The sequence below is a fragment of the Hyaena hyaena genome, unplaced genomic scaffold (genome assembly GCF_003009895.1).
Source record: "Hyaena hyaena isolate Hyena2069 unplaced genomic scaffold, ASM300989v1 scaffold_9, whole genome shotgun sequence".
NCBI classification, from domain to species: Eukaryota; Metazoa; Chordata; class Mammalia; order Carnivora; family Hyaenidae; genus Hyaena; species Hyaena hyaena.
The window spans coordinates 6,020,469-6,075,297 of NW_024080641.1; the positions used below are offsets into that span (position 1 = coordinate 6,020,469).

Below are 54,829 nucleotides of genomic sequence, written 5' to 3' on the forward strand. Positions count from 1 at the left end.
CCCTCCTGAGTTTTATATCAGGTGTAGCTGTGTTTTCCGACCCCTCACTTCTGAAGGACTACGAATGATCCGCTCAGACCTTCGGGGGAGGGTCTCACTGAGCAATGGCCGGGTGTGGCCGGCTCCAGGAACGTTCGGAAGATCATGCTGCTGCCATTGCCCTAGGACTGTGGCTGGGTGCCAGCCCGCCCCCCAAAAGGCCACACGATCGTGTAGCAGCATTTCCGGGATTATGGAAAATCAACACACATCTGGCGCCAGGCTTCACCCTTAACGTCCTTGTTCTCCGGGGTCCCCTGGGACCTTTGCTTGAGGGTGGGGGGAGGGGGGAGGCGTGCACAGCGTCTACCAAATGTCCTCCCAGCAAGGGATCCGCCTCTACCCATGTGGCCCGAGGGCTCTGAGGGCCTGGCTCTCCGCTCTTGGGGATTCGCCCTTCCCCCCAAGGCACAGAGAGGTACGGAACTGCAGTTTCAGACTCTGCACTCTAGATGTTTATAGAGTCTCGATGGCATTGAAACCCTCTCCTTTCTCCCTTTTTAGTTCAGTCCCTGAGGCTATTTCCACTTTTCCACTTTCTCTCCAGTTGCTCTTGTGGGGGTGCTTTTCCCATACTCTCCCCCCACCCCGTCTCCATCCTCTCTCTGCAAGCAAAAACAGCTCAGTGGCTCCTCTCTCCCCGGGTCAGCTCTCCCCACTGTGTTCCTGCCGAGTTCTGTGGTTCAGGTTGTGCAGATTGTTGTGTTGATCCTCAGATCAGTTTTCTAGGTGAGCAGGATGGTTGAGTGTTGATCTGGCTGTATTTCAGGGATGAGAGGGACAAAAAAATCTTCCATGCGTTTCTGCCATCCTGGCCCCTTCTCAATTTTTAAAAACCATTTATAATTGGTTATAAAAGTGTTTTTTTAATGATATCTACTTTAAATCTTCTTTGGATAATTCCAAAGTCATTGGAATTGGAGAAATGAATTATCGTTTCTCTTTCAAATTGTGGTTTTCCTGGCTCTTGGTAATATGATTGATTTTGTTGTTTTTGTATCCTGGACATATCTTCATTAGAATATTATTTTATGTCTATTTTATTTTGAGAGAGAGAGAGAGAGACAGAGTTGAATGGGGAGGCGAGGGGCAGAGAGAGAGGGAGACACAGAATCTGAAGCAGGCCCCAGGCTCTGAGCTGTCAGCACAGAGCTGGACGCGGGGTTTGAACTCAAGGACCGTGACATCATGACCTGAGCTGAATTCAGATGATTAACAGACTGTGCCACACCGATGCCCCTAAATCTTCATTTTAGAAGACAATTGTCCTATTTCAGGTTAGCATGTAGATGGATTCCAGCCTACTTTTGTGGACTTTTGTTCCCATGACAGGGTCGTTTCAGAGCCCTTGTACTGCTATCCTGGTCTGCTCTGCTCTCCAGCGCTGGCATAGGCCCTGCTCAATCTCTGCTTCTTCCCTGTAGAGTTGGAAGGGGTTCCCTTGCCTCCCTGGGCCACCTTTTGCCCTTAGGGAAGCAGGGGAGTGGAAGTTGTTGGCCCTGACGTTCCTTAAGCCTCCAGAAGGAGGACAGAGAGACACAGGGCTCCATGGGTGCTGGCCCTGTAGGCAGACCGATCCACTGCCAGTGACCCAGTTGGCAAGCCGGGGCAGGCACAGCCCAACAGGCCTTCTCGCTGCAGCTACTGCAAACTGATCCCCATCTGCAGCGGCCTCAGGTGTGGAGCGGAGGCTGGGGCTCCCACCTGGGTCTTTACTCAGCTTTCCCTTTAGCAGTCTTCAGGCCAAAGAGACTGGACTTTGCGGGTTTCCTGTCTATATCCGTTGGCTACAGCCTCCAGGTTGCAGGCTCCTCTGCACCGAGTCAGGACTATAAGGGTGATAAAAAGAAAACCCAGGGAGCTTGCTACTTGTCTGCCTTCTTCTTTCCAGCTGTCAGAATTCTTTTACCAATGTCTGTTGAACAATTCCCAGGTATTCGGTCGTATTTGCAGGAGAGCAGCAGAGAAAAGCTATTTCTTTTGAACCTGTTGGGGGTCGTGGGTGCTGATGTTATCCCAGAATGGGACACCCAGGTCACTCGGCTCATCAGTCATATTAGTTTTCTATCAGTGGTGCAACGAATCACCAGAACGTAGCAGCTTAACCACAGCAAAGTGTTGTCTTTCAATTATGTGACTCAGAAGTCTGACACGGGTGTCCTTGGGCCCATGCAAGATGGTAGCAGGGCTGTGTTCCCCCCGGAAGCTCTAGAGGGGAATCTATTCCTTTCCCTATTCTAACTTCTAGAGGCCTCTCACGTTCCTTGGCCCATGGCGCCATCTCCCATCTTTAAAGCCAGCAGCATAGCATGTATGAGACCCCTTTTTCCATCATCATACCATCCTGAGAGATTGTATTTGGCTCCAGAATTGATCCCAGGATCGTGGGATCGAGCCCCATGTCGGGTTCCACACTGCCATGGAGGCTGCTTAGGATTCTCTCTCCCTCTGCCCCTTTCCCCAGTTTCTGTGCTTGCTCTCTCATTCTGTCTCTCTCCTCCTTGTAAATTAGGAAGGAAGGGAGGGAGGGACAAGGGACAGAAGGAGGGAGGGAGGGAGGGAGGGTAAGAAATCTCTGTTTTAAAAAAAGACAAGTGTTAGTGAGGATGTCAAGAAATAGGCACCCTTGCACACTATTGGTAGAAATGCAAAATGGTGCAGCCACTATGGAAACCAGTTTGGAGGGGCCTCAGAAAATTAAACATAGAGCTACCATATGATCCAGCAATCCTGCTTTGGGTATTTCTCCTAAAGAACTGAAATCAACATCTCGACAAGATATTAGCACACCGTGCTCATTGCAGCCCTCTTCACAATGGCCACGGTGTGGAAACAACCTAAGTGTCCATGACAGATGGATGGTTGAGGCAAATGTAGTGTGTACATATAAGGGAACGCTACTTAGTGCTAGAGCTCATAGAAGTGTAAAGAAGAGAAGAGAAAGATAAAAGAAAATGGAAAACATTTTCTTAGTCAAAAACAAAGCAAACACCACACTGAGATGCCACCTCACGTACATTAGACTGGCTCAAACAATTACAAAGTCTGTCCACACCGAGTGTTGCTGAGGATGTGGGGCACATGGACCTCTCCTACACTGCTAATGAAAAAGTAAAACTAGGGGCGCCTGGGTGGCTTAGTCGGTTGAGCGTCCGGCTTTCGCTTAGGTCATGATCTCACGGTTCGTGGGTTCGAGCCCCGCATCGGGCTCTGTGCTGACTGCCAGCTCAGAGCCTGGAGCCTGCCTCAGTCTGTGACTCCCTCTCTCTCTGACCCTCCCCTGCTCACACTGTCTCTCTCTCTCTCTCCTAGAAATAAATAAATAAAACATTAAAAAAAAAAATAAAACCGTTAAAAAAAAAAAAAAAGAAAAAGTAAAACTAAAATGATGAAGTAAAAGTGAAAAAAGCATAAGTAAAAGTAAGAAAGTAAAATTAAATAGTAAAAGCAACTACTTGGAAAACAGTGCAGCACATTCCTAAAAAATGAAACCTGTGATCCAGCCATCACACCCCTAGGTGGGTCACTAAACATGAGAAAGGGAAGCTCACGCCATTTTCAAAGAGTCGTGCACTGACATTCCTGGCAGGTCTACCAGTAATAGCCCAGATTCGGAAAGAACATAAATGATCATAAACCAGTGAATCAGTAAAGAATAACTTTCTGCATCCATCCAGTGTAATACAACTAAGGAATACAGAAGAAAAAACTATGGAGAAATACAATAACATGTAACTACTGGTTTATTAAAATGTATATATGTATATATATATATATATATATATAAAAAAAAAATAAAAACACACACACACACACACACACACACACACACTAATGGGAGCCAGGATGCCTTGGTCAGTTGAGCATCATACTTAGGCGCAGGTCATGATCTCACAGTTCATGAGTTCGTGCCCCACATCAGGATGCCTGTTTGTCAGCCCAGAGCCCTCTTCAAATCCTCTGTCTCCTTCTGTCCCTGACCCTCCCCCCCAAATTAAATATTTATTTTATTTATTGCTTTTAGTCTTTGTCCTTATTTTTTCATTACGCGTAGGATTACATAAACTATTTATAGACACACACATGTTTTCCTTATAACTATGGTTGAAAATCCAAAATACTTACAAAAAAATTTAAAGAGTAAAATTAGTAAAATAGTAGAGTGATTAACCAAAGGATTTATAAGATTATCAGATTTTCTCTTGGATTTCAGTTTTGTAAGTTGTATTTTTCTAGTGATTTGTCCATTTCAAATTTAGTATACAGTTATTTATAACATTCTCTCATTACCTTTAAATGTCTGATGTTTTCATATTGGCTGGCTGTGTCTTCTCTCTCTTTCTCTCTCTCTCTCTCTCTCTTTTTTAATGTTTTATTTATTTCTAGGAGAGAGAGAGAGAGAGAGAGAGCGTGAGAAGGGGAGGGTCAGAGAGATAGGAAGTCACAGACTCCAAAACAGGCTCCAGGCTATGAGCTGTCAGCACAGAGCCCGACACGGGGCTCGAACCCACGAACCGCGAGATCATGACCTAAGCGAAAGTCGGACGCTCAACCGAATAAGCCACCCAGGCGCCCCATCCATATTTAATTTTGAGGATCCTCTATACTGTTTTCTAGAGCAGCTACACCACAGTGCAAGAGGGTTCCCATTTCTCCACATCCTCACCAACATCTGTTGTTGCCTGAGTTATTAATTTAAGCCATTTTAACCAGTGTGAGATGCTATCTCACTGTGGTTTTAATTTGTATTTCCCTAATGATGAGTGATGTTGAGCATTTTTTCCCATGTCTGTTAGTCATGTGGATGTCTTCTTTGGAAAAGTGTCTATGCGTGTCTTTTGCCCGTTTCTTCATTGGATTATCTGTTTTTTGGGTGTTGAGTGTAGTAAGTTCCTTATAGATTTTGGATACTAACGCTTTATGTGGTATGGCATTTGCAAATACCTTCTCCCATTCCTTTGATTGCCTTTTAGTTTTGCAGATTGTTTCCTTCGCTGTGCAGAAGCTTTTTATCTTGATGAGGTCCCAATAGTACATTTGTGCTTTTGTTTCCCTTGCCTCTGGAGACATGTTGAGTAAGAAGTTGCTGCAGCCAATGTCAAAGAGGCTTTTACCTGCTTTCTCCTCTTGGATTTTGATGGCTTCCTGTCTTACGTTTAGGTCTTTCATCCATTTTGAGTTTATTTTTGTGTGTGGTGTAAGAAAGTGGTCCAGGTTCATTTTTTGCATGTCATTGTCAGCTTTCCAAGCACCATTTGCTGAAGAGACTGTCTTTATTCCATTGGATAAATAAACATTTTTAAAAACTGTTTTTTTTAATATTTATTTGGTTTTGAAAGAGCGCAAGTGAGGGTGGGGCAGAGAGAGGGGGACAGAACATCGGAAATGGGCTCTGCACTGACAGGCTGCCAGCAGCGAGCCCGATGTGGGGCTTGAACTCACGCACTGTGAGATCATGACCTGAGCTGAAGTTGGACGCTCAGCCGACTGAGCCACCCTAGTGCCCCTAAACTGTTTTTAACAACCCACACTGAGTAAAGAAACCAACCCCTGCCCCAAATCATCCTGTATGATTTAACTTTTAAAACTTCTAAAAAATGCCAACGAATCTATAAAACAAAATCCAGTGTAATGTTTCATGGGACACAGAGTAAGAGGGGCAGAGGGGGCTAAGTGAAGAGAATAAAGAGGGCATGAGGAGAATTTTGAGAGTAAGGGGCACATTCACTCTCTTCATGTAAGAATGCTTTCTCTGGTGAATATATATGGCAAAACTTAGGAGGCTGTATACTTTTTTAAATGTTCAAATGTTTACTTATTTCTGAGAAGAGAGAGAGAGAGAGCACGAGTGGGGGAGGCGCAGAGACACAGGGAGACACAGAATCTGAAGCAGGCTCCATGCTCAGAGTTGTCAGCACAGACCCCTACCCCGGGTTCAAGCTCAGGAGCCAGCTGAGGTCGGACACTTAACGAACTGAGCCACCCAGGCACCACCCCTTTTTTTATACATTCAATATGTTGAGTTTCTTATATGTCAACTATAACACAAAAAAGTTCCAAAAAGTTATATCTACATATATGAAATATTACTTAAAATATACATGAAAAAAATCTACAGAACGTCCACATTTTCCTCATGGTTCACCAGAGGGCAGCAGAGACGATCCACAGCCTAGAGCCTTGGTGGGGGAGGGCACTACTGATCTGCCTTGGCACCCACACCCCAGCAGGGTCTGACCCTCCCAGCCTCACTCCATCACGGTCCTCCTCCCTCTCCAGGCTCCCCACACTGAACTCTTCAACCCTCCAGCCCACCAGGTGTCTGCCTGCTGAGACTGGTCCCTCTGTAGGCAGCTCATCCCTCCACACCCCTGTCCTTGGAGGTGCGAAGGCCCCCCACACTTGCGGTCTCAGCCAAAAGATCACTTTGTCAGGAGTGTTTCATGTGACCCCCAGACCAGCTGAGACCCCTTTACATGCTCCCGTCACACCAGACACTTTCCCTTCACGGCTCTTCTCTCCTTTCTATTGTATTTTATTTTAAATCTTATTTAAAAATATGTTTTAATGTTTATTTCTTTATGAGAGAGAGAAAGACAGAGCATGAGCAGGGGAGGGGCACAGAGAGAGGGAGACACAGTTTCCAAAGTAGGCTCCAGGCGATGAGCTATTAGCACAGACCCTGACACAGGGCTCGAACCCATGAACCTTTTGTTCAAGACTTGAGTTAAAGTTGAACACTCTGCCAACCAGGGCGCCCCCCCGTCCCTTTTTTCAGAGAGAAAGAGAAAATCAGGGACACAGATAAAGAGGGAATCCACACATGCTCCACACCCAGTGGGCAGGCAACGAGAGTCTCAATCTCACAGCAGAGAGATCATGACCTGAGCCAAAATCAAGAGGCAGACACTTAAGCAATTGAGAAATGCAGGCACCCCACCTTCTCTCCCAATTTAAGTGAGTCTCAAAACCATGATATTCTCTGAGAGCTTCTGGCCCTGTTGCAAGGGAGGCACCAGGAGTCCAGGATCCATGTCTGTCCTGTTCTCTCTGGAGTTCCCAGCTCCCAGCCCAGGGCCTGACACGTCACAGAGGCCCAGGAAAAACTCGTTATGTGCAGGAGGGACACCACACCATGGAAGCATGTCACCCATGTGATACCTGGGGTCAGAGTGTCTTCCCTGTAGACCCAGCGGCACTGGATCAGTGCAGAAGGAGGCCAGCAAGGTCCCCAGGCTGTCGATTTAAGGCTATTGGGCCTTTATCCCTCCTAGATTCAGGAGGGAGGACAGGGGCCTCCAACAGTGAGGGGTTGGACACCCATTCATTCCCAGAAAGCTGAAGCCCCCCCCCCCCATCTCTACCTTGTGAACAACCTGTCCCCAGAGGGCTGACCGGGCAGCCTGTGTGCTTCCTCTTCTCTCAGAGATCTGACCTGGCACCAATTCTGGATACGACCCCAGGTGGAGTTAGCACCACGGGAGTTCAGAGTCAGACCCTGACCTCCAATGAAATCAGGAAATGACTCCTCAACCTGAGGGCCCCTGGGATGTGGAGACGAACACCTGCTGCGGCTCCCTGAAGATTTCTCACTGGCCTAAGGAGTCCTATGGAATGAGGGGAACTTCCTGTGCAGGATGGGACAGGACAACCCAGGGTCTACATTTGTTTCCATCTCAGAGGGGCTGAGGGTCTCCCCTCCTCTGGAAGCCCTGAGATCCCTCAGCTGAGTCCCCAGGTGGGGTCCCTGGGGAGGCCCAGAGCAAAGGCAGGGACACGGACGACATGGATGCAGTCCCCTTGTTGCTGTGATGAGGAAAAAGGGCATTGGGGTGTCCAGCTTCTGCCCCCGCCCAGGCCCAGTGCCTCTTGCAAATTCTCAAGAGACCTCTACTAGGTTGTACCTTACATCCTGAGGACAGAGAGCTCCTCCTGGCGACCACATCCCTCTGGGTCAACAATTCTCCCAACTCAGGATAAGGAACCTTCTGGACACTGCCTGTCCTCTCCCTGGGCTCACCCTGCCCTGGAATGGAGTCAGGCAGCCTAGGACCCACTGGGACTCAGACCCAGGCTGTCCAGGGGTCAGGCCCTCACATCCTTTGGAACCTGCTCAGCATCCCTGGTGCAGCCCCAGCATCACCTCCAGGGGGCGACATAGGGACATGCAGGCAACACACAGGGACTTCAAATGGGAAGCTGGCTTTGTTTGGCCAAGGAGGGAGAGGAGCCTGATTTCCATCCCTTTCTCCAACAGACCCTTCTGAGTCCTCCCACGTGGCTGTTCTGTCCTGTCTGCTCCTTCTAGGGACCTTGGAGCACCCTGATCTGTCAGGGGTCCCTGTGCAGCCCTCACTCCTCGCCTGGCACCACCATGGGGGAGGCAGGGTGACCACAGGAAAGTCCCCCAGCCAGACGACACGGCTGCCCAGCACGCTCAGGAGCGCACGGTCAGCCTCTCGGCCACAGTGCAGCCAGCAGACTCGTAGAGGGAGGGTCTCCCTACAACCTTCCCTGCAGGATCAGGGAACCTCCAGCCACCCGACCTCCCACCACCTCTTCTCTTCCCAGGACACACAGGAAACCCCCTTCACACCCTGAACCTGAGCACCTGAGACACTTACTCCTGGGTCTCTGTCCCTGGAAGCAGAGGCGGGGATGGTGACACCCAGGGATGGAGACTGGGTCCCTCACCAGTCATCACCCGGCTTGGCCCCTTCCCACCCTCAGAGTCACCTCTGTGACCTTGCCGCCAGGGGTAAATCCAGCCTCCCCAGAGCACTTGAGAACACGGGGGAGCCGGTGCCCTGCTGGCCTTCTCTGTTACAGACGGAGAGAAGCCCCTGGGTTTGGCGACCCGGGGGCTCTGTGCATGGGGCTGACAGACTCAAGGCCAGGACACGGCAGAGGCCAAGTCGGAGTAGGGACGAGGCTCGCCCTCTAAGGGAACCGGGTCCCCATCAGCCTCGCTATTCAGAGTGTGCTCCCCGCCCAGGACAACCAGCATCAGCTGAGAGCTTGTTAGAGGCCGATCTCAGGTCCACACCACACCTGCTGGGTCAGAATCTGCGTTTTACAGGATCCGCTGACCCCCTGTGGGTACAGGAGGGAGAGGTGGCCCCACCCCCACATCGTGGGGTCTCAGCCTGGCTGGCCATCTGCTGAAGCAGCATGTCTAGGGGTCACCTGGGCATTCCGAACGCTTAGAAAGTTCCACAGGTGATCCCGATGCCCAGTGCGGGTAACGTCCCTGTGACAAGAGCCTGACGTAGCCCCCCAGCCTCCTGCTCTGAAGAGAAGAGCCACGTGGGGAGGAGAGAGGGCAGCAGGGAGTGCTGACTGTGCACCTTGACCCTGAGCGTGGGGAGCGCCCGGGACTCCAGTGCCACAGGCTGGTGCTTGTCCACACGAGGGCGCAGCGCTCGCATGTGGTGGGAAATCCCCCTGAAGCGGGAGAGGCCTCAGCAGCTCCCAGGGAAGCGGAAGGTGGAGGAAATGAAAGGGGAAGAACAGACCCGAGGGCAGGAGTGAGGAAAGGAGAGGGGAGGGTAGAGGAGGGGGGGACCTGGCAAGACCCCGCCCCGGCCCACATGACCTGGCCAGGAGCTCCTGCCCACAGAGGCAATCAAGCCCAGAGGGAGGAAGGACAGTGGAGGCAACTGGTCAGGACAGCAGTGCCCCTGAGCATTTCTGCAGCAGACGCTCTCCTCTCAGGAGGGACAGAGCAGGCAGCAGGCACCATGGAGCCCCCCTCGGCCCCTCCCCGAGGAAGGCGTGTCCCCTGGCAGAAGCTCCTGCTGGCAGGTGAGAGGGACGGAGGGGAGGGGGGAAGAGAGAGAGACTGGCTGGAGCCTCCCCAGAGGACAGGACGCTGAGAGGGGACATGGGAACAGACAGGGCAGGACAGCAGATTCCCGGCTCAGCAACAGGAAAATCTCATGATCTGGAAGTGGTGAGCGAAGTGCTGCTTCCCAAGTTACTCATCTCTGAGGACTGAAGGTTGCAAACCGAGGTTAGCAACCAGGGACCCCAAACGCTGCCCCTCCCAGCAGCCCGAGACACAGACAGATGACCGCTGGGACACGGAGGGCCCTGGGAACACTCACGCATCCATCCACAGGGATTTGCAGCCCGCTCCACCACTGGGGCACAACCCAGGTCAGAGTCCCTGCCCTCCCTGAGCGCACTTCTCTGGGGAGGAAGACAGACAGGCAAAGACATGAAATGGGAGGTCAGGTGTGGAGCAGTCATGAAGAGAACAGAGCAGGGAAAGGTCAGAATGTGAAGACAGAGGGTCCTTGGAGGAGGCGCTGTGGGCAGGCCTCTCCCGAGGACCCCCTGAGTGTGAGCAGGTGTCGGGGGTATGGGGGAGTGAGCCCACAGACATCTGAGGAAGAGTATTCGACACAGAGAAAATCACAAGTTCAGAGGCGCCAAAGTAATGATAGTTGTGCTGCTGACCTTGACCAGTAGGAGACACACATACACACAAAGACACGTGCAAACTCACACCTGCCCCTAAAGCTGAGGGATTAGGAGCTGCTCAGTCTCAGGGCCCCATCTTTCCATCCCAATCATAGGTCAATTATTCAGCCATGTCTTCTCCCTTCTCTCCTAGTCTCACTCTTAACCTTCTGGAACCCTCCCACCACCGCCCAAGTCACTATTGAATCTGTGCCGCCCAATGTTGCCGAAGGGAAGGATGTTCTTCTGCGTGTCCACAATCTGCCTGGGAATCTTCTAGGCTTTGGCTGGTTCAGAGGGGAAACTATAGACCCCAGTAGAGAAATTGTATCATATGCAGCAGACTCACAAGCAATATCCCCAGGAGCTGCGCACAGCGGCAGAGAGACATTATATCACAATGGATCCCTGCTGCTCCAGAACACCACCCTGGAGGACGCGGGATACTACACCCTACAGTACATACACAGAAATGTCCAAATTGAAAAAGTAACTGGACAGCTCCGTGTATTCCGTGAGTAATTCCTCTCCCCTCTGGTGTCGGGTGGGGGTGAATTCTACTTCACACACAGAATTGCCAGGCCTGGACTGTGCCTCTGTCCCCCTCTGCACTGTGTCCCGTGTGGGGTTTGGGCATTCAGTGCAGGACACACACCGTGGACACAGTCGTCCTAAGATTGAATTCCTTTCCTGGAATCCAGACCCTACAGCCATCTGAGACTAACCATGCAGGACTCTGTCCAGGCTAAGCCTGAGTGGCCCTTGGGATCCTCACTAGAGCTCAGCCCAGAAAGCCCCTGCCCAGACCACTGCCTTGGGGCTCCTGACTCTAGTCACCTGGGAACTCTGTGCCAGGGTGGGGTTAGGGCTCCTGGGCAGGGCTGACTGGGAGCAGCGATTTCCTAGGTGCCCAAGTCCTGAGCCTCTAAGCTTGTCACCAGCCAGTGCTCAGTCTCAAGATCGACATCTGGACAGCACAGACATATAAAGTCCCCAGTCCATTAGCCAGCCACCCTGGGAGACTTCGGGGGAAGGTCAGCAGCCCCGGGAGGAACAGAGCAGAGAGGAGCTTCCGTTGACTCTTCTTCCACAAAGAACAAGCTGCAGTTGAGGTCAAGAAGGTTGTTTCTTGCATTGTCCTCTAGGGTTTTGGTGGTTTCCTGTCTCACATCAGGTCCTTTATCCATTTTGAGTTTATTTTTGTGCATGGTGTGAGAAAATGATCTAGTTTCATTCTTCTGCATGTTGCTGTCCAGTTCTCCCAGCACCATGTGTTAAAGAGGCTGTCTTTTTCCCACTGGATACCCTTTTGCTTTGTCAAAGATTAGTTGGCCATACATTTGTGGGTCCAATTCTGAGCTCTCTATTCTATTTCATTTGGTCTATGTGTCTGTTTTTGTGCCAATACCATACTGTCTTGATGATTAGAGCTTTGTACTAGAGGCTAAAGTCTGGGATGGTGATGCCTCCTTTTTAGTTTTAGTTTTCTTCTACAATATTACCTTGGCTATTCAGGGTCATTTGTGGTTTCATACAAATTTTAGGAGTTTGTTCTAGTTTTGAGAAGAATGCTGGTGTAATTTTGATTGAGATTGTATTGAATGTGTAGATGGCTTTGGGTAGTAATGACATTTTAACAATATTTATTCTTCTGATCCATGAGCATGGAATGTTTTTCCATTTCTTTGTGTCTTCTTCAATTTCCTTCATAAGTTTTTCATAGTTTTTATCATACAGATCTCCTACATCTTTGGTTAGGTTTATTCCTAGGTATTTTATGAGGTTTTTTTGCGCAATTGTGAATGGGATGAATTTCTTGATTTCTCTTTCTGTTGCTTCATTATTGGTGTATGACCATGCAACTGATTTTTGTACGTTGATTTTGTACCTTCAGTGTTGCTGAATTCCTGGATCAGTTCCTGTGGGCTTCTGGTGGAGTCTGTCGGGTTTTCTATGTCGAGTATCATGTTGTCTGTGAAAAGTGAGAGTTTGACTTCTTCTTTACCAATTCTGATGCCTTTTATTTCCTTTTGTTGTCTGATGGCTGATGCTAGGACTTCCAGTGCTATGTTAAACAACAGTGGTGAGAGTGGACATCCCTGTCGTGTTTCTGATTTCAAGGGGAAAGCTCTCAGTTTTTCTCATTGAGGATGATGTTAGCTGAGGGCTTCTCATTGATGGCTTTTATGATGTTTAAGTAAGTTCTTTCTATCCCGAGTTTCTCGAGGGTCTTCATTAAGAAGGGACGCTCTATCTTGTCAAATGCTTTTTTCTGCATCTAGCGACAGGATCCTATGGTTTTTCTCTTTTCTTTTGTTGATGTGATGTATTCACAATGATTGATTTGCGAATATTGAACCAGCCCTGTAACCCAGGAATGAATCCCACTTGATCATGGTGGGTAATTCTTTTTCTGTGCTGTTAAATTTGATTTGCAAATATCTTGTTGAGGGTTTTTGCATCTGTATTCATCAAAGATATTGGCCTGTAGTTCTGGCTTTTTGCTGGGTCTCTGTCTGGGTTGGAAATCAAAGTGATGCTGGCTTCGTAAAATGAGTCCAGAAATTTTCCTTCTATTTCTATTTTTTGGAATAGCTTGAGAAGAATCCGTATTAACTCTGTTTTAAATATCTGGTAGACAACTTGACAATAAACTATTTAAGGGAAAAAAAATGAAAAAAATATAAATGTCTGGTAGAATTCCCCAGGGAAGCCATCTGGACCTGGGCTCTTATTCGTAGGGAGATTTTTGATTACTGATTCAGTTTCTTCACTAGTTAATGGTCTGTTCAGATTTTATCTCTTCCCGTGTGAATTTAGGTAGTGAATGTGTGTTTAGGAATTTGTCCAATATTTTGTTGGCATATAATTTTTGTTTTGTTGGCATATAATTTTTCGTAGTATTCCCCTGATAATTGCTTGTATTTCTGAGGGTTGGTTGTAATAAGTCTCTTTTCATTCATGATTTTTCTATTTGGGTGCTCTCTGTTTTTGAGAAGCCTGGCTAGAGGTTTGTCAATTTTGTTTATTTTCTCAAAAAGCCAGTTGAACTTGTTGAACCACTGATCTGTTCAACGCTTTTTTAAATTAATTAATTAATTAATTTATTTATTTAATTTGGCGTCTATATTGTTTATTTCTGTCCTGATTTTTATTATTTCTCTTCTCCTACTGGGTTTGGGGTGTTCTTGTTGCTCTCCTTCTAGTTCTTTTATGTGCGCTGTTAGATTTTGTACTTGCAATTTTTCTAATTTCTTGAGATAGGCCTAGAGTGCAATGTACTTTCCTCTTAGGAATGCCTTTGCCGCATCCCATAGAGTTACAATTGTTGTATTTTCATTTTCATTTGTTTCCATATATTTTTCAATTTCTTGTCTAATTGCCTGACTGGCCCATTCGTTCTTTGGTAGGGTGTTCTTTAACCTCCATGTTTTTGGAGGTTTTCCAGACTTCTTCCTGTGGTTGTTTTCAAGTTTCATATCATTGTTATCTGAAAGTGTTCATGATATGATCTCAATACTTTTATATTTATTGAGGGCTGCTATGTCCCAGTACGTGATCTGTCTTGGAGAATGTGCCAGGCACACTTGAGAAGACAGTGAATTCCATAGCCTCAGGATGTAGAGTTCTAAATATTTCTGTCAGATCCATCTGGTCCAATGTGTCATTCAACTCCATTGTTTCTTTAGTGATTTTCTGTCTCGTTGATCTATCCATTGTGTAATGGAGTATTAAATTCCCCTACTATTAGCATATTCTTTTCCATAAGATTGTTTCTGTTTGTGATTAACTGTTTTATGTATTTGGGTGCTTCTGAATTCGGTGCATAGACATTTAATATTGTTAGCTCTTCCTGATGGATAAACCTTGTAATTATTATATAATACATATATAAGAAGCCCTTCTTCATCCCTTGTTACTGCCTTTACTTTAAACTCTAGTTTGTATGATATAAATATAGCTACTCCAGCCTTCTTTTGACTTTCAGTGGCATCATATATATTTCTCCATCCCCTTACTTTCGATCTGAAGGTGTCCTCAGGTCTAAAATGAGTCTCTTGTAGACAGTAATAGATGGGTGCTGTTTATTTATCCATTCTGCTACCCTATGGCTTTTGATTGGATAATTTGTCCATTTACATTCAGTGTTATTATGGAAAGATATGGGTTTAGAGTCATTGTGTTCTTTGTAGGATTCATGCTTGTGGTGGTGTCTCTGGTACCTTGCGTTCCTTGCAACATTTCCCTCATAGAGTCCCCCTCAGGATTTCTTGTAGGGCTGGTTTAGTGGTGAAGAATTCTTTCAATTTTTGTTTATTTGGGAAGACTTTTATCTCTCCTTCTATTCTGAATGACAGGCTTGCTGGATAGAGGATTCTTGGCTGCATATTTTTTCCGTTCATCACATTGAAGATTTCCTGCCATTCCTTNCTCTCCTTCTATTCTGAATGACAGGCTTGCTGGATAGAGGATTCTTGGCTGCATATTTTTTCCGTTCATCACATTGAAGATTTCCTGCCATTCCTTTCTGGCCTGCCAAGTTCGGTAGATACGTCTGTCACCACTCTGATAGGTTTCCCTTTGTATGTTAGGGCCCTTTTCTTCCTAGCTGCTTTCAGAATTCTCTCCTTGTCCTCATATTATGCCAGTTTCACTGCAATATGTCATGCAGAAGATCGATTCAGGTTATGTCTGAGGGGAATTCTCTGTGCCTCTTGGATTTCAGTGTCTGTTTCCTTCCCCAGATTGGGTAAGTTCTCAGCTATCATTTGCTCAAGGACTCCTTCAGCGCCTTTCCCTCTCTCTTCCTTTTCTGGAATTCCTATGATTCGGATATTGTTCCATTTGATTGTATAACTCAGCTCTCAAACTGTCTTTTCACGTTCCTTGATCAGTTTATCTCTTTTTCTCGGCCTGCTCTTTTTCTTTAATTGTGTCTTATAATTCACCTATTCTCCTCTCTGCCTCTTCCATCTGTGCTATGGACGCCTCCATTTTATTATGCATCTCATTTTTAGCATTTTAAAATTCATCGCAACTATTTTTAAGCCCCATAGTCTTTGTAGCAATAGTTTCTTTGATATCGCCCATGCCTTTCTCAAGCCCAATGATTAATTTTATGACTGTTGTTCTAAATTCTTGTTCAGTTATGTTGCTTATATCTGTTTTGAGCAGTTCTTTAGCTTTCATTTCTTCCTGGAATTTCTTTAGAGGAGAGTTCTTCTGTTTCATCATTTTGGATAGCTTTCTGTCTCTTGTTAGTTGTAAAAGCTTCTTATGCACTCTCCACCTGTGAGTACTGCTGTAATAAAGAAGGCAATGTGACTGACCAGGGCGTGTCTATTCAGGAAGTGTGTTTTGAATGGTGTCTCTTTGTCTCTCTTGTTGAGACTTTGGTTATTTTGTTTGCCTACTCATAGTGGTATTTGGGACTCTCCCCCATGTGTACTTTGGCTTGTTTCTTGACGTAGCACTGGAAAAGAAAACAAACACACAGGGAACAAAGACACACAAATGCACAGACAAATCCAAAGAACACACAAATCAAAAGGGAAAAAGAAAAAGAACGGAAGAAAATAAGAAGGGAAAAAAAGAGGAAGGAGGAAAAACAAAATAAAAAAGAAGAAAGAAGAAAAGAAAAAAGAAAAAAACCCAAAAGACAAAGGACAGTCTAAATGCATAAAACCAGAATTCCCGGCTACAAATAAAGAGCAGGGTGTATGCAGTGCTGATGGGTGAGCATATACAAAGAGAGAAATGACAGGGCAGGGAGGAAGCGAAATTACATGATGACTAGACAGAGAGACTAAGAGGCTTAATTCAGAGAGAGAAAGAGGAGTATATGGTAATAGGCGAGGAGGAGGAAACAAAGATAATGTTAATCAGAGAAACTGTATAGTCTGATTACTCCAGAGAGAGAGAAAGGTAGCGGCGGAGGTCTAAGAATATACATCTAGAGATTGGATTAAATGTGACTGTTTAAGCAAACCAATGACCTGAGTGCCCAGTCCAGCAGAGGGGAGGGATACGAATGAGACAAGGGAAAATATATCTGAATGGAAAGAATTGATCTAGAATTAATCACAGCAGTGCATCCATGTTGGTCTTGCCTTGTTCTCCAGTAGGAAAAAAAAAAAAGCAGCTCTCTAGCGGGGATGGGTGTGGATTGGTGAAGGCAGGTCTTAGCCTCCACTGATTCCCACAGGCAGCTCCCTGAGGTCCCACCTTGGTGGTTTTCTAGAGAAAAATAGCTGTGTCCCAGTCCTTTCTTAAACCAAGTGTTGCAACTCACTCTTTTGAGTTAGATCTCCCTGTGCTGCGAGCGTAGCCAAGGTGGGCTATGCTCTATGTCCCAAGTCTCTCCTCGTTTCCAGATCTTAGTCCTCACACCCCATCGATACTTTCCAAAATAAACCCGCAGGCCGAGTCCCTCCAAGCAGTTTCAGGCCTGTTGCCTCCCCACTGGGGTGGAGCCGAGCTAGAAGAGCGGCAGAGCGGCTTCAGGTGCGCCGCTTCCCCTCCGGGTGGAGCTGGCGAACAGAGGGACAGTTTCTCCTGGCGTCGCCCGGGACCGGGACCGGGGCGTCCAGCTCAAGGTCAGCTGCACAGCTGGAAACCGGATCCCTCTGTGTCCCGAGCCAAGGTTTCTCTCTTCTCCAGGGACAGGGACAGTTCCTTGAGCAGTTTCAGCCGCTCTTTCTTTTCCCCTCGACTCACCTGTGGCTCCCTACAAGGGGGCTCCCTGCCCTTCCTGTGTGTCTCCGGTCCTGGCCCGTTTTTACCTTCCCCCATTTGACTCACACTATAAGGTTGTTTTCTAAGCAGACTCCGTTTCCTCCCAAACTCCTGGATTCTGTAAGGGTTCCTATGGCTTCAGGTCTTCTCCGTTTGAGAGATGGGGGCGAGTGAAATGTACGGAGCTCCCTATTTCTCCTCCATCTTGCCTCCTCCTATTCAGATCTGCTTTATTCTTAAGGACTTGGGTTGCAAAGAGATGAGAGAAGCCAGCTCTCTGATTGAAGATGCTTTGGAGGAATCACAGGTACCACACAGGGCAATGTTCTCTCTGTTGTCTGTACAGCAGAGTTATCCAAACCCGGCATCACAAACCATCAAGCTGACCCCATGGAGAATGTGGATTCTCAAGTTTAACATGTGAACTTGAGACTGAGAACACAAGCTACCTGTGGTCAGTAAACAATGAGAGCCTCCCGGACAGTGCCAGGCTGGAACTGTCCCTGGACAACAGGACCCTCACTGTACATGGTGTAACAAGGAATGACACAGGACCCTATGAGTGTAAAACTCGGAACCCAGTTTTACATTGTCAGTGACAATCGTAGTGATCCGTTTACCCTATATGTTCTCTGTGAGTAATTTTTTCCCTACCTACTTGTATTCTGCCCCCACCATTTCCCCCTCCGACTCCTATTACCGTCCACAGGCAAACCTCAGTTTCACTTGCCACTTAGCCTCTAACTCGCCTGCACAGTATTCTTGGCTTGTCACTTGGAAACCCCAGACATCCACACAGGAGCTCTTTATCCCCAACTTCACTGTGAATCATAGTGGATCCTATACCTGCCTCCTCTATAACCCTGGCACTCACCTCGGGAAGTCCACAGTCAAGACTATCACAGTGTCTGGTAAGTGGGTCCCTGGAGCATCGGCACTGAGCACTGTGGTGGAGGTCTGCCTGGTTTTCAGATAAAAGCCTAGAAGAAGTTATTTTGCATTTGCTTGTGACACTGACCTGTCCCTGAACTCTCCCATCACATGTCTGCAGATGCTCCCTCCCCTTGCTCTCTGAGTTCTCACGTCAGATCTTGAGATCTGAGATCTGAGATCCCACAGTCCAGGCTGCCATGTGGGGAGGCGATTCTGGCAGCTCCAGAACGCTCCACACGTATAAGGGGACTTTGGAGCTGGGGAAGAAAGAAGGATCCTCAGGGTCGAGTGCTTTTGGTTGTTGTTGAATTGCAGAAGCGTTTTATATACTCTGGATATTAATGTCTTACCAGATAAAATTTGCAAGTGTTTTCTTCTACTCCACGACTTGTCATCACTTCATTGTTGTTGTTGTTAAGGAACTTCAGTTGACACTCAGTGTAACATTAGTTTCAGGTACACAGCATCGGGATTAGACAACTCTATATGTTATGCTATGCCCACCACAGTGTAACTACCATCAGTCACCATACAATGCTATTAAAATACCATTGACTACACGTCCTGGCTGGTTCAGTTCTTACAGCAGGTGACTCTTGAACTCAGGGTTGTGAGTTCGAACCCCACGTTTGTTGTAGACCTTAGTTAATCTTAACAAAATGTTTAAAAAATTAATAAAATAATAAATTAAAATACCATTGAAAGTATCTCCATGCTGTATATTTCGTTCCTGAGTCCTGCTCATTCCTTAACTATCATCACTTTCTTTTTTTCTTTTTTTTTTTTTTTATTTATTTCTAGGAGAGAGAGAGACAGCGTGAGCAGGGGAGGGTCAGAGAGAGAGGGAGACACAGACTCTGAAACAGGCTCCAGGCTCTGAGCTGGCAGTCAGCATAGAGCCCGACGCGGGGCTCGAACCCACGAACCGCGAGATCATGACCTAAGCGAAAGTCGGGCGCTTAACCGACTAAGCCACCCAGGCGCCCCTTACCATCACTTTCTTAATTGTGCCTTTTGGTGCGCAGAAGTTTTCTATTTCAATGCAATCCAAATCATCTATTTTTTCTTTTGTTGTCTTTGCTTTGGGTGTCATATCTAAAAATCATTGGGAAATCCAGTTTCAATAAGCTTTTGTTTTATGTGATCTTCTAAGACTTTTACAATTTTGACTCTTATGTTTAGATGTTGGATCTATTTTAAATTAGTGTTTGGACATGATGTAAGGTAAGGGTCCAACATCATTCATTTCCATGGGTATACAGTGTTCCCAAGACCATTTATTGAATACCATTTTTTTTCTCCATCGAATGGTCATGACAACCTTATTGAAAATCGTTGGACCATATATATCAGGGTTTGTTTCTGAGGTGCCTGTTGTATCCCATTGGTCTCTATCACTATCTATATACCAGGCCCAATTTTATTTACTGTAGCTTTGTAGTCAAGAAGTAGGGAGTCCTCCACCTTTGTTCTTTTTCAAAATAATTTTGGCTATTCGAGGCCCCCGAGATTTCAGATGAATTTTTAGAGATTTCTACTCCTGCAAAATATTTCCTTAAAAATTTGATAGGAGGGCACCTGACTGGCTCAGTCAGTGGAGCATGCTACTCTTGATCTTGGGGCTATATGTCCAAGCCCCAAGTTAGGTACAGAGATTACATAAAAACAAAATCTTAAAAGAATTTGATCAGATTGCATTGAATCTCTGGGTCTCTTTGGGTAGTATTGTCATCTTAACAATATTAAGTCTCATCGTCCATGAACATGGGATATCTTCGCTTCATTTGTGTCTTCTGTAAATTCTTTCAGCGACATTTTACAGCTTTCCATGTATAGTCTATTGCCTCATTAGCTATTCCTAAGTATTTTATTCTTTTTAATGTTATTGTAAAGGAAACTGTTTTCTTGATTTGGGGGAGGGAAGGTATTTCATTTTTAGTGTATATCAACACAAGTGATTTTTGTATGTTGATTTTATATCCTGCAAGTTTGCTGAAATTGTTGATTAGTTCAACAGTGTTTGCAGAATTTCTAGAGTTTTGCACATATCATTTCAGTAATCTGCAAACAGATTAATTGTACTTATTCCTTTCCAGTTTGATTGCATTCTATTCTTTTTGTCCTAATTACTTTGGCATGGATTCCTGTAATCTGTTGAACATGGGTGGTGAAAGTGGCAGGTTTATGTTCTTTCTGATCTTAGAGGAAACACTTTCCGGGTTTCACCATTGGGTATGAGGCTAGCTGTGTGTGTTTCATATAAAGCCTTTATTATGTTGCCATCATTTCCATATATTTATAAAGGTACCAGTATTGTGTACACAGTAACCACTTCTCTAAGGACATTTTTCAAAATCCACGGATGTAAAAGTCTTTTTCAGACTGAGAAATCCTGTAGATAGAAAACCCTTCAATTCCTAAGGTGATGAAGACTGGGTGGGCTGCACTCATTTCCTAATAAATTATATCAGTGTAAATGCCTTCCCTCCTTTATATAAAGCTGCCCTGGACACAGAGACAGGGAGCTGCGTGCCTTCCTCCCCCAACATACACAGTAAAGTATATAAGGAGTGAGGTGTGATCTGTTAAAGTCACAAAAGTTCAAGGAAAGAATCTCACAGGAGTCTATGGGGAAAATTCCACGTGATGATGAAGATGCTAGACACATGGGTTAAGAGTGTGTGTGCTCATACCACAGAGATGTCAAGACAGACCAGACAGATGCCAGAGGGCCAGAGGAAGACCTGAGGGTTGGATGGGCAGGTACAGCCCCATCCTTATAGATCGTCACCTATACAAAGACACTCATCCTTCTGCAGACTTCAGGGCCATCCTCTGGGACACCTTTACAGAGTTCAGTGGGGCCATTGGAGTGGCCAAGATCTCAGAGGGAAGACCATGGCCGCAGGCTCAGGCCCGTTCTCAGTCTGTCAACTCCTCTGTTTCTCCACAGAGCAAGTATCCCAGCCTGCTCTCCACGTCAGCAACTCCACAGTCACAGAACATAAGGACTCTGTGGTCCTGACCTGCTCCACAAATGACGTGGGGATCTCCATGTGGTGGTTCTTCAATGGCCAGAGTCTCCATCTCATGGAGAGAATGAAGCTGTCCCAGGACAACAGCACCCTCACCATAGACCCTGTCAGGAGGGAGGATGCTGGGACTTATCTGTGTGAGGTCTCCAACCCAGTCAGTTCCAGCAAAAGTGACCCCATAGGACTGGCTGTGAGCTGTGAGTGACCCTCAACCTCTCCCCCTTCTTCCCTCTATATTGGCCCAGCAGGAGGTGTGAAATAGGATACAGGCCTGGAGGAGGTGGGAGCCTCCTTAACAGCCACTTGAGCAATGTGGATAAGATATCTGAAATTAGGCTAATCTTGTTAACATCTTGGTTCTGCTTCATGCCAGCTGTGGGACCTCAGAGAAGACACTCACCTCCAGAACCTCAGTGTCCTCATCTGTAAAACTGAAAAGAACAGCTGGATCTTAGGGCTGTTCTGAGGGTTGTCACTATGAGCTTAATGAGAATTTAAATCCTGAGACAGCTACCTGAGCAGATTCCAGGCACAATCATTTTAGCAGCTATTGTTCTCGTGTTATTAACATTGTTGTTATTAGCTGTAATGTCATATGGAGCTGGGATATAGTGTTGTCTGATCACGGTCCAGTTCTGTGACCTCCACGAGGTTCCCGAAGCCCTTGACATGCTCAGATGCTGATATTGCACAGTGGAGATGACCCCCTCTAGGGCAGGGAAGCAGCAGGTGAGATCAATGGAAAGTGTTCCCCATGTGCCTGGCCCAGAGCTGATCTCGAAAGCGGTCAGCTGATGTTATTCTCACTAATCAGTGTTGAGTGGACAGGTAGGGGTCTCCCTCTAAGTCTATCGATAGTGATGGAAAGGAAAAAATGGGGGAAGATGCATAATGTGAAAGAGAGAGAGAGGCCTTAAGAGGAAAGGGCACAGGATGTGGTCGCTGCCACAGTTTGGGGCAGGCGAGGACATGAAGATGAGAGTAAGTCCAAGGTTTCACTCTGAGGAGGAGAAAGGGCACAGCAGGAGACACCTGGGTGGCTCAGCTGGTTAAGCTACAATTCTTTTTGTTCTTTAAGTTTTTTTTTCAAAGTTTATTTATTTATTTTGAGAGAGAGAGTGAGAGATATGAAGTTAGGTAGAGGCAGAGAGAGAGGGAGGAAAAATTCCATGGAAGCTCCACACTGTCAGCACAGAGCCCAATATGGGGCCAGAACCCACAAACCATATAAGTTTCTGGCCTGAGCCAAAGACAGACACATTACCGACTGAGCCACCGAGGGCCCCAAGCATGCAACTCTTAATCTCAGCTCAGGTCATGACCTCATGGTTCGTGGGTTCGAGCCCCTGGTTGGGATCTGCACTGATAGTGGGGACCCTGTCTGGAATTCTGTCCCCCACTCTCATACTCCTCTCCCATCTCGCTCTCTCTTTCTCTCTCTCTCAAATAAAAAAAATTAACAAAGAAGAAGAAGAACAACAACTAGAAATGATGCAGCAGCCAAGGGGGTGGGGACTGTGTGGGGAAAAACACAACACCCAGACCTCAAAAGCCTTTCCTTCCTCCCTAACCAAGCCCTTCCCCCCAGCCCCTCATGGTTTCCTCAGCTATTCCTCCATCTTTTTGCTTCTTCTTTCAGATGAAGTAAGCACCACAGGCCTTACTGTGGGGACCAGTGTTGGCATTGCAATTGGGGTCCTGGTTGGGGTGGCACTGGTGGCTGTCCTGGGGTATCTCTTACTCCGCATGAGGATGGGAAGGTACGATGGCATTTCCCACATACTGATGCTCTTGTGTGCCCCACCCCCCACCCCGCCCTGGACCCCATCAGCAGGGAGACCCTGTCCTGACCCAGGATTCTGAGCTGGCTTTCCTGGGCCTCCCAACTGCACCCTAGATTTCTCTTCTCATTGCACCTGCTTCCTTCCTCACCAGCTGCTGCCCGGGGCCCTTCCTCCACAGCTTCCTCTGTGATAAATTCAGGACAAGCAGAGAACAGCCCCTCAGGGTTGTCCTGGTTCACTTGGTAAACCTATAGCAGTGCTCAGTACTGAGTGCTCAGTGACCCGTAGCTCCCATGCTTTGTGAGTCCACATGCCCTGGGAGGGGGATCTGTAGCCTTGGGATCTGAGGATGGTCCTCCTGGCCAAGGTCATGCAAGGGAGAGTGGATGATCCTGACAGGCCGGGTGGGGTCAACCCCCAAAGTGGCACATGTGGGAACCACAGGGCTGATGTGTGAGACCACACACCCTGACCCCAGCAGCTGGAGGTGCTGGGTGATGCCTCTTGTCCTGGCAGATGGAGTTAAAGGACGGGCTGATGTCATTTTTCAGCATCTCTTGGCCTGAGGGGCCGCTGGTTTGGCCACTGCAGAGGCACCACATTCAGGGATCTGACATACCCGGGCTCCCAAGTATCCTGCACACACAGCTGGCTGCCTTGACACTTCCACTCACTCATACCCTCATGTGTGATTCCTTTCCTGGGACCCTGATCCCTGTTCAGCATACTTTCCCTAGATGTCCGTCAGCCTGCCCAGCTTCCCCTCTGGTCCGAGGACAGATGTGCTCCAAAGGCCTTTCTTTATCCCTCTCCTGGTCTCTTCTTCTCCTAAGTAGCACTGGTAGAGACACGTGGTCTCTAAGCCCTGCTGGGATGAGGACCCTCCTTGTCCCCTGTTCTGACACCAAAGCTGTGACGTCTCCCTGCTCACTTCACAAATAAGCCTGATCTTTCCTAGGACCGGTTGCCTATGTAATCAAAGAGAGATCGGGAACCCAGCCTCCACCCCTGGTGAGTATCCCTTCAGTCCAGGCAGCCCAGGGAGCCCCTAGTCCTGCCTCTCAATGTCCACTCCTGCCAGTCACTCCCAGAGGCCGCTGACCGTTTCTCTGAGGCTTCAGAACAGGGGACTCCAACTGGCAGTACTCCCTGACCTATGGAATCTAGGTCACGGGTGAGCACCTCACTGCCCAGCACCAGTGGGTCTCTCCTTGAGAGGTGCCCTTTCTTCCCTGGATCTCTGAGAGCTGATGACCTGGAACCTTCTGGGAGTGTGGGTGCTAATTCCTGTCTCTATTCCCAGGCCATGGACCAGCCAGCAACTCCACATCCCCGGTAAGCCCGCCCACTTCCCACTCCTTCAACTGGGGTCTAGGCTCTGGGAACACAAGGTAGGGAGCCTACCAGTTCAGCAGCACAGCACACACCCTGCTGCCCCCAGAGTAGCCAGGATAAGGCAAGCCCCGCTCTGACAAGGATGGCCATGGGACCATCTTCAGGGGCAGGACCATTCTCCAACCTGTCCTGAGACTTCCCTGCCACTCTGAACTGGCCCAAGGGGAACCCTGGAGTCTGGCCAGGGGCAGAGCACTGGGAGCATCAGCCAGGGGTCCTGGGCTAAGAAGAGTGGGGCAGGGAATTCAGGAGAGACGGGTCTGGGACTGGAGTGTGGGTCAACAGGCTGGGAGAAGGCTGCTCAAGAAGCAGAAGGGGTCACCCCTGCAGAGAATGACTCTCCCTCTGCCCGCTGACACCCGTTCTCTCCCCCTGTTCAGAACTCCCGACCCAGCACGACTACAGCCGTTCCCATCTACCAGGTGAGTGTGAGCCATGAATATTCTGGTCTCCCAGTCCCAAGGGTGCTGAGGATTGGCCCCCAGCCCTCTCCTGCCTGTGCTTTGGGGTTCAGGAAACAGCAGAGCAGAAGGGGACAGGGGCTGGTGGGAGGAAGGAGGGGCCCAGGGCAGAAACTGCCACCCAGCCAGGCTCCCAGAGAGGTGGGTGTAGGACCTGAAATTCACCCAAATATGTACTGAGAAACTCTTTAGGTTCAGAGACCACTTCTTCTTTTACAGGAATTACAACACAGTGACAGGAACATTTACTGCCAGATCAACCACAAACCACAAGTGTCTTCTTAGTTTCCCACGGGAGCTACTCCCTCCAGTGGCCCTCCTGAGACCCCAGACCCTAGGTGGGGTCAGGTGTCCCAGCCTGAGCCAGAGATCCAGCTCTAAGACCAGAGGATATTCAGGCCCAGGGTCCGGGCCTTCCTGATTTCTGGAAGCTCTGACAGGCTACTCTGAACCTCGATGGGCCAGGACAAAGGCCACCATGTCCCGAGAAGTGGGGGTTCCCAGGGAAAATGTCCAGGCCCCTGACCACCTGGGACCACGTGAGAGGATCTGCATTAAGAGCACTCTTCCCCCTCCTTTGCTCTGTTTTGGGAAAGGTGATTTCTCTGAGCAGAAATTTAATTGAAACTCCAGGGCCCTTCTCTCCTGGGTCTCCCAGGGAAATGTTAACTGTAAGTAACCAAGCCCCCACCTTAGTCCCCTGAGATGGAGGAAGGGGCAAGGGGTGGACACGCTGAGACCATGTTAACTCTAGCCCTGGGATTCCCAGCAGAGTCCACTTTTCTCCCTGATCTCAAATCTTATCTTGAAACACACCACCTCCCCATAAATAAGAGTGAGGTCAGAGGCAGAGGACCTCCCCCACTTAACTCTCTCCCAGGCTCCCATGGCGATGAGACAAAGTGTCGCTTCCACCTGGTCCACGGGCCTGGTTTCCCTGTCCCACCTGCAGCCTCCTCCACACACCTGGGCCAGCAGCTGTCAGTCCCTCCCCGAGGCCCCAGGTAAGGGGCTGTTTCCATGCAGATTCCCTCGCATCAGTGCCCCCATTCACACAAACAAAAGTGGTCCAAGTGCCCAGGCACCGCCCCCACTTTTCACAAGAGGGTTTGCCATCACCCGAGTGTTGTTTCTTAGTCAAGAGATGAGACGTAAGAAAAACGACCTGCAAAGTACCAACCACATCATGTTTAGCTCTGAGATGCTCCTATCCCAATGCACACTATGTTGGATTAGACAAGGTGATGCCTCTTCGTAGTTTCTTCTTGCTGTGCTCATGAATTATCGTAAGCTTCGTGGTGGAAGTCAACACACATCGAGGTGCCCACCCGGCTGTTTCCTCTGGAGGTTCTAGGAGAGAGTCTGTTTCCGTGTTTTTTCATGTTGTGCTCTTGGAGGCCGCCTGTGTTCCATGGCTGTGGCCTCATCCTACCCCTTCAAAGCCAGCAGCACAATATCTTAAAGGCTCTTTGTGTCCTGTTTCCAACAACACATCTTCTCTGGTTCCGCCTCTCCTGCCTCCCTCGTCACTCCCTCTGTCACTCCTTCTATCATGCCTGGGTAGCTCAGTTGTTGTCGAGTCCATCTTCACCTCAGTCATTATCTCACAAGTTCAGGACCTGTGTCAGACTCTGTCCTGACAGCCAGAGGGCCTGGAGCATGCACTGAATTCTGTCCCCCTCTCCCTGCCACTCTCTCTAAAAAATAAACAAACATTTACTAAAAATTAAAAAATTAAAAATTAAAAAAACCCTTGTAATTATTTTGGCCCACCCGGAAAACCACCATAATTTCAAAATCACTTAATCCTTAGCTTAATCTGTAAATCCCTTTATCATTGATATAGTCACAGATTCTAGACACAAGGATGTGGACATCTCTGAGGGGCCTTTTTGACCACAATCCCGAGGCTGTTTTCGTCACATCCTTCACTACACACTGCTGGTGGGCAGCCTGGTCTTGGTCATCTGACCATGGAGTCACTTCCTGCAGTGATATCTACAGCACCATGACTGCCCTAAGTGAGGGCGATGAAGGCCCCTCCACATTCCCTGCAGCCCTGTCCACCTCTTCCTTGTTAGTAATGCTCCTTGTTAAGAATGGAAAGGGATCAGACACAACTGCAAGATCCCAGCTCCCAAGCTTTGGGAATACATTGGTGAACATCAGCACCTTGGACAGTGCCGCAGCCATGCCCCTCCCAGGGGTTGAGCAGGGAGGTGGCAATAAGGGACTCTGGAGAAGCTGACCATTGCTATTCTACCTAAGAACGATGTAATGAGGCAGAACACTATCACAGGGATAAGCGGATTCTGCTCTAATTTATCAATCATACACCCTTTGCACATGTCTGGATGTTACTGGTGGCACGTCCAATACAAGTCCCTCACGGCTGTTTGTTGCATCCAGAGGGTGGCCTTGGGGAGTCTGGGAGGCTGCTTCAGCCTCCTGGGGAACCTTCTGGTGCCGGAGAGTCGGGCCACTGTCTTGCCGACAATAAGGAAGGGATGGGGCGCCTGGCTGGCTCAGTACAGGATGACACCCTTGAACTCAGTGTCATGAATTGGAGCATTGGGGATAGAGTTTCCTCAATAAAAGAAAAATCTGAAAATAAAAGGAAAGAATATTTCATGATTAGCCTCTGGTCCTTAGTGCCTGACCTTAGAAACACACTCATCACCCATCCTGAAGAACCCCCTGAGCACAGCATCCTGTTTCCCAAGGCCCAGCTGAGCCCCCCAGGCAACAGGGCTGAGCAGGGCCCCTGGGCTCTACTCCCAGCTTCCTCTTGCTGAGCTCTGTGCCTAGTGATAGAGTCCTTTGCCATCTGCCTGCCCTTCCCGGCCCAGCAAAATTTCCCAGGGGACAAGGGGGGGTGTCTGAAGATATCCCGGGGGAACCCTGCATTTGCATGTGACCCCTCAGGGGAAGAGAAAGGACAAGGGTGTTCATAGTCGCCCCCATCTTCCTTTTCCCCCATTCATGTCCCACCTGCAGAACCAATTCTGATGTTACAGGCCCAGTCCTGCCCCTCCATGGCGTCAGGTCCTTCTGTCCACTCAGAGTGTCCAATATAAGGGTCACCTGGGTGCTCTGATCCTTATTATTTCTTTCTCTCTGCTTTTTGCTAAGTCCTTTTAGCTCTTCCTTTTCTAGTGTTCATAGTAGGAAGTTAGATTTTTAATTTGAGACATTTCCTTTCTTGTAATGTAAGCATTTTGTGCTAGAAATTCCCTTCCCAGTATAGCAAAAGCTGCACCCCATAAACCGAGGAGGGTTTTTTAAAGTATATTTTATTTATTTCTTAGTATTTAAGGTGTTTTTTATTTTGAGATAGAGATAGAGCATGGGTAGGGTAGAGGGGTAGAGTGGGAGACAGAGAGAGAGAGAGAGAGAGAGAGAGAGAACCCCAAGCAGCCTCCATTCTCAGCACAGAGCCTGCCTTGGGGCTGAGTCCCACGAGCCTGAGATCACGACCTGCCTGAGATCAAGAGTTGAATGCTCACTGACCAAACCATCCAACGACCCCAATTCTGTGTAGCTTTAACATATCCTTTGACACTTGCTCTTTGACCCATAGATTATTTAGAGATAGGTAGTTTACTTTCCAGTCTTCCAGAGATTTTTCAGTTCTCTTTCTATTATTAATTTCTAGTTTGATTACCACTTTCCGAGAACATACTCTGATTTCAGTCATTTTCAGTTTGGGTTGGAGCACCTGGCTGGCTGTCGGTGGAGCCTGTGACTAATCGCTGGCTCGTGAGTTCAAGCCCAACGATGGGGTTAGAGTTTACACAAAACAAAGGGGACAGCTGTCTGGCTCAGGCAGTTAAGCTTCCACCTGTGGCTCTGGTCATGCTCTCATGGTTGATGTTTTCAAGACAGCAAACAAACTGGACCAGGAAACAGACTGAAGTATGATGGGAATTACATCAGTTTCCCCTAGAAGTCAATCTATGAAACACTTTCTAGTCTGTAAACTAAGCAGGGGGAGAGACTCGTGTTCCAAAAGAGTGAGGTTTACCCTTTGGGTGGGCTCAGTATAATGACTCCTTTCTCCACTAGATGGCGATGCTGAGCTCACCGGGCCACCCCAGTGAGGGTTCTTGAGGCACCTTTAGGCGTGTATGCGCGTGCGCAGGAGGGGTGACAATGGTGTTACCCGGCTACCCAGTCTCTAGTATCCGAATTCTGTGCTCTGGTGGACCAGGAATCCCACACTCCCCCATTTGTCTCTGGCTTTCATCCACTCCCTGTTTTGGCACTGTCCGTGACCAAGCTGTCAGGTTGCCAGACGCACCTCCCTCCTGAGTTTATGTCAGGTGCGGCTGTGTTTCCTGACCCCTCACTTCTGAGGGACTACGATTGATACGCTCAGACCTTCGGAGGGAGGGTCTCACTGAGCAATAGCCGAGTGTTATACTGCTATCCTGGTCTGCTCTGCTCTCCAGCGCTGGCATAGGCCTTGCTCAATCTCTGCTTCTTCCCTGTAGAGTTGGAAGGGGTTCCCTTGCCTCCCTGGGCCACCTTTTGCCCTTAAGGAAGAAGGGGAGTGGAAGTTGTTAGCCCGGAGTTTCCTTAAGCCACCAGAGGGAGGACAGAGAGACACAGGGCTCCATGGGTGCTGCCCCTGTAGGCAGACCGATCCACTGCCAGTGACCCAGTTGGCAAGCAGGGGCAGGCACAGCCCAAAAGGACTTCTCGCTGCAGCTACTGCAAACTGATCCCCATCTGCAGCGGCCTCAGGTGTGGAGCGGAGGCTGGGGCTCCCACCTGGGTCTTTACTTTCCCTTTAGCAGTCTTCAGGCCAAAGAGACTGGACTTTGCGAGTTTCCTGTCTATATCCGTTGGCTACAGCCTCCAGGTTGCAGGCTCCTTCTGCACCGAGTCAGGACTGTACGGGTATTAAAAAGGAAAACCCAGGGAACTTGCTACTTGTCTGCCTTCTTCTTTTCAGCTAGAAGAATTCTTTTACCAATGTCTATCAAACATTCCCAGGTAGTCGGTTGTACTTACAGGAGAAGAGCAGAGAAAAGTGAGTCTGTTGGGGGTCGTGGGTGCTGATGTTATTCCAGAATGGGACACCCAGGTCACCCAGGTCATCTCTCATATTAGTTTTCTATCAGTGGTGTAACAAATCACCTAACTTAGCAGCTTAAGCACAGCAAATGTGTTGTCTTTCAGTTCTGCGGCTCAGAAGTCTGACATGGGTGTCCTTGGGCCCATGCAAGATGTTAGCAGGGCTGTGTTCCACCGGGAAGCTCTAAAGGGATATCCATTCCTTTCCCTTTTCTAACTTCTAGAGGCCTCTCACGTTCCTTGGCCCATGGCGCCCTTCTCCCATCTTTAAAGCCAGCAACATAGCAAGTATGAGACCCCTTTTTCCATCATTATACCATCTCTGAGAGATTGATTTTGGCTCCAAAATTGATCCCAGGGTCGTGGGATCAAGCCCCGTGTCGTGTTCCACACTGCCATGGAGGCTGCTTAGGGTCCCTATTCCCTTTGCCCCTTTCCCCCGTTTCCATGCTTCCCCTCTCATTGTCTCTCTCTCCTCCTTGTAAATCAGGAAGTAAGGGAGGGAGGGTAAGAAATCTCTGTTTTTAAAAAAAGACAAGTGTTAGTGAGGATGTTAAGAAATAGGCACCCTTGCACACTGTAGGTAGAAATGCAAAATGGTGCAGCCACTATGGAAACCAGTTTGGAGGGGCCTCAGAAAATTAAACATAGAGCTACCATAGGATCCAGCAATCCTGCTTCTGAGTATTTCTCCTAAAGAACTGAAATCAAAATCTCGAAAAGATATTAGCACACCTGTGCTCATTGCAGCCCTCTTCACAATGGCCAAGGTGTGGAAACAACCTAAGTGTCCATCCACAGGTGGATGGTTGAGGCAAATTTATTGTGTACATATAAGAGAACCCTACTAAGAGGCTAGAGCTCATAGGAAGTGTAAAGAAAAGAAGAGAAAGATAAAAGAAAATGGAAAACATTTTCTCAGTCAAAAACAAAACAAACACCACTCTGAGATGCCACCTCACATACATTAGACTAGCTGAAACAATTACAAAGACTGTCCACACCAAGTGTTGCTGAGGATGTGGGGCACTCAGACCTTTCCTATACTGCTAGTGAGAAAGTAAAATTAAAATGATGAAGTAAAAGTAGGAAAAGCACAAGTAAAAGTAGGAAAGTAAAATTAAATAGTAAAAGCAACTACTTTGGAAAACAGTGTAGCACATTCCTTAAAAATGAAACCTGTGATCCAGCCATCACACCCCTAGGTGGGTCACTAAACATGAGAAAGGGAAGCTCACGCCGTTTTCAAAGACTCGTGCACCGACATTCCTGGCAGGTCTACCAGTAATAGGCCAGATTTGGAAAGAACATAAAAGATCATAAACCAGTGAATCAGTAAAGAATAACTTTCTGCATCCATCCAGTGTAATACAACTAAGGAATACACATGAAAAAACTATGGAAAAATACAATAACTTTTAACCATGGGTTAATTAAAAAAATATATATATATATAATACACACACACACACACGCACACACACACACACACTAATGGGAGCCAGGATGGCTTGATCAGTTGAGCATAGTACTTCGGCGCAGGTCATGATCTCACAGTTCATGAGTTCGAGCCCCACATCAGGATGCCTGTTGTCAGCCCAGAGCCCTCTTCAAATCCTGTCCCCTTCTCTATCTGACACCCCCTCCAATTAAACATTTTATTTACTTTATTTATTGTTTTTAGTCTATGTCCTTATTTTTTCATTAAGTGTAGGATTACATAAACTATTTATAGACACACACGTTTGGCTTATAAGTATGGTTGAAAATCCAAAATAGTTACAAAAAATTTAAAGAGGAATAAGTACCAAAGTAGTAGAATGATTAACTAAATGATTTATAGGATTATCAGATGTTGTCTTGGATTTCAGATTTGTAAGTTGTATTTTTCTAGTGATTTGTCCATCTCAGATTTAGCATATAGTTGTTTATAACATTGTCTCATTACCTTTAAATGTCTGATGTTTTCATATTGGCTGATTGTGTCTTCTCTCTCTCTCTCTCTCTCTCTTTTCAAATTTACATTCAAGTTAGTTACCATATAGTGTGATAATGATTTCAGGAGTAGAATCCCGTGATTCATCCCCTATGTAGAACACCCAGTGCTCATCCTAACAAGTGTCCTCCTTAAGGCCCTTCACCCATTTAGCCCATCCCCCCACACTCAGCCCCTCCAGCAACCCTCACTTTGTTCTGTATTTAAGAGTCTCTTCTGTTTTGTCCCCCTCCTTGTTTTTATATTATTTTTGCTTCCCTTCCCTGATGTTCATCTGTTTGATATCCTAAGTTCCACATATGAGTGAAGTCCTATGATATTTGTCTTCCGCTGACTAACTCATTTTGCTGAGCATAGTGCCCTGTAGTTCCATCCAGGTTGTTGCCAATGGCAAGATTTTATTCTTTTTGATTCCAGTCATACTCCATTGTATGTATGTATGTATATACATATATACATATATACATGTATATATGTATATACATATATACACACACACACCACACCTTCTTTATCCATTCATCCATCTACAAATATTTGGGCTCTTACCATCCTTTGGCTATTGTGGATAGCACTGCTGTGAACATTGGGTGGGGGCGTGTGCCCCTTTGAAACAGCACACCTGTATCCCTTGGATAAATACCTAGTAGTGCAATTGCTGGGTCGTAGGGTAGTTCCATATTTAATTTTGAGGATCCTCCATACTGTTTTCTAGAGCAGATACACCACAGTGCAAGAGGGTTCCCATTTCTCCACATCCTCACCAACCTCTGTTGTTGCCTGAGTTATTAATTTTAGCCATTATAACCGGTGTGAGATGCTATCTCATTGTGGTTTTAATTTATATTTCCCTAATGATGAGTGATGTTGAGCATTTTTTCACATGTCTGTTAGTCATGTGGATGTCTTCTTTGGAAAAGTGTCTATTCGTGTCTTTTGCCCGTTTCTTCATTGGATTCTCTGTTTTTTGGGTGTTGAGTGTATTAAGTTCCTTACAGATTTTGGATACTAACCCTTTATCTGGTATGGCATTTGCAAATACCTTCTCCCATTCCTCTGATTGCCTTTTAGTTTTGCTGATTGTTTCCTTCGCTGTGCAGAAGCTTTTTATCTTGATGAGGTCCCAATAGTTCATTTGTGCTTTTGTTTCCCTTGCCTCTGGAGAAGTGTTGAGTAACAAGCTGCTGCAGCCAAGGTCAAAAAGGTTCTTACCTGCTTTCTCCTCTTGGATTTTGATGGCTCCCTGTCTTACGTTAGATTAGGTCTTACATCAAATTTGAGTTTATTTTTGTGTGTGGTGTAAGACTAGTGGTCCAGGTTCATTCTTCTGCATGTTGCTGTCCACTTATCCCATTTGCTTAAGACACTGTCTTTATTCCATTGGATAAATAAACATTTTTAAAACCTGTTTTTAACAACCCACACTGAGTAAAGAAACCAACCTCTGCCCCAAATCATACTGTATGATTCAACTTCTAAAAATTCTAAAAAATGCCAACTAATCTGTAACAACAAAATGCAATGTAATGTTTCATGGGACACAGAGAAAGAAGGACAGAGGGGGCTAATTTAAGACAATAAAGAGGGCATGAGGAGGTTTTTGAGGGTAAGGGGCATTTTCACTCTCTTCACGTAAGAATGGTTTCTCTGGTGCATATATATGGCAAAACGTAGGAGATTGTATACTTTTTTAAATGTTTGAATGTTTACTCATTTATGAGAGGGGGAGAGAGAGAGTGAGCGAGCATGAGTGGGGGAGGGGCAGAGAGACAGGGAGACACAGAATCTGAAGCAGGCTCCAGGCTCAGAGCTGTCAGCACAGACCCCTACCAGGGGTTCAAGCTCAGGAGCCAGCTGAGGTCGGACACTTAACGAACTGAGCCAACCACGTGCCCCCTATCCCTTTTTGTTTATACTTTCAACATGTGGAGTTTCTTATATGTCATCTATAACACAAGAAAGTTCCAAAAAATTATATCTACATATATGAAATATTACTGAATATATACATTAAAAACTCTCCAGAACTTCCACATTTTCCTCATGGTCCACCAGAGGGCGGAAGAGATGGTCCACAGCCTAGAGACTTGGGGGGGTAGGGGTCACGCTGCTGATCTGCCTTGGCACCCACAACCCAGAAGGGTCTGACCCCCCCAGCCTCACTCCATCACAGTCCTCCTCACTCTCCAGGCTCCCCACACTGAACTCCGTCAACACTCCAGCCCGCAAGGTGTCTGCCTGCTGAGACTGGTCCCTCTGTAGGCAGCTCGTCCCTCCACACCCCTGTCCTTGGAGGCACGAAGGCCCCTCCAACTTCCAATCTCAGTCAAAAGATCACTATGTCAGGAGTGTTTCATGTGACCCCCAAGACGAGCTGAGACCCCTTTACATGCTCCTGTCACACCAGACACTTTCCCTTCACGGCTCTTGTCTTCTTTCTATTATATTTTATTTTAAATCTTACTTAAAAATAATTTTTAATGTTTATTCTTTATGAGAGAGAGAAAGACAGAACATGAGCAGGGGCAGAGAGAGAGGGAGACAGTTTCCAAAATAGGCCCCAGACTGTGAGAATTAGCACAGACCCTGACACAGGGCTCAAAACCATGAACTTTTTTTTTTAAATATTTTTATTTATTTCTAGGAGAGAGAGAGAGAGAGAGAGAGACAGCGTGAGCAGGGGACGGTCAGAGAGAGAGGGAGTCACAGACTCTGAAACAGGCTCCAGGCTCTGAGCTGGCAGTCAGCACAGAGCCCGACGCGGGGGTTGAACCCACGAACCGTGAGATCATGACCTAAGCGAAAGCCGGGCGCTTAACCGAGTAAGCCACCCAGGCGCCCCTCAAACCCATGAACTTTTTGATCAAGACTTGAGTTAAAGTTGAACACTCAGCTGACCAGGGCGCCCCTCCCCCTTTTTTCAGAGAGAAAGAGAAAAGCAGGGACACAGAGAAAGAGAGAAATCATGCATGCTCCACTCCCATTGGGCAGGCAACGAGAGTCTCAGTCTCACAGCAGAGAGATCATGACCTGAACCAAAATCAAGAGGCAGACACTAACCAACTGAGAAATGCAGGGCACCCCACCTTCTTTCCCAATTTAAGGGAGTCTCAAAACCATCATTTTCTCTGAGTGCTTCTGGCCCTGTTGCAAAGGAGACCCCAGGAGTCCAGGATCCGTGTCTGTCCTGTTCTCTGTGGAGTTCCCAGGACCCAGCCCAGGGCCTGACACGTCACAGAGGCCCAGGAAAAACTCGTTATGTGCAGGAGGGAGACCACACGATGGAAGCATGTCACCCATGTCATGCCTGGGGTCGGAGCCTCTTCCCTGTAGACCCAGAGGCACTGGCATCAGCGTGGGAGCAGCGTGGGAGAGGCCAGCAAGTGCCCCAGGCTCTTGCTTTAAGGCTATTGGGCCTTTATCCCTCCCAGATTCAGGAGGGAGGACAGGGGCCTCCAACAGTGAGGGCTTGGACACCCATTCATTCCCAGAAAGCTGACACACACCCCCCTTCTCTACCTTGTGAACAACCTGTCCCCAGAGGGCTGACCGGGCAGCCTGTGTGCTTCCTCTTCTCTCAGAGATCTGACCTGGCACCAATTCTGGATACGACCCCAGGTGGAGTTAACACCACGGGAGTTCAGAGCACAACCCTGACCTTGTGAGAAATCAGGAATGACTCCTCATCCTGAGGGCCCCTGGGATGTGGGGATGGACACCTGCTGTGGCTCCCTGAAGATTTTCAGTGGCCCAAGGAGTTCTGGGGAATGAGGGGAACTTCCTGTGCAGGATGGGACAGGACAACCCAGGGTCTACATTTGTTTCCATCTCAGAGAGGCTGAGCATCTCCTCTCCTCTAACAGGAAGCCCTGAGATCCCTCAGCTGAGTCCCCAGGTGGGGTCCCTGGGGAGGCCCAGAGCAAAGGCAGGGACACGGAAGACATGGATGTAGTCCCCGCCTTGCTGTGATGAGGAAACAGGGCATTATGGTGTCCATCTGTCACACACACCCCTCCAGGCCATTTCCTCTTGCAAATTCTCAAGAGACCTCGACTAGGTCGTTCCTTACATCTTGAGGACAGAGAGCTCCTCCTGGGGACCGCATCCCTCTGGGTCGACAATTCTCCTGACTCAGGATCAGGAACCTTCTGGACACTGCCTGTCCTCTCCCTGGGCTCACCCTGCCCTGGAATGGAGTCAGGCAGCCTAGGACCCACAGGGACTCAGACCCAGGCTGTCCAGGGGTCAGGCCCTCACATCCTTTGGAACCTGGTCAGCATCCCTGGTGCAGCCCCAGCAGCACCTCCAGGGGGCGACATAGGGACATGCAGGCAACACACAGGGACTTCAAATGGGAAGCTGGCTTCGTTTGGCCAATGAGGGAGAGGAGCCTGATTTCCATCCCTTTCTCCAACAGACCCTTCTGAGTCCTCCCACGTGGCTGTTCTGTCCTGTCTGCTCCTTCTAGGGACCTTGGAGCACCCTGATCTGTCAGGGGTCCCTGTGCAGCCCTCACTCCTCGCCTGGCACCACCATGGGGGAGGCAGGGTGACCACAGGAAAGTCCCCCAGCCAGACGACACGGCTGCCCAGCACGCTCAGGAGCGCACGGTCAGCCTCTCGGCCACAGTGCAGCCAGCAGACTCGTAGAGGGAGGGTCTCCCTACAACCTTCCCTCCAGGATCAGGGAACCTCCAGCCACCCGACCTCCCACCACCTCTTCTCTTCCCAGGACACACAGGAAACCCCCTTCACACCCTGAACCTGAGCACCTGAGACACTTACTCCTGGGTCTCTGTCCCTGGAAGCAGAGGCGGGGCTGGTGACACCCAGGGATGGAGACTGGGTCCCTCACCAGTCATCACCCGGCTTGGCCCCTTCCCACCCTCAGAGTCACCTCTGTGACCTTGCCGCCAGGGGTAAATCCAGCCTCCCCAGAGCACTTGAGAACACTGGGGAGCCGGTGCCCTGCTGGCCTTCTCTGTTACAGACGGAGAGAAGCCCCTGGGTTTGGCGACCCGGGGGCTCTGTGCATGGGGCTGACAGACTCAAGGCCAGGACACAGCAGAGGCCAAGTCGGAGTAGGGACGAGGCTCGCCCTCTAAGGGAACCGGGTCCCCATCAGCCTCGCTATTCAGAGTGTGCTCCCCGCCCAGGACAACCAGCATCAGCTGAGAGCTTGTTAGAGGCCGATCTCAGGTCCACACCACACCTGCTGGGTCAGAATCTGCGTTTTACAGGATCCGCTGACCCCCTGTGGGTACAGGAGGGAGAGGTGGCCCCACCCCCACATCGTGGGGTCTCAGCCTGGCTGGCCATCTGCTGAAGCAGCATGTCTAGGGGTCACCTGGGCATTCCGAACGCTTAGAAAGTTCCACAGGTGATCCCGATGCCCAGTGGGGGTAACGTCCCTGTGACAAGAGCCTGACGTAGCCCCCCAGCCTCCTGCTCTGAAGAGAAGAGCCACGTGGGGAGGAGAGAGGGCAGCAGGGAGTGCTGACTGTGCACCTTGACCCTGAGCGTGGGGAGCGCCCGGGACTCCAGTGCCACAGGCTGGTGCTTGTCCACACGAGGGCGCAGCGCTCGCATGTGGTGGGAAATCCCCCTGAAGCGGGAGAGGCCTCAGCAGCTCCCAGGGAAGCGGAAGGTGGAGGAAATGAAAGGGGAAGAACAGACCCGAGGGCAGGAGTGAGGAAAGGAGAGGGGAGGGTAGAGGAGGGGGGGACCTGGCAAGACCCCGCCCCGGCCCACATGACCTGGCCAGGAGCTCCTGCCCACAGAGGCAATCAAGCCCAGAGGGAGGAAGGACAGTGGAGGCAACTGGTCAGGACAGCAGTGCCCCTGAGCATTTCTGCAGCAGACGCTCTCCTCTCAGGAGGGACAGAGCAGGCAGCAGGCACCATGGAGCCCCCCTCGGCCCCTCCCCGAGGAAGGCGTGTCCCCTGGCAGAAGCTCCTGCTGGCAGGTGAGAGGGACGGAGGGGAGGGGGGAAGAGAGAGAGACTGGCTGGAGCCTCCCCAGAGGACAGGACGCTGAGAGGGGACATGGGAACAGACAGGGCAGGACAGCAGATTCCCGGCTCAGCAACAGGAAAATCTCATGATCTGGAAGTGGTGAGCGAAGTGCTGCTTCCCAAGTTACTCATCTCTGAGGACTGAAGGTTGCAAACCGAGGTTAGCAACCAGGGACCCCAAACGCTGCCCCTCCCAGCAGCCCGAGACACAGACAGATGACCGCTGGGACACGGAGGGCCCTGGGAACACTCACGCATCCATCCACAGGGATTTGCAGCCCGCTCCACCACTGGGGCACAACCCAGGTCAGAGTCCCTGCCCTCCCTGAGCGCACTTCTCTGGGGAGGAAGACAGACAGGCAAAGACATGAAATGGGAGGTCAGGTGTGGAGCAGCCACGAAGGGAACAGAGCAGAGAAAGGTCAGAATGAGAAGACAGAGGGTCCTTGGAGAAGACAGTGTGAGCAGGCCTCTCCCGAGGACCCCCTGAGTGTGAGCAGGTTTTTGAGGGCATGAGGGAGTGAGCCCACAGACATCTGAGGAAGAGTATTAGACACAGAGAAAATTACAAGTTCAGAAGTGCCAAAGTAATGGTAGTTGTGCTGCTGACCTTGACCAGTAGGAGACACACAGACACACAAAGACACGTGCAAACTCACACCTGCCCCTAAAGCTGAGGGATTAGGAGCTGCTCAGTCTCAGGGCCCCATCTTTCCATCCCAATCATAGGTCAATTATTCAGCCATGTCTTCTCCCTTCTCTCCTAGTCTCACTCTTAACCTTCTGGAACCCTCCCACCACAGCCCAAGTCACTATTGAATCGGTGCCGCCCAATGTTGCCAAAGGGAAGGATGTTCTTCTGCGTGTCCACAATCTGCCTGGGAATCTTCTAGGCTTTGGCTGGTTCAGAGGGGAAACTATAGACATCAGTAGAGAAATTGTATCATATGCAGCAGACTCACAAGCAGTCACCCCAGGAGCTGCGCACAGCGGCAGAGAGACATTATATCACAATGGATCCCTGCTGCTCCAGAACAACACCCTGGAGGACACAGGATACTACACCCTACAGTACATACACAGAAATGTCCAAATTGAAAAAGTAACTGGACAGCTCCGTGTATTCTGTGAGTAATTCCTCTCCCCTCTGGTGTCGGGTGGGGTGAATTCTACTTCACACACAGCATTCACAGGCCTGGACTGTGCCTCCCTCCCCCTCTGCACTGTGTCCCGTGTGGGGTTTTGGCATTTAGTGCAGGATACACACCGTGGACACAGTCGTCCTAAGATTGGATTCCTTTCCTGGAATGCAGACCCTACAGCCATCTGAGACAAACCATGCAGGATTCTGTCAAGGTCAAGCCTGAGGGACCCCTGGGATCCTCACTGCAGTTCAGCCCAGAAAGCCCCTGCCCAGACCACTGCCTTGGGGCTCCTGACTCTAGTCACCTGGGGACTCTGTGCCAGGGTGGGGTTAGGGCTCCTGGGCAGGGCTGACTGGGAGCAGCAATTTCCCAGCTTCCCGAGTCCTGAGCCTCTGAGCTGGTCACCAGCCTGTGCTCAGTCTCAAGATCAACATCTGGGGAGAGACAAGGGCAGCACAGACATATAAAGTCCCCAGTCCATTAGCCAGCCATCCTGGGAGACTTAGGGGACGCCGGAGGAAGGTCAGCAGCCCCGGGAGAAACAGAGCAGAGAGGAGCTCTCGTTGCCTCTTCCTCCACGAAGAATCAGGCCCAGGGAGTCTTGTTTGGGGAGGTAAGAGTCACAGAGGCCATCTGACTGGCCAGGTGCTGTATAGCAGTTTAGGGCCAGGTATTTAAGTGTGTGTAAAGGTTAATTTACAGGCATGGCAAGTAGAGATCATTTACCATTATTCCTATTAGGGGGACACTGAAGCAGGGGGGGAAGATACAGTCACTGGCTCAGGGTCACACAGACTGTTGAGCGGCTGGGCAGCACAGCCCCCGTCCTCTCCCCCATCCAAGGGAAGGATGCTGGTTGGGCACTGAGAGCAAATAGGGGCTCATTCCGTGTTTACTCTACAACTGAATGACCTGCATCCGTGCGATGTGAGTCAGCAGTGCCCCCGCTGCCCCCCAGGTGGCCGACCTTCACCTACCTGGGCTGGACCTGAAATCACTGATTGTTTCCTGGTGTGTTGGAGTCACTCCCACTGGGGTGGACTCGCCTTCTCCTCCGACTCTGCACTGGAAACCAGCACAGGGTCCACGTATAACAAACTCACTTGCTTTTGTTTAGGACAATGGAGTGAGGGGCGCCTGGGTGCATCGGTTGTTTGAGCATCCAGCTTCGGCTCATGATCTGTTATCAAGCCCCACACTGGGCTCCCTGCTGTTCGGGCAGAGCCAGCTTTGGATCCCCTGTCCTCGCTCCCTCTATGCCCCTCCCACCCCTCTCAAAAATAAATGAATTAATTCTCCTGCTTCTAGTGACCCTGAGGAAGGCGTGAATAGGGTAGGTGCCTCCCTGCTGGAGGAGGACAGGGTCCTGTGTGGTCAGACCTCCTAGGATCCTGCACCAGGACGCCTTTTTGAAGGAATGATGGTCATTCATTCACTCACCACCCCTCCTTCCTGCTCATTTCCTGAATCTTTGCTTCGTCTATAGACTCTGCTCTGCCATGTAGGGGCTGCTGCCTCATGGAGTCATTATCAATCCTCCTTCAGGTCCTGGGCCCGAGTACTGAGCTGACCTCTGGGCTTGCTCTGGTGTCCCTGGGGGACATGTCTGCTCATATCCCCATCCCATCAGGTCCGTGAAGAACCAGGAGAGGTGCCGTGTTGGGGATGGGGGCTGTCTCTGCCCCATATCTTCCACGACAAAATGCTGCCCTGTAATTGACATTAGAGAAAGTCTGTGCTTTCAGGCTCACCGAGAGCAGAGGGCTTTTCCTTCTGCGAGCCCTCAGATTCTCTTGCGTTTGTCTTGAGATACACAGATCTGCTTTATTCTTAGGGACTTGAGTTGGCAGAGAGATGAGAGAAGCCAGCCCTGATTATAGATGCCTTTGGAGGAATCACAGGTACCACACAAGGCAATGTTCTCTCTGTTGTCTACACAGCGGAGTCACCCAAACCCAGCATCACAAGCAACAAGTTGGACCCTGTGGAGAATGTGGATTCTGTAGTATTAACGTGTGAACCTAAGACTGAGAACACAAGCTACCTGTGGTCAGTAAACAGTAAGAGCCTCCTGAAGAGCACCAGGCTGGAACTGTCCCTGGACAACAGGACCCTCACTTTACATGGTGTCACAAGGAATGACATAGGACCCTATGTGTGTGAAACTCGGAACCCAGTCAGTGCCGGTCATAGTGACCCGTTTACCCTGAATGTTCTCTGTGAGTAACTTGTATTCTTACCTGGCCCGGGCTCTCCACCCAAATCCGCACTGCCAGAGGCCTGGCCACATCTGTCCTTCTGGGGTCTGAGTACATGACTCTCACCTAGACACCCAGGCTGGTCATGGCTTCTGACCCAACTCAGATGGAACTGTGGCCCCAATACACACCCAGCTCTTCCCCTTCCCTCAATTACATCTTGGATTATATCATGTATGGCTTTGTTCTGTTTATTCCAGATGGTCCGGACACCCCCACCATTTTCCCCTCAGACTCCTATTACCATCCAAGGGCAAACCTCAGTCTCACCTGCTACTCAGCCTCTAACCCACCTGCACAGTATTCTTGGCTCATCAGTGGGAAGTTCCAGCCATCCACACAGGAGCTCTTTATCCCCAGCATCACTGTGAATCATAGTGGATCCTATACCTGCCTCGTCTATAACCCTGGCACTCACCTCGGGAAGTCCACAGTCAAGATTATCACAGTGTCTGGTAAGTGGATCCCTGGAGCATCTGCACTGAGCACTGTGGTGGAGGTCTGCCTGGTTTTTAGAAAAGAGCTTAAAAGAGATATTTTACATTTGCTTGTGACACTGACCTGTCCCTGAACTCTCCCATCACATGTCTGCAGATGCTCCCTCCCCTCGCTCTCTGAGTTCTCACGTCAGATCTTGAGATCTGAGATCTGAGATCCCACAGTCCAGGCTGCCATGTGGGGAGGCGAATCTGTCAGCTCCAGAACGCCCCACACATATAAGGGGACTTTGGAGCTGGGGAAGAAAGAAGAGTCCTCAGGGTCAAGTTGCTTTTGATTGTTGTTGAATTGCAGAAGAGATTTATATACTCTGGATATTAATCTCTTACCAGATATGATTTGCAAGTGTTTTCTTCCAATCCATGGGTTGTCATCACTTCGTTGTTGTTGTTGTTGTTGTTAAGGAACTTTAGTTGACACTCGATGTAACATTAGTTTCAGGTACACAACATACGGATTAGACACCTCTATATCTTATGCAATGCCCATCACAGTGTAACTACCATTGATCACCATGCAATGCTATTAAAATACCATTGAATAGACACACCTGGCTGATTCAGTACTTAGAGCATGTGACTTGATCTCGAGGTTGTGAGTTTGAGCCCCACGTTTGTTGTAGAACTTAATTAATCTTAACAAAATCTTTAAAATTAATAAAATAATAAATTAAAATGCCATCGACTGTATCTCTATGCTGTATATTTCATTCCTGAGTCCTGTTCATTCCTTAACTGCTACCATCACTTTCTTGATTGTGCCTTTTGGTGCACAGAAGTTTTATATTTCAATGCAATCCAATTCATCTATTTTTTCTTTTGTTGTCTTTGCTTTGGGTGTCATATCTAAAAATCATTGGGAAATCCAGTTTCAGTAAGCTTTTGCTTTATGTGATCTTCTAAGACTTCTACAATTTTGACTCTTATGTTTAGATATTTGATCTATTTTAAGTTAGTTTTTGTACATGATGTAAGGTGAGGGTCCAACATCATTCATTTGCATGGGTATCCAGTGTTTCAAAGACCATTTATTGAATAGCATTTTTTTCTCCATCGAATGGTCATGACAACCTTATTGAAAATCGTTGGACCATATATATCAGGGTTTGTTTCTGAGATGCCTTTTGTATCCCATTGGTCTCTATCACAATCCATATACCAGGCCCAATTTATTTTGATTACTGTAGCTTTGTAGTCAAGAAGTAGGAGTCCTCCACTTTTGTTCTTTTTCAAAATAATTTTGGCTATTCGAGGCCCCAGAGACTTCAGGTGAATTTTTGGAGATTTCTATTTATGCAAAATATTCTTAAGGGAATAATGATAGGGGGACACCTGATTGGCTCAGTCAGTGGAGCATGCTACTCTTGATCTTGGGGCTGTATGTCCAAGCCCCACAATGGGTACAGAGATTTTTGAAAATAAAATCTTAAAAGAATTTGATAGGATTCCATTGAATCTCTGGGCCTCTTTGGGTAGAATTGTCATCTTAACAATATTAAGTCTCATCATCCATGAACATGGGATATCTTTCCCTTCATTTGTGTCTTCTGTAATTTCTTTCAGCAATATTTTACAGTTTCCCATGTATAGTCTATTGCCTCATTAGCTCATTCCTATGTATTTAATTCTTTTTAATGTTATTGTAAAGGAAGCTGTTTTCTTGATTTCAGGTGGGGGGGAGGTATTTAATTTTTAGTGTATAGCAGCACAAGTGATTTTTGCATGTTGATTTTGTATCCTGCAAACCTGCTGCACAGAATTTGAAATTATTGAAATATGACATTGTTGATTAGTTCAACAGTTTTTGTGGTATCTTTAGAGTTTTGTACATATAATTTCAATAATCTACAAACAGACTAATTGTACTTATTACTTTCCAATTTGATTGCATTCTATTCTTTTTGTCCTAATTATTTTGGCTTGGACTCCTGTACTCTGTTGAACATGGGTGGTGAAAGTGTCAGGTTTATGTTCTACTGGATCTTAGAGGAAACACTTTCCGTGTTTCACCATTGGGTATGATGCTAGCTGTGCATGTTTCATTAAAGCCTTTATTATGCTGCCATCGTTTCCTCCTATTTATAAGGGCACCAGTATTGTGTACACAATAACCATGCCTCTAAGGACATTTTTCACAATCCACAGATGTAAAAGTCTTCTTCAGACTGAGAAATCCTGTATATTGAAAACCCTTCAATTCCTAAGGTGATGAAGACTGGGTGGGCTGCTCTCACTTCCCAATAAATTATAATAGTGTAAATGCCTTCCCTACTTTATATAAAGCTGCCCTGGACACAGAGACAGGGGGCCGCATGCCTTCCTCCCCAACATACACAGTAAGGTATATAAGGAGTGAGGCATGATCTGTTAAAGTCACAAAAGTTCAAGGAAAGAATCTCAAAGGAGTCTATGGGGAAAATTCCACGTGATGATGAGGATGCTGGACACATGGGCTAAGAGTGTGTGGTGCTCATACCACAGAGATGTCCAGGCAGACCATACAGATGACAGAGGGCCAGGGGAGCACCTGAGGGTTGGAGGGGGAGGTACAGCCCCTCCTTATAGATAGACACCTGAACAAAGACACTCATCCTTCTGCAGACTTCAGGGCCATCCTCTGGGGCACCTTTACGGAGCTCAGTGGGACCCTCAGAGTGGCCAAGATCTCAGAGGGAAGAGCACAGCCCCAGGATACCTCTTATTGTCACCTCCTCTTTTCTCTGCAGAGCCAGTGTCGCAGCCCTCTGTCCATGTCAGCAGGGAAACAGTCATAGAATATGTGGACTCTGTGGTCCTGACCTGCTCCACAAATGACAAGGGAGTCTCCATGTGGTGGTTCTTCAATGGCTAGAGTCTCCATCTCATGGAGAGGATGAAGCTGTCCCAGGACAACAGCACCCTCACCATAGACCCTGTCAGGAGGGAGGATGCTGGGACTTATCAGTGTGAGGTCTCCAACCCAGTCAATTCCAGCAAAAGTGATCCCATCAGGCTGACTGTGAGCTGTGAGTGACCCTCAACCTACCTCTTCCCCTTGCTCCCTGAATATATCACCGGCAGGAGGTAGAAATAGGATACAGGCCTGGAGGAGGTGGGAGCCTCCTTCACCGCCTCTAGAGCAATGTGAATAATATTTCTGGAATTAAGCTAATCTTGTTAACATCTTGGTTCTGCTTTATGCCAGCTGTGGGGCCTCAGAGAAGACACTTGCCTCCAGAACCTCAGTGTCCTCATCTGTAAAACTGAAAAGAGCTGGATCTTAGGGCTGTTCTGAGGGTTGTCACTATGAGCTTAATGAGACTTTAAATCCTGAGACAGCTACCTGAGCAGATTCCAGGCAAAATCATTTTAGCAGCTATTGTTCTCGTGTTATTAACATTGTTGTTATTTGCCGTAATGTCACATGGATCTGGGATTAAGTGTTGTTTTATCACTATCCAGTTCTGTGTCCTTCACGACTTTCCCAAAGTCCTTGACATGCTCAGATGCTGATATTGCACAGTGGAGATGACCCCCTCTAGGGCAGGGAAGCAGCAGGTGAGATCAATGGGAAGTGTTTCCCATGTGCCTGGCCCAGAGCTACCGCGAAAGCAGTCAGCTGATGTTATTCTCACTAAGCAGTGTTGAGTGGACAGGTAGGAGACTCCCTCTAAGACCATCGATAGTGATGGAAAGGAAAAAATGGGGGAAGATGCATAATGTGAAAGGAAGAGAGAGAGGCCTTAAGAGGACAGGGAACAGGGTGTGGGCGCTGCCACAGTTTGGGGCAGGTGAGGACATGAAGATGAGGGTAAGTCCAAGGTTTCACTCTGTGGAGGAGAAAGGGCACAGCAGGAGACACCTGGGTGGCTCAGCTGGTTAAGCTGACAATTCTTTTTGTTTTTAAGGTTTTTTTCAAAGTTTATTTATTTTTTTTGAGAGAGAGAGAGAGGTGGAGTTAGGTGGAGGCAGATAGAGACGAAGAAAGAATCGTATGCAAGGTCTGCACTGTCAGCACAGAGCCCAATATGGGGCCATAACGCATGAACCATAAGATCATGGCCTGAGCCAAAGACAGACACTTTACCAACTGAGCCACCCAGGGTCCCAAGCATCCAAGTCTTGATCTCAGATCAGGTCATTATTTCATGGTTTGTGGGTTCAAGCCCCTGGTTGGGATGCATTGATAGCGGAGAGTCTGGAATTCTGTCTCCCATATGCATACCCCTATCCTTTTTGCTCTCTCTCTCTTTCTCTCTCTCAAATAAAAAAAATTAACAAAGAAGAAGAAGAAGAACAACAACAACAACAACTAGAAATGATGCAGCAGCCAAGGGGGTGGGGACGCTGTGGGGAAAACACACAACACCCAGACCTCAACAGCCTTTCCTTCCTCCCTAACCAGGCCCTTCCCCCCAGCCCCTCATGGTTTCCTCAGCTATTCCTCCACCTTTTTGCTTCTTCTTTCAGATGAAGGAAGCACCACAGGCCACACTGTGGGGACCAGTGTTGGCATTGCAATTGGGGTCCTGGTTGGTGTGGCACTGGTGGCTGTCCTGGGGTATCTCTTACTCCGCATGAGGATGGGAAGGTACAATGGCATTTCCCACATACTGATGCTGTTGTGTGCCCCCCCCCGCCCCCGACTTGGACCCCATCAGCAAGGAGACCCTGTCCTGACCCAGGATTCTGAGCTGGCTTTCCTGGGCCTCCCAACTGCTCCCTAGATTTCTCTTCTCATTGCACTTGGCTTCTTCCTTACCAGCTGCTGCCTGGGGCCCTTCCTCCACATCTTCCTCTGTGATAAATTCAGGACAAGCAGAGAACAGCCCCTCAGGGTTGTCCTGGTTCACTTGGTAAACCTATAGCAGTGCTCAGTACTGAGTGCTCAGTGACCCATAGCTCCCATGCTTTGTGAGTCCACAAGCCCTGGGAGGGGGATCTGTAGCCTTGGGATCCGAGGATGGTCCTCCTGGCCAAGGTCATGCAAGGGAGAGTGGATGATCCTGACAGGCCGGGTGGGGTCAACCCCCAAAGTGGCACATGTGGGAACCACAGGGCCTGATGTGTGTGACCACACACCCTGGGCACACAGCGGGTAGAGGTCCTGGGTGATGCCTCTTGTCCTGGCAGATGGAGATAGAGGGTAAGCCGATGTCATTTTTCAGCATCTCTTGTCCTGAGAGGCCGCTGGTTTGGCCACAGCAGAGGCACCACATTCAGGGATCTGACATACCCGGGCTCCCCAAGTGTCCTACACACGCAGCTGGCTGCCTTGACACTTCCACTCACTCATACCCTCATGTATGATTCCTTTCCTGGGTCTTTGATCCCTGTTCAGCATACTTTCCCTAGATGTCTGTCAGTCTGCCCGGCTTCCCCTCTGGTCCGAGGACAGATGTGCTCCAAAGGCCTTTCTTTATCCCTCTCTGGGGCCCTTCTTCTCCTAAGTAGCACTGGTGGAGACACGTGGTCTCTAGCCCTGCTGGGAATGAGGACCCTCCTTGTCCCCTGTTCTGACACCAAAGCTGTGACCTCTCCCTGCTCACTTCACAAGTAAGCCTGATCTTTCCTAGGACCGGTTGCCTACGTACTCACAAAGAGATCGGGAACCCAGCCTCCACCCCTGGTGAGTATCCCTTCAGTCCAGGCAGCCCAGGGAGCCCCTAGTCCTGCCACTCAATGTCCACTCCTGCCAGTCACTCCCAGAGGCCGCTGACCGTTTCTCTGAGGCTTCAGAACAGGGGACTCCAACTGGCAGTACTCCCTGACCTAAGGAATCTAGGTCACGGGTGAGCACCTCACTGCCCAGCACCAGTGGGTCTCTCCTTGGGAGGTGCCCCTTCTTTCCTGGTTTTCTGAGAGCTGATGACCCAGAACCTTCTGGGAGTGTGGGTGCTAACTCCTGTCTCTGTTCCCAGGCCATGGACAAGCCAGCAGCTCCACATCCCCGGTAAGCCCACCAACTACCCACTCCTTAAACTGGGGTCTAAGCTCTGGGAAAACAAAGTAGGGAAAATAACAGTTCAGAAGCAAAGCACAAAACCTGCTGCCACCAGAGTAACCAGGACAAGGCAAGCACCGCTCTAGCCAGGATGGCCATGGGACCATCTTCAGGGGCAGGACCACCCCCCACCCTGTCCTGAGACATCACTGACTCCAGATGACCCAAGGGGAACCCTGGAGTCTGGCCAGGGGCAGAGCACCGGGAGCATCAGCCAGGGGTCCTGGGCTAAGAAGAGTGGGGCAGGGAGTTCAGGAGAGACGGCTCTGGGACTGGAGTGTGGGTCAACAGGCTGGGAGAAGGCTGCTCAAGAAGCAGAAGGGGTCACCCCTGCAGAGAATGACTCTCCCTCTGCCCGCTGACACCCGTTCTCTCCCCCTGTTCAGAACTCCCGACCCAGCACGACTACAGCCGTTCCCATCTACCAGGTGAGTGTGAGCCATGAATATTCTGGTCACCCAGTCCCAAGGGAGCTGAGGATAAGCCCCCAGCCCTCTCCTGCCTGTGCTTTGGGGTTCAGGAAACAGCAGAGCAGAAGGGGACAGGGGCTGGTGGGAGGAAGGAGGGGCCCAGGGCAGAAACTGCCACCCAGCAAGGCTCCCAGAGAGGTGGGTGTAGGACCTGAAAGTCACCCAAACATGTTCTGAGAAACTCTTGGGGTTCAGAGGCCTCTTCTTCTTTTACAGGAATTACAACATACTGACAGGAACATTTACTGCCAGATCAACCACAAACCACAAGTGTCTTCTTAGTTTCCCCTAGGAGCTACTCCTCCAGGGGCCCTCCTGAGACCCCAGGCCCTAGGTGGGGTCAGGTGCCCCAGCCTGAGCCACAGAATCAACTCTAAGTCCAGAGGATATTCAACAACATTGGCCCAGGTACAGGCCTTCCTGTTTTCTGGAAACCCTGACAGACTGCCCTGAACCCTGAATGGGCCAGGCCAAAGGCCCCCATGTCCCAGGAAATGGGGGTTCCCAGGGAAAATATCCCAGCCCCTGACTCACCAAGGGCTACATGAAAGGATATGAATAAAGAGGACTCTTCCCCCTCCTTTGCCCTTTTTTGGTGAAAGGTGATTTCTCTGAGCAGAATTTCACCTGAAACTCTGGGGCACTTGTCTCTTGGTCCCCCAGGGAAATGTTGCCTCTGAGTTAACCAAGCCCCCACCTTAGTCCCCTGAGACAGAGGACAGGGTGAGGGGTATGGACACGCTGGGACCATGCTAAATAGAAAAGATCACCAGAGCTGTGGCCAAAGCATGACAGCACTCAGCTGTCCTCACCCAGCTCAGGGACCAAGGCTAGAGACACCCCCAGTTTTTGTCAATGTGCACTAAGTGCTCAGGAGCACAACCCATGGGCCCTCTGATGACCACACAAGGATGAGCTAGGAAGGAGCAGCCATGGGAAGGCATGCATCCTGGGCAAGGCCCCTCCACAGCCTTTTGGTGTCTTGAGCCCTTTGGTCCTCCTCACCCAGCCCTGGTGGCCCTGACTGGTGGCCTTCACCAATAAACTTGCCCTGTCCCCAAATCCAGAGCACTGAGACCTGTCTGAAGGTTTTTCCTCTGTGTCAGAGGCCAGCCTTCAGGTTGTCCTTAACTCTGGGGTGGCCTATAGGGAGACCATCAGAGTAACCCTAGTGAGGAGGACCCAGAATTCATGCCCGAGCATGGCCTTCCTGGGAACTGCCCATGACCTCTAGCCCAGTACCTCTCAGCAGTGTGCACTTATCTCCCTGAACCGGGTCTTATCTTGAAACACACCACCTCCCCATAAATAAGGGAGCAGGTCAGAGGCAGAGGCTTCCTGCACCTAACTCTCAGCCAGGCTCCCATGGTGATGAGACAAAGTGTCGCTTCCACCTGGTCTATGGGCCTGGTCCCCTATCCCACCTGCAGCTTCCTCCACACACTGGGGCCAGCATCTCTAAGTCCCTCTCTGAGGCCCCAGGTAAGGGCTGTTCCGTGCAGATTCACTCACATCAGTGCCCCCATTTACATAAACAAACGTGGTCCGAGCACCAAGACTCCGCCCCCACATTTCACAAGTGGATTTGCCATCACCCAAGTATTGTTTCTTAGTCATGAGAGGACCAGTAGGAAAAACATCCTGCAAAGTATCACATCATTTTTAGCTCTAAGATGCTCCTATCTCAATGCACTCTATGTTGGATTAGACAAGGTGATGCCTCTTGTTAGTGTCCTTTTGCTGGTCTAGCAAATTATTGTAAACTTAGTGGTGGAAGTCAACACAAATCAAGGTGCCCACCTGGCTGTTTCTCTGGAGGCTCTAGAAGAGTCTGTTTCCTCATTTTGTCAAGCTGTGCTGTTGGAGGCTGCCTGCATTCCATGGCTGTGGCCCCTTCCTCCACCTTGAAAGCCAGCAGCACAACATCTTAAAGTCTCTTTGTGTCCTGTTTCTAACATCACAGCTTCTTCTCTGGTTCTGCCTCTCCTGCCTCCCTCTACCACTCCCTGTGTCATTCCCTCTCTCATGCCTAGGTGGCTCGGTCATTTGTGGCCAACTTCAGCTCAGGTCATGATCTCACAAGTTTGGGCCCTATGTCAGACTCCGTGCTGACAGCTGTAGAGCCTGGAGTCTGGAGCCTGCTTTGGATTCTGTCTCTGTCTCTGTCTCTCTCAAAAATAAACATTTTTTTTTTAATTTGTAAAAAAAGAAGGTTCTCAGTTGGTTAAACATCTGACTTCGGCTCAGGTCATGATCTCATGGTTCATGGGTTTGAGCCCCGCATTGGACTCTGTGCTGAGCTCTGTGCTGACAGCTAGCTCAGGGCCTGGAGCCTGCTTCATATTCTTTGCCTCCCTCTCTCTCTGACCCTCCCCTGCTCATGCTGCCTCTCTCTCACTCTCAGAAATAAATAAAACATTTTTAAAAAGTAAAGAAAAAGAAAAAGGAAGAACGCTTGTGATTATTTTGGCCCACCTGGATAAACCACCGTAATTTCACAATCACATGATCCTTAACTTAATCTGTAAGTCCCTTTATCATTGACATATTCACAGACTCTAGGCAGGAGAATCTGGGTATCTCTGAAGGGCCCTTGTTCTGTTTACCACACCCTCAAGGTTGTATTCACCACCATCCTTCACTACAAACTGCTGGTGGGCAGCCTGGACTTGGTCATCTGACCACGGAGTCACTTCCTGCAGTGATGTCCACAGCACCATCACTGCCCTGAGTGAGGGGGATGAAGGCCAGTCCACACTCCCTGCAGGCCTGTCCACCTCTTCCCTGTTAGTAATGCTCCTTGGTAAGAATGGAAAGAGCAGACACAACTGCAAAATCACAGGTCCCAAGCCCTTGGCATAGTTGGGGGGCATCAGCACCTTGGACAGTGGCCTCAGCCTGGAGCTGGAGACACTGCCCGTTTCTATTTTACATACGAAAGATGCAGTGAGGGGCGCCTGGGTGCCTCTGTTAAGTGACTTTGGCTCAGGTTGTGATCTCAGGGTTTGTGATCCCAAGCTCACGTGGGGATCCCTGCTGTCAGTGCAGAGCCCGCTTCAGATCCTCTGTCTCCCTCTCTCTCTGCCCCTACCCCGTGCTCGCTCTTCTCTCTCTCTCTCTGTCAGAAATAAAATAAACATTAAAAAAAGTAATAATAGGGGTGCCTGGTGGCTCAGCCAGTTAAGCGTCAGACTTCGCCTCAGATCATGATTTCGCAGTAAGTGGGTTCAAACCCCACATTGGGCTCTGTGCTGACAGCTCAGACCCTGGAGCCTGCTTCAGATTCTGTGTGTGTCTCTCTGTATCCCTCCCCACCTCGTTCTCTGTTTCTATCTGTCTCTCTCTCTCTCAATAATTTATTTTAAAGTAATAATGTATTATTCTTTACCTCATCAGTTTCTTTAATCATATTTTATCATTGAAACAAAACATATAACACCTCACAATGTGGCATTCAATGCATGAAGAGGAAAAATTTTAAGACAATTATATTTTTGGATATTTCTCATTTATTTGTTAATTTATAATAGTTTTATTGAGATGTAGCTGATAGACCATACAAGTAAAAATTTTAAGTATACAATTCAATGGTTTCTAGTATACAATTCACAGAATTGTTCAACTATCACTAAAATTAATTTTGATACTTTATAGCCATTAGCAGTCCTGCTTATTTCCCCCAGATGCCCACAGTCTTAGGCAGCCACTAATATACTTCCTGCCTCTACATCAGTCTCTGGGATCCAATGGGCAGACTATTATGAGCAGAGTAATCTTTCAAAGGCATCCAAATCCTAATTCCTGGAACCTGTAAATATATTACATTATATAGCAAAGGGGAATTAATGTAACCAATGGAATTAAGGTCGTCAATCTGCTGACCTTAAAAAAGGGGATACTATTGCCGATTACCTGGGATGGGCCTAATGTCATCATGGATCCTTAAATGTGGAAGAAGGAGGGGGAGCCTGGGTAGCCCAGTTAGTTAAGCATCGACTTCAGCTCAGGTCATGATCTCACAGTTTGTGGGTTCGAGCCCCATGTTGGGCTCTGTGCTGACAGCTCAGAGCCTAGAGCCTGCTTTGGATTCTGTGTCTCCCTCTCTCTCTGTTCTTCCCCCACTTGCACCCTGATACTCTCTCTCTCTCTCTCAAAAATAAGTAAACATTAAAAAAAATTTTTTTAATGTGGAAGAAGGATACAGAAGGATCAGAGTGAGCTGATGTGAGAAAAACTTGGCCAATTGTTCTGGGCTTTGAAGATAGAAGGAGACCACAAGTCAAGCAATATCAGCAGACTCCAGAAACTGGCAAAAGCAAGAAAACTGACCCACCCCTAGAATCTCGAGAAAGTATGTGGCCCTGCCAATGTCTTTATGTTAGTCCAGTAAAATCCATGCCAGAATTCTGACCTCCGGAACTGTAAAGTAATAAATGAGCTGTTTTAAGCCACAGCAGTAATGGGACACTAATATAGATGTCATATTAGTTTCTATTTTTGTATTAATATTAAATTTGGTGGACTTGATAATAGGGCTGTGGATATATAGGAGAATGTCCTGGTTCTGATGAGATACAGGCTGAGGTAGTTAGGGTGAGCATTATGGTATCTATAACTTTCAAATGATTCATCAACAAATCATATATATATAATGAAAAAATGTGTGTGCACACGTGTGTGTATATTTACAGCTATACATCTTATGTGCCTAATTTATAAATTAAACTTTATTTGGGGTGTGGATTCATGGGACAAAACATAGTATACATAGGACTCAGTACTGTCATCATTTCAGGCATCTGCTGGAGATGGGGGTCCACTGATGGGGGCCCACTGCATGGGCACCTGGGTGGCTCTGTTAAGTGTCTGACTTCGGTGGATAAGGGTGGACTGCTATCTAAGATGGAGAAGTTCTGAGAATCTTATGTACGGGATGGTGATTTTAGTTGATAATACTGTACTGTATATTTGAAATTGCTAAGAGAGTAGATCTTAATTTTTTTTTAATGTTTTATTTATTTCTAGGAGAGAGAGAGAGAGCATGAGCAGGGGAGGGTCAGAGAGAGAGGGAGACACAGACTCTGAAACAGGCTCCAGGCTCTGAGCTGGCAGTCAGCACAGAGCCCGACGCAGGGATAGAACCCACGAACCGCGAGATCATGACCTAAGCGAAAGTCGGACGCTTAACCAACTAAGCCACCCAGGCGCACCAAGAGAGAGTAGATCTTAAATGATCACACCACAACAAGGAGTTATAATTATGTGACATGATGGAGGTGTTCCTAACGCTGTGGTAATAATCACTTTGCAAAACATAGGTGTATCAAATCATCACAGGGTACAACTTAATGTCGTATGTCAATCGTATGTCAATTATATTTCAATAAATCTGGAAAAAAACTTTTTAAAGAACTACCCAAAACAGCAAGTAAACAAACAAAAGAACAGCAAATATTGTGGTTTTTTGCCTTTTAAAAAAGTTTTTATTTATTTTTAAAGAGAGAGAGCAAGCAGGGAAGGTGCAGAGAGAGGGAGGTAGAATCCCACGCAAGCTTCGTGCTGCCAGCACAAAGCCAGAGGCAGGGCTCGATCTCACCAACCACGAGATCATAACCTGAGCCGAAGTAAAAAACCAGAGGCTTAACCAACAGAGCCACCCAGACGCCCCAGCAAATATTATTGATTGGAAAATGGCAGCATTACATTTAAAATTAACTCAAAGATGTCCAGCATTGTCAGTGTCATACTGGGGTGTCCCAGCCAGCACAGAACAACTGGCATCACTCATAGGGGATTATTATCTACACAGAGAACCCCCAAAAGCCTGTAAACAAATTAATAGAAATAATAAAAGAGTATAGCAAGATGTTTCACTTTTGATCAATGTATTATATAAACATTTATTGCATTTCTATAAATTAGAAACAAATAGAAAATATTTCCTCTTTTTAAATATTTATTTGGGGGCACTGGGTGGCTCAGTTAGTTAAGCGTCTGACTTCTGCTCAGGTCATGATCTCGCAGTTTGTGAGTTGGAGCCCCACGTCGGGCTCTGCACTGATGGCTCAGAGCCTGGAGCCTGCTTCAGATTTTGTGTCTCCCTCTCTCTCTGCCCCTCCCCTGCTCATGCTCTCTCTCTCTCTCTCTCAAAAATAAATATTTTTAAAAATAAATATTTATTGATTGGGACCTCATCAAGATTAAAAGCTTCTGCAGAGCCAAGGAAACAACCCAGAAAATTAATAGGCAACCAACGGAATGGGAAAAGATAGTTGCAAATGACATATCAGATAAAGGATTAATATCCAGAATCTATAAGGAACTCACCAAACTACACGCCCGAAAAACAAACAACCCAGTGAAGAAATGGGCAGAAGATATGAACAGACACTTTTCCAAAGAGGACATCCAGATGGCCAACAGACACATGAAACGATGCTCAGCATCCCTCCTCATCAGGGAAATACAAATCAAAACCACACTGAGATACCACCTCACGCCAGTCAGAGTGGCTAAAATGAGCAAATCAGAGACCTCTAGATG

General features: G+C 48.2%; 2 protein-coding genes and 1 long non-coding RNA gene across 3 annotated transcripts; all 3 read left to right on the forward strand.

The window, feature by feature from the left end:
* The first annotated feature begins 9,640 nt into the window (after nucleotides 1-9,640).
* Nucleotides 9,641-26,245, forward strand: LOC120241336 (carcinoembryonic antigen-related cell adhesion molecule 6-like). The gene is given in 12 exon segments (XM_039246392.1): nucleotides 9,641-9,843; nucleotides 10,658-11,017; nucleotides 17,585-17,644; nucleotides 17,647-17,819; nucleotides 17,821-17,871; nucleotides 17,873-18,149; nucleotides 21,125-21,403; nucleotides 22,846-22,966; nucleotides 23,949-24,001; nucleotides 24,294-24,325; nucleotides 24,766-24,807; nucleotides 25,066-26,245. Coding segments are annotated over 12 exon segments (1,578 nt in total). The 5' UTR covers nucleotides 9,641-9,779; the 3' UTR covers nucleotides 25,132-26,245.
* An 11,440-nt stretch (nucleotides 26,246-37,685) lies between these two features.
* On the forward strand, nucleotides 37,686-41,929 carry LOC120241353 (carcinoembryonic antigen-related cell adhesion molecule 6-like). The gene is made up of 4 exons (XM_039246415.1): nucleotides 37,686-37,885; nucleotides 38,701-39,060; nucleotides 41,019-41,297; nucleotides 41,537-41,929. Exons 1-4 carry the CDS (start codon nucleotides 37,822-37,824, stop codon nucleotides 41,905-41,907), a joined length of 1,074 nt encoding a protein of 357 aa, XP_039102346.1. The 5' UTR covers nucleotides 37,686-37,821; the 3' UTR covers nucleotides 41,908-41,929.
* Nucleotides 41,930-46,320: 4,391 nt separating this feature from the next.
* Nucleotides 46,321-48,831, forward strand: LOC120241478. The gene is made up of 5 exons (XR_005530891.1): nucleotides 46,321-46,403; nucleotides 47,389-47,441; nucleotides 47,734-47,765; nucleotides 48,203-48,244; nucleotides 48,503-48,831. It is a non-coding gene; the product is annotated as an uncharacterized LOC120241478 (long non-coding RNA).
* Nucleotides 48,832-54,829: the final 5,998 nt, after the last annotated feature.

Coding starts and splice junctions, on each gene's coding strand:
- LOC120241353 (XM_039246415.1), top strand. CDS start 37,822: ATGGAGCCCCCCTCGGCCCCTCCCCGAGGAAGGCGTGTCCCCTGGCAG. Junction 37,886..38,700: donor GCAGAAGCTCCTGCTGGCAG/GTGAGAGGGACG, acceptor CTTCTCTCCTAG/TCTCACTCTTAACCTTCTGG. Junction 41,298..41,536: donor GTTTACCCTGAATGTTCTCT/GTGAGTAACTTG, acceptor TGTTTATTCCAG/ATGGTCCGGACACCCCCACC.